The 72,089-nt window shown below is 33.0% G+C and overlaps 2 protein-coding genes and 2 pseudogenes across 2 annotated transcripts; all 4 read left to right on the plus strand.

Annotated features, from left to right (window-relative positions):
* Window positions 1-186: 186 nt before the first annotated feature.
* LOC134282942 (uncharacterized) lies at window positions 187-4,181 on the plus strand (annotated as a pseudogene).
* A 1,636-nt stretch (window positions 4,182-5,817) lies between these two features.
* On the plus strand, window positions 5,818-9,464 carry LOC134282938 (uncharacterized; annotated as a pseudogene).
* Window positions 9,465-34,820: 25,356 nt separating this feature from the next.
* LOC134282939 (basic proline-rich protein-like) lies at window positions 34,821-36,999 on the plus strand. Its single transcript, XM_062765360.1, has 2 exons — window positions 34,821-34,913; window positions 36,370-36,999. Exons 1-2 carry the CDS (start codon window positions 34,821-34,823, stop codon window positions 36,997-36,999), a joined length of 723 nt encoding a protein of 240 aa, XP_062621344.1.
* A 3,192-nt stretch (window positions 37,000-40,191) lies between these two features.
* On the plus strand, window positions 40,192-59,132 carry LOC134282941 (PR domain zinc finger protein 14-like). The gene is made up of 9 exons (XM_062765362.1): window positions 40,192-40,747; window positions 41,097-41,377; window positions 46,357-46,476; window positions 46,589-46,749; window positions 54,274-54,541; window positions 55,468-55,600; window positions 55,934-56,060; window positions 58,426-58,536; window positions 58,876-59,132. Exons 1-9 carry the CDS (start codon window positions 40,680-40,682, stop codon window positions 59,035-59,037), a joined length of 1,431 nt encoding a protein of 476 aa, XP_062621346.1. The 5' UTR covers window positions 40,192-40,679; the 3' UTR covers window positions 59,038-59,132.
* The last annotated feature ends 12,957 nt before the right edge of the window (window positions 59,133-72,089 follow it).

Genomic DNA, 72,089 nt, shown 5'->3' on the forward strand with positions numbered 1-72,089 from the left:
CTGGCTTCCGGTAATCCCAGCCTATTTAAAGAAACAGATCTCGCGAGATCTTCCTTCTTCCGTTTGGCTTTGTTGATATAGCAGACGAAATTTTTTTTATCTATTACTTATCTACTTTAATCCTTGTGGATTTTGCGTTTAACCTTAATATTTTTACTTACTTTGGTGCAGCCTTTTGATTTGGACATGGATAGTCCTGTTTGTAGTCCAGACGGGGCAGATGTGGGCCAAGATGGCAATTCTGCAAATCATGCAGATAAAAAACTCTTGTATGGCCAAGATGGCGACCCCAAAAAGTCGGGAAGTTATAGCATCCCTAAGAAAAGAATGAAAAAGGGAGCGATAGACAAAGATCGCTATGAAGACGACAGTGATCCGTCCGATCCTTATGAAGATGATAGTTCATCAGAAGAGGATGGTGAAATTGACAATTTCACTTACAAGTCGCCATTGACACAGTCGCATAGCCGTGACGAGCCACAGGCCGATTCTGGTGATGAACTAGACGCTAAGCGTTTTGATCCGCTCAGTGATGAGACGGAAAACATGCTTGATAAAAGTAAAACAAAGTATGCCAAGAAGTATTTCAAACTTCATTTATCTGAGGAAAAACATTCGCTCCCGCATTTTAGAGGATGCGCCTATACCACGCAACCAATTTTTGAATCCGCCGGATGTCGACGATTATGTAGAGGACTTAGCGGCGGATCACAAGTCTATGAAGTTCTTGAAAATGCACTATTTTTCACTGAAATTTGTACAGAAACGAGTCTCTCATTGCATGGGACTCTTATCTAGAATTTGGGACGAAATGGACAAAGCTCATGAGGACACTACGTCTAGTATGGAAATCGAGGAAGTGGTGAACTTGTTGGAAAAACTATACTCATGATTGGTCAAGTGAATGTTGCGTGTCTTTACGAACGAAGACTGAATTTCCTCGCCAAAATTCTCAAAAGTACAAAGAAAGCAAAGAGCATGTTGCGTGAAAACGAAACAAAATTTCAAGACAAGTCGGTCTTGATTGGGAACGACTTTTACACGACCCTGTACAGGAAATCGAAAGACAGAAAGCGTTCACGAGAAATGTCGAGGGACATCGTACGAAAGCCCAGAAGGCTCATTCGAGATTCGAGTTTCCAAATACGAGATTCAAATTCGAGATTCAAAATTCGAAATTCGAGATTCAAAATTCGAGTTTCGAGATTCAAGATCCAAACGAACCAATCAAAAGCGGGTTCAACATTTGATTACTTCCCTTTATTATGTTTTTACTATCAAGAAATAATTCAATATAATTATATCAAATGGGTCATTTGATTAAATTACAATGCAAGAAAAAGTGTTATAATCGCTCAACATCCCCCCCCCCCCCAAATACCCACTACACATTATAAGAGAAAGATATGCCACCCCAGTCTGTTTACGTTGTACCCCCTCTGGTATTAAATGCATTTATTTTGTTTTAACTTTAAATGTCGATTCACACTGCAGGCGCGGATCCAGAAATTTTTCAAAGGGGTGGTTGAAGTATTTTTCTAAAGCGGGGGTTGAGGGCGAGAACAGTTAAAACGTACGTTGTACACATTCATATAGTTAAATAACTCAATAGAATATCGATACAGGGTGGAGTATGGTTTTTGAAAGTGGGACGTTGATTAATCTGGGAAAAAGTACTTGTATATATTACCAGAAAGTTTTTGAAAAAGAAAGGAAAATAAATCTCCGAACCTGAAAATCCTATTTTGTAAAGGGAGGGTTTTTATTTTGCTTTTACAACCGAATTTCTTTATATAATACAACATTAGCCTTTCACCTTACATTTTCTATAGTAAAATCACAACGAAAAAATTGGAACTTTCTTATTTCTCTTTCTCTTAAAGTGCAAATCCAAAGGGGGGGGGTTGCAACCCCCGTAACCCTCCCCCGCCCCTCTGGATCCGCCACTGCACTGTCTCTAAATATACAATGTATTTCTGTCTTAGTCCATGCTATCGGACTGACTCTGCATCACGTACTAATCCCACATTTTCTCCGTAAACAGCATTCTTTCTTGTAAAGTGGGGTAATAAATAGTGTTTTTTATTTTGTTTTGTTTTGTTTTTTTTTTTTTTTTGGTTGAGCGATTATTCTGGGGGTTTTACGTACGCCAGCGATTTTTTCGTATTGTAAGGTTACACATAACAGAGAAATAAGCCCTGGGATTCAATATCAAGGGGGTGGGGTGGGTCTTGTCCACACGTACCTGTGTTTTTCTAAAAATTAAGACAAGAAACATATATTGACGCAAGCGTCAAAAATCGGCCGCAAACCAATTAATTGTTCCTTTCATGGTCCCTCTAGATCCGCCACTACATTTCTTCTCTTTGAGTTGTAGCGGGAAATTTCTTGGCACATTGTAAAACGTGCATTATCCTCGCCTGCTAGAGGCCAAATCTTGTAATATTCTGTAGCCTGTGAAGTCTTTTAATGAATTAACATTTAAACATATGTTTCAAAATGTTTATATATGTACATATGTACACGTCATTTAAAAATAAATACGAACAACAAATCCAGTTTGAATAGAGAAAGTAAAATTGTGTAATATACATAACGCAGTCTTTGCTTTAGACTACGCCCAACACATGTCCTAATTTTCTCCGCACCTCAAACATAATAGGATTTGATGAAATATTTACCTCATTCTTCGTAAGAATTTTTAATTTTATGCTTATGGTGCGTTCTTCTTTAACCTTTAGACGCTCTTTTTAATATACTACTATATTTTAATGTTAAATATTTTTTTTATTTAAATTGTTTTAACTCCACAGAAACGCACAGCAACTTCAAACTTTTATATCATAGAGCCGAGCGCCTCCTGGCCGGTAATTAGTCGAGATACAAAATTATATATACTCCTGATTTATGTAATCTATTTAATATTTAAGAATCTATGATATAAATTGATATATTTTTTGCTGATCAAAAATCCATTAATTATTTAAATTTCCTTCTAATATATATAACACTTTTTCTTGCATTGTAATTTAATCAAATGACCCATTTGATATAAATGTATTGCATTATTTCTTGATAGTAAAAACATAATAAAGGGAAGTAATTAAATGTTGAACCCGCTTTTGATTGGTTCGTTTGGATCTTGAATCTCGAAACTCGAATTTGGAATCTCGAATTTCGAATGTTGAATCTCGAATTTCGAATCTCGTATTTGGAAACTCGAATCTCGAATGAGCCTTCTGGGCTTTCGTAACATCGCCAGACCTGTCAACAAGAAACCAAGACAAAGTGTTGACCAGATCTTTCGGCAGGGACCCTCTGATGACCAGAGAAAGTCCAGAGGGTCGAGCTACTCAAGAGGCACCGGCAAAGGCGCCATTACAAAGAAACAGAGGTATGTCAAGTTTGTCAATGACGTTACATGTAAATATATCGATAGTAGTAGAACAGATGTCAAAAGTTCTAAGGGATCATCACAATCTCCACCCAGGTGTAGAAAAATTAAAATTAAGAGAGATTGTACAAAATCAAATTCCCTTGGGGGCAGACTAAAGCATTTTGTTTCAAATTGGGAAAAGATTACAAAAGACACTTCAGTCTTGACAGAGTTAGAAGGGTACAAAATGTATTTCTTAAAAACACCTAGTCATACATCTGTCCCAAAAATAAATTATTCAGAGAAAGAATTTCAAATTCTAGATGCAGAAATTCAAGAGATGTTACAAAAAAGAGCGGTGGAGATTGTAGACCCCAATAACATAGTTCAAGATCAGTTCCTAACCACTTTGTTTGTACGCCCCCAAAAAGATGGGGGGTCACGTCCCATTTTCAATCTAAAACGCTTAGAACATTTCAAAATGGAAGGTTTCCAAGTAGTGAAAAACATGATGATAAAAAATGACTTCATGTGCAAAATAGATTTGAAGGATGCATACTTTTGCATTCCAATACACCAAGCTCACAGAAAATACCTAGATTCAGTTGGGGGGACAACTCCTTCAGTACACGAGTCTTCCATTCGGATTGGCAGCCGGTCCCCGTCTGTTTACAAAAGTTATGAAACCTATCACAGCATTTTTGCGCAGAATGGGGATTCGACTGGTAATCTACCTGGACGACATTCTACTGCTGAATCAAACCAAAGAAGGGTTGATGAAGGACAGAGATCGCAGTACTGTTAAGGCTTCCCGGAGCTTAAATTGCATTTAAAACGTAACACTGCATTGCAAAGATTATTTAGAGTTTTATTTTTAAGTTATATACTTCAGTACGCCAAATTCATACAGAGAATCCTCTAGGCTATATATAAACATATCTGTTACAATGTCACATGACCTTGTTGATCACGTGACGGTCATTTCTTCATTTCTGAAATGTTTCACATAAATCGCTTTGTCGTAGGTTATTAACACAATCATTATTAACATTTTGTCACATAATATACTCGTTGCATCCTTGTTAAACCGAAATGTGCTTGGGAAAAGTTATACTATTTCTTTGGAACAATTTATTTCATATTAACTTCAACTTACCGACAAATCTGAGGGTATTTTCCGCTGAATATCGTCATCTGTTTTAAAACAAAGCCATCATACATTTTTCACAAGCAGGATTCAGTTAGAGGGGAAACTCCTCTTTCATATTTCCACAAAGGATATTAAATAAATCCTCATTAACATCCTGCGCCAGGCTCCTTTATACACATATTATGAATTCTGCCTCTGTCCACGTCGGTTGTTTTAACAAGCTGACTCTTTAGTAAGAGTAATAAAGCAAAGTTATCTAAATTATTCGGATATATTAGACTTTTGAAAGAATGATAAAAACACGTTTACTTTAAACTAGCATTCTGCAACTTAATATGCAGATTGAAATAAGGTGTAAAGTTTCTCACACTCCCCATTATTACAGCTCAAGTATGCAGTGACTTGACGTCATTTTCAATTATGACGTTATACATTTGTAGTTCAGTGAAGTGCATGCAGAAAGTACACTACAATATTCTCTGGGAAGCCTTATCGTACATGCGATTACCTTATTTGGTTATTATTAGAAATGAGTGTTTATTTACCTCAGGACAAAATTCAGAACATAAAAATGAAATGCCAAAACGCAATAGGATCCAACCACATTACAATCCAAGAATTGGCAAGTTTAGTTGGATCATTGAATGCAACAGTAGAGGCAGTAATTCCAGCCTCACTTTTGTCAGGGAATTACAAATCTACAGAACGAAATATCTTGTCAAAGAAAACAGTTACAAGAACAAAATCACACTATCTCAGGAATGTAAAAAAGAAATTTCTTGGTGGATCCAACAGTTAGAGGTTTGGAATGGGAAACAAATAATAACCAAAGAACCAGATCTTGTTATAGAGACAGATGCATCTACAATGGGATGGGTGTTCAATTGCCCATTTTCACAGGAAAAAATGGGGGGTCTATGGAGCCCGATAGAGAAAAAAACATAAATGCCTTAGAACTGAAAGCTGCATATATTGCTGTAAGATCAAGGACGAAGAACAAGGTAAATGTACACATTCATCTGAGGATGGACAATGTAACTACGGTTACTTATGTGAACAAGATGGGGGAGGGGGGGGGGGACAAAATCGCCCATTTTAACAAACATAGCAAAAGATCTATGGTAGTATTGCCTAGAAAAGAAAATAACTCTAACAGCGGAACACCTTCCTGGAGTTCTCAATCAGAAAACAGATTGCAATTGGGAAAGCAGGAATGTGTCGCCAGTGAAACAGCTGGAGACTGAACCCAAATATATTTACACAGATAAATTTACAATGGGGTTCTCCAGAAATGGATTTGTTTGCGGACAGGCTAAATCCACAGTTGGAGAAATACATGAGCTGGAAACCCGACCCATTTCCTATGGAAACAGATGCATTCCTAGCGAAATGTGGAGAGATGAAAGCTTATGCATTTCCACCATTTTGTCTGATACAGAGATTCATAGCCAAAGTCCAGAAAGAGAAGGAAGAGTTGGTCATTGTGACACCGTCATGGCAGACACAACCTTATTACCCAATGGCATTGAACATGTCCATTGTAAAACCAATTCTTCTACCACCACAGAGAGACCTTCTTCTGTCACTAGGGGGGGGGGGGGGGGGGCACACCCTCTGATAGTCAACGGGACACTGAAATTAGTGGCCTGAAAAATTTCAGGCAAAATAAAGAGGTGCAAGGTTTATCAACAAACACTTCCGAATTACTCGCAGCATCTTGGAGAAAGGGAACTCAAGCAGCTTACAACAGCTGCTGGAAACACTGGGCTAGCTGGTGTAACAGCAGACAAATTAAGCCCTTTCTCTCCTCTTTGGAACATATAGCTAATTTCTTGTCAGAATTGTTCCAAAAAGGTTATGGGTACATGTCTGTAAACAGTTATAGATCAGCAATTTCAGCTTTCCACCCAGAAATCAATGGTATTAAAGTAGGCCAAAGCAACCTCATCAAGCAGGTTATGTCGGGGGTGTTTAATTGTAGACCACCTATGCCCAGATACACTCAAACATGAGATGTTGGTATTGTATTAAAATATCTAATTTCATTAGGGCCTTGTGAAAATTTAGGCTTAAAATTGTTAACATTGAAAGTTGCCAGTCTCATGGCTTTGTCAACAGCTTTCAGTGCAGGTCATCAGAATTGTACCATTTAGATTTGAATCATATGCAAATTTACCCAAAGGAAATAGAGTTTAAGGTTGTGCAGCTGACTAAAACAAGAAGGGTAGGTCAAGAGCCTATGAAGTTGGTATTCAGTCAGTTTGAAAGTGAACTACTTGATGTCAGAAAACACATTTTGCAATATTTAGAGAGCACAGAACCTATTAGAAAAGGAGAAAGTAATTTTTTCTTAGTTTTTTGAAACCACACAAGTCTGTTAAGTCTTGCACAATTGTATGGCTCAAAATAGTGTTAGAAGATTCAGAGATTACTACAGATATTTTAAAGCTCATTCTACTAGAGGAGCTGGTACGTCTAAAGCAAACAAGTTTGGGTTATCTGTCAAACAAATCATGGAGAAAGCAAACTGGAAATCAGCAAGTTATTTCTATTCTTTCCACAATAGACCTGTCCAAAATGATTCAGGATTTCTCAGATTCTGTGTTAAGATTGAAGTAAATAATATCAAACCAAAACTAAAACATTTGGCCTTAAACATACATCATTATACCTTACTTCAGTTTAAGCGCACTTATAAAATTTTTACTTATTTTCAATCATCCAAATATGTTTTATTTCAGTAGACAAGTGATAATCAGAATTTCATATTGGTGTGTAAAATTAAAAATGGATCCGTTAAAGTATGGCCCTTCCTAAATATATTTATTCCTACCTTTTTTGCAAAACTACTTTTCTATTCATATAAAGTAGAATTTGCTCAAGAATGTCGCAAGGAAAGGACAGAAGAAACCTTTCATTGTGACCATCATTCCAACACTAAGATATCTCGACAACGTTTTCTCCATTAACAAAAATTTCATTTTCATTTCTATGTTGATTTGAAATCTTAAATAAAGACACTACTAACAGTGTCTGTCACGTTTTATTTAAATAAGGCTATTGTACCATAAAACAGATGTTCATTGTGATCTTACGACAAAATTGTATATGATTACATCAATATTTCTGGCTTTCACCTCTCCTAGTTATAAAGCAATATGCATGTACACTATAAGTGTATACTTTTCACTTGTATGTGGGTTTTATTTCTCCAGGTTGATTCGCTACGCAAGGGCATGTTTTACATATGAACAATTTTTAAATTCACTATGGCAATGTTTTAATGAATAAGTTAATAAATCCATTGTTAATTCGAAAATAGACTTACAATTTTGTACAGACCGAGACCATTACTTTTGCTCTAAATTTTCTATGGTTTTCGCCATTTCCCCGATCATGGAAAGGAGCACATGTACACGGAGATTGTACCCGTTCGACAGGGAATATTGACTTCTCAATGGTACTTAATTTCACCCATTTGATGTTTTTAGAGGCCAATGTTTTCTCTGCTACCAATGTTTATGACTTCAATTGAATTTTGAGCTTGATTTCTGTTCGTTATCCCCATATACTAATATATAAATGATGCACACCGCACCGGCTTTGAGTATTGTATTGTTTATTACAAATACAAGATATTTTATTTACCAATCAAGGGCCCCGAGGGGCATTTCAACATACATAAATGTACAATTTAAACATTCTTATTTTAACAATATTTTTTTTTAACTGTTATATAAATGACCAAGTTACATAATAATACTGTTCTCAGTGTCAATGATCATACATAATACAAGTGTCCAGAAGAATGTCAATGATCACAAACAATCAGGATTATTTGATTTTACATCAAATAGTCAGTATTGATTTTGGGACGCCCTGTATTGATTGTTTAAACTATGTATGAGTTATCTCGCAAGCTTCATACGAGTTAATTATACTCGATATCCGGTATACCCCTGCTGAAAACCCCACAAGTTTTTTATCTTAGAAGAAGAAGCATGCCGCCTGTGAAAACTAAAGACGAAAGTAACAATCGAAAGAGGCCGATGGGTTCGTCAGCTCGGGCAAAGGGGAGAAAAAATCGCCGCACCCAAAGCCCCGCTGAGGCACAGTCACAGTGCCCGGAGGAGGTGCCAGTTCCCGAAGAGTCTCAAGGCCATCTCCCTGCAGACGTAAGCATTTTGACAACCGACCCCCCGGTGAGTCATTCATTCACAGGGCAGGTTTACCAAATCAGCAAACTTGCTCAGCGGACAGTATAGCCGCTCATGTACCACATAAGCTTAAATTGAAAATATTGGAGGGGCAATTTATAGATCTTTCTCTCTTGCTAAAATCTGAAACGGAATTAGATGAATTGGATTCACAAGGGGAAGTTCATTTTAAAAATGTCCGTTTATGTGCTGTCAAGCGAAAACAGAACTCTCAGTTAAGTATCGAAAAGTGGACGTCAGATTTTATGATTTAATTGTACATGAGTATCATTTTCGAACACAGTGAGGCAAAAGCTCAAGAAATGCTTAAATATATATATGCAAGACATCCGCCTGGCAGCTAGTCGTTCGTATTTTTATTATAATCGGTATAAGTACGACGAACAATTTCGACTACGCAGAGTGTCAAACCCAACAATGTCGTGGGGGGGGGGGGATCCACAGTGAATTCTGGCTTATGTATGTCAACAATCAATCAAATCTCAATTATACACCACAGCCACAAGAATATGCTCATGCTAAAGCCATTGTAGGTCAATATTCCAAGAACACATCACAACATTTCCCCCCTAAAACAACACAGACAAGTGCCAAACATCCTTTAAGCTGTAATATATACAGCCAGGGTAAATTCTGTACTTTCTTCCCCAGATGCCGCTGCAGCCACGCTTGCAGTCAGTGCAGAGGAAATCATCCTAGAGTCAACTGCGCAAGGAAATAAACATCTATATACATTAGGGCATACTCCAATTAAATTTGACTCACTACGAAAATTTACAAGGTTATGAACATTCTCAATTTCTGCTTCAGGGTTTTAAATTTGGGTTTAGACTGCAGTACCTTGGTCCTAGGAGAACACGGTTAAGTAAAAACCTCCCACGTTTGTACAAAAATTTGCCCACAGCACACTTAAAAATCAAGAAAGGATTACAACTCAACCGAGTAGCTGGGCCTTTCCCACAACCCCCTTTTTAAACATTCAAGTGTCACCATTGGGTTTGGTCCCTAAAAAAGATGGGGACATGAGGATAATACATCACATATCATACCCTCATGAAGATTTAGTAATCTTTTTCATAGATTCCACAGAATGTTAAGTCAAATATTAGAGCATTGACGAGGCAGCAGAAATGATTGCAGAGCTAGGGAAGGGAACTTTTTTGGCAAAGTCAGACATAAAATCTGCCTTTAGACTTCTGCCTATTTCTCCAGCTGATTTTGATCTGTTGGGCTCTAAGTTAGAAGGGTTCTTTTATTTTAACAAAATGGTCCCATTTGGTTCCTCAATAAGCTGTGCGCTTTGGGAGAAATTTGCATATTTTTTTCATTGGTTAACTGAACAGCATACAGGCAATAAGTTTATCTTGGACTATTTAGATGATTTTCTTTTTTGTGGACCCAAATTTTCTTCAGTTTGCCACGATACCCTTGACAAGTTTAAGTCCCTTTGCGAAGAGTTGGGTGTTCCAATAGCCGCAGACAAAACTGTCGGACCATCTACTCAACATGTGTTTCTTGGTATCCTTTTTGACAACAACAAGTATATACTGACAAAACGTCAGAAATACTCAAGCTGTAGAAAGTCAAATAATATCATAAAATGGTATAAGATGTGGGCTATTGAGTTCAATATTCCAGTTGAATAAATTACATGTACATGAAACGAAATTGGCATATATTGAATTTAATTAGAAGAAATATAAAGCATAATAACGTTACCGTTTCTTTAATGATTTTTTATGTAGATATTAAGTATACTTCAACTATTTACGTTTTTGTATTTTTTGCTTAATGACGTTCATCATTTAATATATACATCAATCTAAATAGCTTGCTACAAGCCCAGTAGTTGCAAATTACGGCCAAAATGTATGACAGTCTCCTACTCCGGACCGTGGCTTGAGACAATGGGGTTCATCTAGCTGAGCGGCATGTCCAATAAATATTCCGTACGAATCCAAAAGAAGTTATGATATAGATTCCGTTACCAAGGCTTCAGATAATACAAGAATTCAACATTCATTTTGTTCTACTATTTTGCTGTCACTCAAAGTACACATCATTTGCAGGCCTGTGAAAAGCAATTTCAGTTGGGGGGGGGGGTACAGCCATGTATTTTCTAGCCATGAGAATTTGTTAACAATGGGGTAACCCGCGCCACCTTTCAGAGTCTGCAGTGGACTCGTCCAAGGATGCTTTGTCGGCGACTGTAAAATGTTACCTGAGATTCCTCCGCAAAGAAAAGCGCGAAATCTCTGTATAGAAACTGTTGTGACTGCAGAGCTTCACTAATTGTTCATTCGCCATAGAATAAAATCCATTATTTAACACTTAATATCTTTCATATACAGATGTTTTCAAGATAAGCTTCATTTTTGTTTCTAGAAATATTTTTATCTGCAAAATTATATTTTTTTTGTGTTTTTAAACTGAGTAAATCGATGACCTAGCATCGTTTTAGATAACTCAAGCCCCTCTAGGGCTTGAGTAAAAACTTGACTATGGCTCTGCCAGCAGAAAAGTTAGATAAGTTGAGGCATGTCATCAATTCCTTCCTCTTCTCAAAAAATGTTACTTTGCAAGAACTTCAATCGCTCATAGGTCAACTTAATTTTGCTTGTAGGGTGGTTGCCCCTGGTCCTGCCTTTTGCAGGCGCCTCATCAGAGCAACAATCGGAGTTTCAAAACCTCACAACAGAATTAGGCGTACTAACAACGTTAAGCAAGACCTCCTTATTTGGCAAGTATTTCTGCGGTCATATAACGGTGTTTCAGTGATCAAAACCCAATTTTTAGATAATCAAATCATACAACTTTTCACTGATAGTGCAGGGGGAAGCAACGGAGGATTTGGCATTTATTTTTTTTTGGGGGGGGGATGGGCATCTGGGTCCTGGCCTCAGTTTTGGGCTAATTTGGGTATCACCAGAGACATGACATTTCTTGAAATTTATTATTTCAGTTATGGTAGCTATTACACTGTGGCATGGGCTTTTACAAAACACAAAAATCCTATTCCACATTGACAACATGGCAGTAGTACATGTCCTTAACACGCTATCTTCTAAATCGGACAGAGTTATGAATATTGTCAGAAAGATTGTATTACTTTTACTGCAGTACACGAATAATATTCAGATAACAGCAAATACATACGCACAAAAGAAAATTCCATTGCTGATGCATTATCTAGCTCACAATGGGCCAGATTTCGACGACTTGCACCAGAGGCAGACCAGTGGCCCACACCGCTATCACGTCACATTTGGGACATTTAGAACAGGAAGTTTCAAGACTTTTGTATAGGTCGTTAGCACCCAATACTCACCAGGCTTATAACATTGCATTAACAAAGTAAAAAAATTTCACTGCTCACTATGGGTTGGATCAAAGCTGGCCTGTCCCAGTTCATCAGCTGTTACAATTCGTTGCATATCTTTCAATCAATAACTTCACTTACAGAACTATATGTCTATACATTAGCGCAATATCTTATTATCACAAAATCAACGGGCTTCAGGACAATACAAAAAATTTCAGTGTTACAAAATCTATCGAGGGTGTTAGGAGGTCTGGTGGTTAAGTAAAGACATGCGACTCCCCATATCATTTCAGCTGTTTGGTAAAATTATACAGACCTTAAAATCAGTATGCCGCTCACCATTCGAGACTTCACTGTTTTCCGCAGCCTACACTCTTACCTTTTTTTGTTTGCTTAGAGGTAATGAAATTCTATCTTTGTGCATTACAGACATCTCCAAAAGCAAAGCTAGTCAATTTTTCATAAAAATGAATAGATCCAAAACAGATCAAATAGGCAAAAGTTCAGTTCTGCAAATACAAAAATTACCTGACACGCAATTTTGTCCAAAAGCAACAATCGAGCCTTATTTGCAGTTAAGACCACCCAATACAGATACATTGTTTGTTCATGTAGTGGTACACCGATTACCCGTTTTCAATTTCAGGCAGTTTTAGATACGTACTTCTCATTTCTCCAAGTGCAAGGTCACTATAGGTCTTATAGTTTCCGCATTGGCATGGCCACAGAATTGGCAAAACGCGGAACTCCGGATCCTGATACGCAGATAAAGGAAATGGGTGTATGGAAATCTAACTCATTTTTGACTTACATCCGCCCGCAATAAATTGCCCAGCATATTAGTTAACTCTACATACTGCTATAAAAAAATAAATAAATAAATTACACATTCCACGCATACTCCACAAATACCTTACAAGCAACACCCGCACAAACAAAGGTGCTCTCAAGTAACTTTACCGAAGCATTTCAGATAAAACAATATGAATAGTTGGATCATCAATCCCATACTGGGCTGGACTGGCTGCAGCTAGCAGGCCTGGTGGAACCAACCTCAACTTAAAGGCTTCAATCCTGTGGAAGGGAGTAAGAGGACTTAAATGGGAAGAGTTACAAAAAACTGTAAATGAAATGTCAAAAAACCAGAGCCCACCAGACTTTCTCTTATCATACATTTAGGTTCAAATGACCTAACCACTGAATTAATCACTTCAAAAACTTTCTCAGAAAATGCACAATGTACATTATTTAGATTTAATGCATTATGGCCAAGTACCACCCTCTTTTGGTCTGCCATCCTACCAAGAAGGTATTGGCATTTTGTACCTTTGGGAATGGGAAATAAAATTAACCAAAAACATATCAGAATCAATAAATGTATGAAGAATTTCATGGCAGACCAAGTGCAGGGTTTGTACATTGGCCACGATCACAATATTAAAGCCTCAGAAATAGAGCTGTTCCGAACAGATGGTAAACACCTGTCGGCCATAGGCAACAACATATACTTAAATAGTATGCAAATATGCAAGCTGCCTTAGAACATTTTATCGGGGGGAGGGGTAGTCATTACCCACCATCCGACCTTTAATAAGGCTATTTATCAGCTCCATATTATATATATATATATATATATATATATATATATATATATATATATATATATATATTTATATATATGTCATTGTTTCCACTAAATCTAACATTGTTTCATTCTAGGAACATTTGCATATGTAAATTCATTGTGTTTGTTAGCAGAGCTCAGGCTGTTATAATTTGTTCATGATTGTTATGAAAATTTAATGTGATAATATACCTTTTGTATCATACCTTGTAGATGCCCTATGTGTAGTGCTCATTCAATGGCTTTAATTATGAAGTTGACTTAGTATGAATAGGAGTTGCTTATTTTTGATCTTATTCTATATTTGGGATCATATTTCTGTTTCTCTAACAAATGGAAAAGGTTATAAGGTAAAAGGTTTTTGTAGGGGAAATTGTTCCAATGTCTGTGGCGGGACTGGGGAGTGCGCAGTAGTAGGTGTTGACACTTCCAGCTCCAAAACCTGGGTGTCCCCCCACTTGCTCCCAAAGCAACGGGTTTAACTACAGAATTTGATTTAAAGTGTAAAAATTAAATCTAAATATACAAAGTCAGGACACATTTAACTGTTGCCAGTATTCTAACGTTTTTGGCATAGTGGGGCCCACACCGGGTGTGGCTGGGGCCACATCCACCTCAAATGAGTGAGAGAATGCTACAGGCTGGTGCATGTAACAATTAGGCTTGTGTATACCTCCATCATGCAAAAGTTACACCAGGTAGCACTGCAGGAGACAGGGTGAGAAGGGCAGGCCATGTCTGCCTCCTTAGAACGCTGGTGATCGTTCAGGCTCGGGCACTGATGTTCACGCAGGCCCCCAGTGTGTCCCTTACATGTGAAGTTAAACTGGCGCACTGGTCGGCTCCCGAGTTTCCCCACAAAAATATTAATGCGGCCAACATCCACCAATTATTATTATTAACGTAATAAAAAGTTGAAATGGTAGCTTGTTTTTTTTCAGTTATCTCTCAGGAATTAGCATGTAGAAAACAAAGATAACCAAAGTTTGGTAAAAAGCTATGTATTATGGGAATTTGATCTCTTTGGTGAACTCAATGATTAATACAAAAATGTAATGCTATACATGTATAAATTTAAATGGCTTAGCATGCATAAACATGATGACAGAATCTATGTATTTATACATTTGTTTTTTTTTACCATTTTCAGAAATAAATTTTCCAAGTAAGCATAACATTTCTTTATTTTCATTCTTCAATATCCATGTAAGTTTTACAGCAGGTGTCAAAAAAGAGAAGTTTGGGTTGATTTTTGATATTATTTCCATTAATTGAAACCTTTCATTGCTGTATTTTGGACAAATGAGCAAAAAATGTTGTTCATCTTCAACTTCCTACATATTACGTTGAGAACACTTTCTAGATTCAGGGGGAAGTCCTGCATATCTTACCCTTTCAATATTTAATTGATATGCAGAAATGCGAAGTTAAGTTATATTTTTCCTCTGATCATAGTTATTGACAATGTGGAGATAGTGTTCTCTTCCAAAATTGGTTTTGAAGATGGAATAAGTTCTTAGTTTAACATCATTTTGTTGCCTATTTTCTCTATACCATTGGTGTATAAAATATTGTCTTATGATGCATGATGACTTCTTTTTAAATGAACAAGTACTATATTTTGATAAGTCAATATTTTTGAAAGCAGTTAAATTACCCAAAATTGTCTCAATGGATGCAAACCATGATGGTTTATCTTCTAAAAAGAGGCTTTTTTAGACGGAGTATGCTTCTTTGAGTAGGACAAAAGATGGATGTAATGTTTCTAGTCGAAACCAGTAACTTAACATAGCTTTAATAACTGAATGATACAGTGGAAATCTACATTGCATTGCATGCATTGTTTCACATTTTAATTTGTTAAATATTTTGTCCATGGTAATATCTTTTGAAATTTAGAAGCAAAGGGGTTGAAAGCCCCCCCCCCCCCCCCAAAAAAAAAAAAACAATTTCACAACCATACTGAAGAAGAGAAATGGTATGAACAAATAAATGAAGGTTAATATTGACATCATGACAAAGGGACATAATCTCTCTCTGTAATTTTGAACATGCTTTCAAGGCCTTCTGATATAATTCATTTTGAGCAGAGGTAAAAGAACCTGAGTTACAAAAGTAAATACCAAGATGTTTGTATTGTTTTACACATTCAATCAACTTATTTTGAAAAGAAAACTTTTCTGATATTCTTTCCCAGCTCTGTTAAAAATCATAATTTTTGTCTTGTATAAGTTATCATTTAGACACCAATCATTACATTATTTGTCCAGTATATCAAGTTTTGATTGTAAACCATTCGAAGTGCTTCATAGCAGGATTAAATCATCAGCAAACATTAAACAGTGTATTATGTGATCATTAAGAGTAACAGAATCTAAAGAGTTATCCATGTATTTCGGCAAATCATTTATAAATATTTTAAAAAGATTTGGGCTCAAGTTATCCCCTTGCTTAACACCTTGCTGGATTGGAAAAAATTAGTAATTCGATTATGGATTTTATGCCCCCGTAAACAAAGTTTCGGGGGTATATAGTTTTTGTCGTGCCCATCCGTCTGTCTGTCTGTCTCTCTCTCTCTCTCTCTCTCTCTCTCTCTCTTTCTCTCTCTCTCTCTCTCTCTCTGGCTGTTTGTCTATTTGTCCGCAAAAACTTTAACTTTGCCTATAACTTTTGATTTAGTGGAACTATAACATTCATATTTCACACGTTTTTCCTTGTGACAAGACCTTTCTTTGGGTACCACCAAAATTGACTTTTTGACCTTGACCTTGGAGTTTGACTCAGTTTAACACAAAAACTTTGAACTTTTACTTTGGCCATATCTTTTAAACAGTTGAACCAGGGCATTTATACTTGATATGTGTCTTTTTTTAGAAAAGACCTTTCAGTGGATACCAACAACCTTGATCTTTTGACCTTGACCTTTGAGATTTCCGTACCTATGAAAAAACTTTAACCTTGGCTATAACTTCTGAATAATAACTACCTATTATTCAAAATAATTTTTAAAAAATTCCTATTACACCTGTTACAGTGATCCCTCTATAATTATTTTGATCATTCTTATCACCACCTTTATAAATTGTAGAAATGTATCTACATGACCAAGCCTTGGGATATTTTCCTACTGGACAAAACCATATTGAATAATTTAATAAGACTGGATAGTAAAACATGCTGCCCACATTTTAACATACTATTTGAAATTTTATCTAAACCAGGAGACTTGTTATTTTTAAGTTTAGCAACTGCTTGTGATATTTATGTTCCCCAAACGAAGTTGGGGAACATATTGTTTTTACTCTGTTTCTTATTATTATTTTTCTTCTTCTTCCTGGGTACTTTTTTGTCCGCGAGTGATCTTGTGAACTGTTCACCCGAAGTAGGTAAAACCTTTTTAGGGTTAGTAGACATGTTATGTAGATTTGCGGAATCAAGGTCATTTTGCGCGCACGTGCTTGCAAGAGCGCGCAAGTGCAACACGTAAAATGACCAACATAATAGATATGGCCGTAACTTTTCTATTTTTTGATTATATGCTTTGAAACTTATAATATAAATATATAATAGTATTATACACATGATTACATGATCAAAATAGCAAGATCTCACGCGCATGCACGTGCGCTTCGCTCTGATTGGCTGAAACAAAAGTCTCAATATCTTTCTTGTTTTTTGACGAAATCCTTTGAAATTTTGAATATAGCCATGCATTAGGATATCCTACAACATGGTATATAGCAATTATCATGAAAACACGTGCATGCACATGCGCTGCAATCTGATTGGCTGAAATTTTAAATAGCTATAACTCCCTAGGTTTTCAACCAAACAGGATGGGATTTGGAACATAGATATATATAATGGACTTCTACAAGAAGGTATGGTCACCATGCACATGCATACAATGCACGTGCGTGTACGTGCGCTGCAATCTGATTGGCTGAAACTTTAAATAGCTATAACTCCCTTGGTTTTCAACCAAACAGGATGGGATTTGGAACATAGATATATATATATATAATGGACTTCTACAAGAAGGTATGGTCACTATGCACATGCATACACGTGTGTGAACGTGCGCTGCAATCTGATTGGCTGAAACTTTTAACAGCTATAACTCCCTTGGTTTTCAACCAAACAGGGTGGGATTTAGAACATAGATAGATGTAATAGACTTCTACTAGTAGATATGTCACCATGCTCATGTATGCACGTGCGTGCACGTGAAATGGGTAAAATCAAAACTACACTTGAATGAGCGTTTTTTTTATACTTTTGGATTAAATACTTTAATATTTAGCATATTAAAATATATAGATTGTGTAGACAATTTGATATGGTCATTACGCACATGAATTCACATGCGCACGTGTGCAATGATAAAATTTGAATGAACATCGTACACTTCTGGGTAAACGTTGTTAAAGTCTCAAATGCTTAGAGTTTGTGTTATTTAATTACGCTTACAGGGAATATGACTATAAAAGGGAGTTGGGGAGCGTTTGGGGAACATCTGTAACGGTCCCCGTTACAATTAGCACTAGTTCTGATTGTTTTATAGGAAAATCTAATGTATTGAATATCTTTGTGGATTCCAGCTGTTCAAGACTTTTCTAGAGAATATTTACTCTTTGGAAATAAATCTCTTTAGTTTTACTTAAAATCTGAAAATGATTTAGCCAAGTATCTGAATCAATGGAATTTTCTGATCCGTCTGTCTTACACGAGTCTCCTTCTTTAAGATCATTAACGAGTTTCCAATACATTTTTTGGATTTTCTTCATGCAAGTTTTCTAACTGGTTTAATATTAACCTCTGGTACTCTTTACGTGCCCCTTTTCTACTTTTTGAATGTCTCTATATAATCTATAGTAGTGACCTTTTACGTGTGGATCTGTACGATACCTTGACAATATCTTACCATAGCTGATTAAATTCATATGTTGCCTATGTAAATTACTGTTAATCCATTTTTTAGATTTAATTTTTTTAATTTGAGAATTAAGAGTTGTTAGCTGCCTGAATTATAATATTATTAAAATAATCTTATGCCTCATCAACAGTTTCTTGTGCAATTTCAATGCTTAAATATTTCTTATGAAAGTCCGATAACTTATTTTGAATATCTTTGGATGAGAGAGCAATTAAAAAGTTATGTTCCGAGTTATCATCCCATATATAATTGGTGGATAATGGTTTTGTATTTAAAAATGTATTTTTAGTTTTTCTCAGGTAAAAATTTGAATTTAGCAGATAAGGACCATTCAAGTTTACAGTGTGTTTCAGAGAATGTTGGAATAAAGTCCGCTACTTTGAAATACAAAATGTTTTCAAAAAAGTCTTCAGATACAATGACATAATCAACAATACTTGAACCATTAGGAGTATGACGTGAACTGGCCAGACATATCTCCAAGGACTCTGCCATTCAATTTTTGAAACTGATTCCCAATACATAAATCTAATAGATCTCGGCCTCGACCATCAATCTTTTGATCTTTACTCTTCCTTGTAATATGATTTTATTAGTGCTGTAGTTACGATCTACAGGGATAAATTGATGGTCATCATTACATATGAAATCTGACTCAGTTGAAGTTCTACCATTAAAATCTTCACACAATAAGATATCTCCTTTCCCTTTGAGATTTCCAATATCTTTGTTATTGTTGTTCAGTATGTCAATTTCAAGTCCTTGGGTGTAAGTTGATCCACTGGGTGGATTGAACACAACACATATAAAAAAAATCCTGATCAAAACCAAAATAAGTTTTCTCAAGTTTTATCCATTGAAAGTCGGGGCTTGTATTTTGCAAATCTTTACGTAGGGTCGTAGATGTTGTTTAACAAGAATTCCCAATCCTCCAAAGTACCTATTAGTTGTTTTGTAATTTTTCTTTGAGTAAAATAACAGTAAAATGAGCTCAGACTGGTAATCTTGTAATTGGGATCAAGATGCGTTTCTGCTTAGAAAACAAAATCATATTTGGATATTTTCTTAATAAAGATTGGGTCATTCGTTTTGTCAGAATGCTTTGATATTACATCATTTTCTTGTATCAAAATTAAAAAAAAGTTCAAAAAACTTACAACTTTTAGAAAAATATTTAAATAAAGGGTGTTAAGAAAGTTCGTTCCACATATTTCTTTTATTTTCGAGAAGAAAAACGATAAGAAGATATTTACAATTTGTGATATTTCATGTTTGCAGAGTCCATTCTTGCTACTGATAAGGTTTTAACTGTCTTTTGTTGAATCAATAAGAGGAGGTGCAGCTATTATAATAGATGAAGTCTGTTCAGAAAAATTAGAGATGGCGCATATTTGTGACGTATATTCAGTACACATGTCAAAACATCCTTTCAAATACTATGCAAAAATTACCAGATCTGTGAAAAATTTCAAAATGACACAGCTGTTCTTTTGAAAAGTTATCTATCGTTTTTATACATTCACTCATCAGCTTGTCTGACGCAATATAAGCTATGAAGAAACAAATGTAAATTATCCTTTATTTTTACTCAAAATGACCAGCATTTCTATCATTCGGGTGCTCTAAAGATGTTACATATATTTTCATATGGAAGAAAAATTCTATAATTTCTTACAAGAAATGAATTGCTACAAATCTAAAGCACACTCTTGTGATTGTGTCAGACTTGAAAATTTATCTTTTTAGTTAACCACTACTTTGAAATTTTTGAAAATATTTCATGATGGGACGAACTTTCTTAACACCCCTTAGATCCCTTCAGCAACTTATCATTTTGGATACAATATTAAGCGAAAGGGAAATATATATATATATATATATATATATATATATATATATATATATATATATATATATATATATATATATATATATATATATATATATATATGTTTAAGGTGTTGTCACATAGCTATCATTTTTAACTCAATTGATATCTAAATCTGTACACATTTTAGGACTATTGGCAAAAGACACCAAGGGACGGTGCTTATGGAAATCAGATAACTTTTGTACCTCTTCCACCTCGTGACAAGTGCAAATAATCTAAAAATATTTACAACGATACAAGTGATATTTTTGTTTGTACCTTCAAACAGAAACTTATATAATTATTGTATTATCTAATAGATTGGAATGCATATTTCAAGGATCATTGACAAGTGACACCAAGGAACGATACTCTTGAAATGCAGATAACTTTTGTAACGTACATGTAACTGTTCCACCTTGTGTCAGATGCAAATAATCCCTAAATATAGCACAATTAAAGTATTTCTTAATATGTGTTACATGTTTGTAGTATTAGTAACAAATCCTATACTGTATAAAAAGTTCTTTACACTGTAACAACTAGTAAACATAAACAATGAACAATGAAGAGGCTTAGTCTCTGTACTGGCGGCGAAATCCCCGGAATCTGGAATGAGACCTGCTTCTGGGTCTCTGTTGGCCTTGTTGTGCAGTAATTCCCAGTACGCAGTGGATCTTCCATTTGAGATTTTTTGCCAGAAAAGATACACCCTTCGTTGATAAATGGTATTTATCCTCAGCTAATAGATCCTGAATAGGGTTTCCATTGGATGACATATTCCCATGATCAACATAATGTAAAGGATCTTTCATTTCCTCCACCCGTTGTTGTATAAGGGCATTGATTATCCTGCCGTTGGAATTGTGCTTGGTATCGTCTCCTCTCGGCGTAGTGCCACTTATAATAATTTTTGTAAGTGAGCATATGGATATGATGATATCTACAATTTCAAACAGCTTGTTAACACAAACACTAGGTGAGCTGGATTTTAAATCATTTGTCAAGGTGGGTAAAATAATGACATTTGGCGATCCCTGATATTCAATTATAAAATTTTTCGTTTCATTCAATGTTGTTTTGACAACTTTCATGGTGTGCACTGCTACTGACAATTTGTTTTCTTTGATGTTTTTGACATTTGAAGTACTAACCAAAAGCACTTCTGGCTTTTGCTGTTTTATGTTTGTGTTCTTTTCAATGTGTACTTTACTTCTCAGCTGTTGGTTTTCTTCTCCCTTTTGTTCAGTATAGCAGATAAATTTGCGACCTTTGCTGATAAGTTATCAATTTCGGTATTTTTTCATCTAATTCTCGCACCACGTGATCTGATTCAACAGCTTGTCCATGAGCTAGGTTTTGTAGTTGTAAAGGAGTAGCTGCAAGCATATTTTTCTCATGTTGAATTGCCTCTTCATATTGTGTCTTCAACAATAACTTGTTTTCTTTTTCTATCTGTAGTTGATTCTTCAGGTTTGTTATTTCTTCTTTCAATTTTTGTATTGTCTCTGTTGTATCATTAGTTGTTGGCGTTGATGCTTTGCTCTTACCTGGGTAATAAGGACTTCAAGTATCTTATTAGTGTTTGATTGGTAACCAAGGTCAATCTTTTGGAAACCTTTTGCTATGGCCTTCTCCAATCTCTCATTTGAAATGAGTAGAAGCTTAACCTCTTCCGAAGCTATATTAATGTCATTGTGGTCTTTTGAGTCTACTTGTTTTAGAGCGGTTTCTTCTTCTTCTTCAGGACCGTTCACGGTAGCTCAGTCGGTAGAGCGCTCGCTCCGTGATCGGGAGGTCGTGAGTTCGTATCTCGGCCGCGACTGACCCAGTCGTTAAAATGGGTAGCAACTGTTCCTTCGCCATGAAGGCACTTTGAAGTGAAAGTTGCTTGTCCTTCGGATGAGACCTTAAAAACCGAGGCCCCGTGTCAGTGGCAGGCGTTGGCAAGATCCCTCACTGCTCAATGGCCCTGAGTGCTGAGTAAAGGTCAAAATTTGAAGCCCTTCACCGGCATACGGTGACGTCTCCATATGAGTGAAAAAATCTCGAGAGGGACGTTAAACAATACACAATCAATCAATCAATCTTCTTCAGGAATACTTTGTTCTGATTTGTGTGTTAATAGCAAGTTCAAAATTTCCATGAGAATTTTGAAGTGATGTTTAATGAAGAGCTGGAATTGGTTTTCTTGTATTCTGATAGTCCCTGTTGAAACAAATACTGTGACATTGTAAATTAAAGCTCCCTCTGTTGTTTTTAATTCAATTTTTATTCAAGTTTTCAGGATTGACTGGTTCTGCCTAATTTCTGGGTGAGTCGACCCAGTTGACACTTATGTCGTTTAATTTCCCTAGGTTTTCATAATACAAAACATGCAGCGCTTTGATCCATAGGCCCAATCTCTCTTCAGACGTATGAAAAGTTACAATCTGTGCAGATTCTTCGTAGATGCTTGTGTCCATGTTTTGAAACAAAGTGTTCTTTGCTTTGCCTGTACGGCTATGAAACTTCTTTGGCAAACATGAATTTGGATACACTTCGAGAAGATAATTCTTTGGATTAAAATCCAATTTTTCAAGACACACACTTTTCAGTGTTAACGCCATGCTTTTTTGTCGATGGCGGGAAAGAGAGGAAATTCGAACGGTGTTGTTATCTTTATTCCAATTACTAAGTAATGAGGAAGACTCTTGAGCCAATTCTAGTTAATTTGAAGCTATTAGAGACTTATCAACTTCCAACACTATACCTGGTTTGCGACATCGACTTAAATTATCACATAATCATATATTTTCTTCCTTGCAGAAAATTTTCTACTTGCTTCAGGATCCCGATTACAAAAAACCATTATAATACAGTTAAATGAGTTCACAGGTTTAACGTATATACATAAGTCAGATTGTACAATATATGTATACATGTAACAGTGTACATGAAGTAAAGCAGGATCATAGAAAAAATCTTTCAAACTATTCATTCTAAAAACATAAAGTAAAGCAGACAAAGCACAATAATATAAATTTGGTATTAGTAGCAGTGAGGATAAATTCGTTATATCAATGTCAATTAACTTCTGCTATCAATTTTGTTCATTTATATAAATATTTTCCCAGTTTACACAGCTCTGTTACATTTTTTGTCGACAAATGAACAAGTTTAAAAGTACAAGGGTCGTTCGTTCGTTGGTAACGTAATTTACTGTTTATCATAATGAATAGATCGTTGTTTCCCTTTGGGCAAGTGTACATGGTGACAATCACGACATTAAATGAGAAGGTGGATTGTGATTTAAAGAAAGAATAAGAATGTATAATGAAATATATGGAGATAAGAACAGTATTCGAGCTCAAATGTTAATGCAAGCAATACAAATCAGGGGCCCGTTTTACAAAAGAACTTACGACTAAGACCAAAAACTTCAGATTGTTGAAAAATTTTGCAAAATTAATAATTCACTTTGAAATTGGTTGTGTAAATATTTCTTACCACTTTCTTTTTAAAATGTTCAAAATAATTTTTGATATAATGTTAATTAAAAAGTTATATGAAGAATTAAATTTGGTCTTAAGTCGTAAGACCTTTTGTTAAACGGGCCCCAGGAGCAGAGCAATCATATAGACCTTTAAGACATCAGAGGTTGGATCACGTGCCACGGAAGAGTGATCATCCCCTGTCGATCGGTCGCACCTGCCATACACTCCATGTCATGATGGGAGAAAACAAAAAAAATTCGTAGACAGTTCAATGTGTAAATAATGACTTTACAATTTGGTTGAAAAATATCAATCATGCAGCATTGAAAATATTGATGGGGTATATTTGTTGACAAAATATTAGTATCGACCATAAATTTTGTGAAAACGAATTCAAACGAGATTGCCGATGGGGTATCATTATTTCATCAGTGTCAATAGCTTGCTCTGTTTTAGAAACTGTTTTTTTTCGTAGAGCATGCTCTTGTATATCGAATCAACTGCATGACGGAAATAAACCTCATACAGGCCATATGCTTGTGAGATAATAAGGTATATTCCTGTATACAGTGTGTACAATAAGTGATGGAAGTTGAAAATTGAACAATTTGATCAAAGACATTCAATCCCCAATTTCAGTAAGTAACTAAAGTCATTTACCTGTAACGATACCCTTTTAAACTTTATCAATTCATCAAGTCTAAATGCTGTCTGCATAAAATATAAATGGAAAACAGGCACATGCATCACCTTTATTTCAAAATGCATTTTATTTTAAGAATTCAAAATACGAACTGTGTAGAGTACGTTTTTTCTGCGATAAGTAAAATTCGATGTTCTAAAAAAAGGGACCTGTTTTTTTTTTTAAACGTAAATGATAAGCAACTTTATATATATATATATTACATATCAAAAACATATCTATTTTTACAAATTCTCTTTATAGAAATAAATATATCGTGTATCTCGTAATTTTAAAGGGAAAGAACATGCGAATTGACAATCTTTTTAATGTAAAGAAAACCTTTAATTCTGAATAACTTCTCCCACCTCAATCCCCATATACCAACACTTAAAGTTATACGTATAGAGCAGCTCGGTCATCCCGGCTGCAATAAACACGGAGACACTAGCAACAACTTACATTAAAGCAATACGCAGTACAGTTAAGGTGCGCAATGGAAATATCGACTAAATTTTGTATTTAAAAATGTATTTGTAATCGAGATGGCGATAATTTTTAGTACATTTTTTATATCGGATAATTGTAATTATGATTAATAACTACATATCGAGGACGATTATATTTTATATTTAGACTAGTCACGTGACGCAGAAGTCACGCGATTTTAGCACATTGACTTGGAAGTATTGATGTTACATATAAAAGTCACTAGTGCAAGGGCATAACCAAGTTAAATTTCCAAGTTTAGTATATAAATATTTTCAACACGCATTGTAGTTTCTAAAAAGTGCTGCGATCCTGTCTAAATTCTGCAATTTAATTGTTAAAATTATACTTGTATGACCGAATGCTATATTTTTTGCTGGTCAGCGGCATGAAATATTGATATAATTCAATTGTTTTTAAGATTTCATCAGGATCGCAGCACTTTTCAGATACCTTGAAAGTTCTATAGTTGAAATGTAAATACTTTGATCCTTAGAGTGTATGCCCTTGCACTAGATCGATTTATTAAGACCCCCCACATTACCCTCATACAAATATACGGCAGTGTAAACTAAATACGTAATGTACAGAAAATATATTAATAAAATAGTGAAGAAGACATTCAATTCAAGTTATTGGCCCATAGAATATCTGTAAATAATATTTTATTTAAGTAGAGAATACATATTTTGTTGAGAAAATATTACTTGATCTGTCTCTCGCTGCATACAAACTACGTCACGTTGTAAGAAATGACGTCATATTGACAAGTGTATTGCGATCAGTGACTTGTTTATAACTTGTTATGTGGGATTTAACTAACGACAAAACAACACACTGTAGTAAGTTTTTATGTAGTTTGATGATTTCTTACTGGTTAAATTAGCAGATAAACTCTTTTTGTGGTATTTTAAAGAAAGTTGTATGACGTATATTGTGTATAATGTCATAGTCAAGTTTTCCCGTACAAATTAGGCACCGCCTCCTTTTTGTAACCTTAACTGTGCTGCGTATGAGCTGCATCTTTGAATATTTTATTTTGCTGTTAAAATGTGTCAAAATGATAAATATGTATGTAACCTTTCTGACTAAATAGACTTAAATAAAGCAGAAGAAAGATTCTACATACAATCCAATATGAAGTTTTAAAGAAATCATTATTGTACAGGACGACCATAATGTAATTTGAATTCAATTAAAGATTATTAATAGTTCTTCCATCGCAAGTATGAACAACAGAGGTATTGTAACGTTATTTTTTCCTGTCATTGAAAAAAGTTATTTACAATTTAAATTTTATTTACAACAAAAAATTCCGACATTAAAGTTACTCTAATATTGCTTTAAAATACGACAACGCCAAGGTGTCTGTAATATATACACTTGTTGTGTTATAACTTTGTATATATATTTTATCGACTTATCAACATATAAAGAGTTATACCTCCTTATTTATGCCCATATTTTGAATTGTATTGAGGTGTATTTACATAATAGAAGACAACTTCTTTTGTTCAATAGATCTTAATGCTTTAACTTTTATCGACTGATATATTATACTAATTTTCAAATGTCGATCTAAACAAAATATTTATTCATGTCAATATAGTATTGTCGATATGAAGAAATAAATATGAAGTTATACCGACATAGATATATGAATATTTTCAAGAGAAGTCAGAAAAAGGTGTTTTTGAATTAACTTGGCGGGAGCGGGAATTCTAATTAATCTTCACTTCACTTGGGAAGCATATGTACCATGTATTTGCTATCGTGTACGATTATAGGCTGAAACAGAATTAAAGATATTTGAAAAGTGGAGATGAATAGACATCAAAAGTTAATTTATATGCATTGTCATAGGAAATTATTATACCCATCATTTTGAATAGGGAATCTGATATATTCTATCATGGTTCACTGCTTATATCTCTTGAGTTCAATGGGGATTGTAAATTCCTTATGAAGCGAAAATAGAAAGTACCTAACACTATTATAAAAGTAACACTGTTTATATATGTACTTTGTAAATATTTGATGTTGTTCCAATCTGTGGTATACATAGGATCTGACTCATGAATGCGAACCTCCACAGTCTTGAAACCTCCCACCCACCCCCACTCCCTGCATAAAAATATAATAACACCAGATCTAACTTCTTATTGCTTTAAATAATATAAAATAATTTGTGCTTTCAGCCACTCTGTATAAGCTTAGTCACAAAGTTTAAAGGAGGAAAGTGTAGTGTCAGCCAAAATAAATTGATAACAAGAAAAACACCCCAGGGATTTAATAATCAAACTGCGAGAATTTTCTCAAATTTGAGGACATATCAGTGGATCTCTGCTGTACTCAGTTTTTGAGTTGTTTTTTTTTATAGCTGGATGAGGGGCACAAAGATACTCTTGTCTCCCCCTCTTCAAAAGTGGTGATCGGCGCAATAGCCCACTATAGATTATAACTTTCAATTTGTCTCCATCTCCCTTTTTTTAATATACTTTTTAATTTGATTCAGCCTTTAATCGTACATGCTCACATGATACATACATGTAAGCTTTCACTGAATCCCGAGTGAAGTGAAGGTTCATTGGAATTCCCGCCCCCACCAAAATAATTCAAAAACACTTTATTCTGCCTTCTTTATCGCAAATATTCATAAATTAAAAGTGATATAACTATATCTTCATTTTTTTCATGTCAACAATATTATTTCGATATGATTAAATATCGTGTTTTAATCAATATCAGAAAATCAATATATTATTTCAGTCGATAATCTTAAAGCAATAAAATCTGTTGAACAAAAGAAGTTGCCTTCTATTATGTTAAGAAATCTTTAAAAAATTTAAAATATGTACATAAATTAGGAGGTATAACACTTTATATATTGATAAGTCGATAAAATATAAAACAATATACAAAGTGATAACAAAACAAGTGTAGAGCCATTTACGCTTCCGTAGTAACCTGTTTGTGGCGTGATTGCAATGCTTTGATACATATCTAAACATTTATCGTTAGTAGAATTTGATGAAAAAATGTTTATCATCAAGATTTATCTAAGGGCTACTTAAAAATAAGGATAAACGTTAGAGACAAAAGTGATATTAAACAAAGGCTTGTCTCTATTGGTATATTCTCTATGCACAAAGATTAAATCACTCGCCAAAAACTGCATTAAATACTTGTTTACATTGTGAATTAAACGATTATTTTTTTTACTTCCTAATTTTTTTTTTTAAATTTTTAAACATAAAAAGCAAGCAGAGCAAATCATTTTAGATTTATATAATATTACCGGTAAATATTATTGCGCCGTGTGATTAGGTCACGTATTGACATATGATCTGTGAATTACTTCATTCAGATATTAAGATATTAATTGTTCTCTGCATGTTTATATAATAGAGACATACCACAAATGTATATATTGAACGGTTAAATAGCAATTTTTTCGCAGATTGGGGAATCAAAATCCGGTTTAGATGTGATTATTTTTAATTTTTTTTTTGGATATTCGGGACATAGATAAAAAAATAAAGGTGATGAATCATTTTTTGAACACAAACTTGGTGGAATCCTGCATGATCTTTGTAATTTATTTTTTGGTATAAAGTTTTCAAAACAAGCAGAATATTTTCCTAAGGGTGTTAATATGATTGTTGATCTTACTCAAAAATAAATTTATGAAGGCGATATAAGTATGAAAAATGTGTGATTCAATTTTAAACAGGCACAAAAAAGAATGATCTTACCAAATTTTACTAAATGTCCGAGAAGTAGTACCAAAATGAACAACATAGCTGTTTTTCCCGCTTTAGTCTCACTGCATGTTTGTATTATTTTTTTTAACTGTGCATTTCATACCCATTACTTAAGTGCATGCGTCAACCTGATGCAATAGGATTCATTAAAGTGTAGGAATTTATTTGATGTATATGGAATTAACCACGACATCGATCTAATAAAAATATCAACAAGAAAAATACATTTTTTTTCCCGTTAGAAACAATTCAATCAGTGACTTTCTGCAAAAAAAATTGCGCAACTCATGTATGCCTAAATTCAATGCAACCAAGTTGATCAAAATTTTTTTTTTACATTTACATGCGTGATTGTAACACAAAATTCAAAACATATACTAGGAAACAACTTTTAACGCAGAATTCTTAAAAACGCTGATATTTTTCTATGAAAGAGAGAGAGAGAGAGAGAAAGAGAGAGTTATCACTCCTTTCCTGGTTAGTTGAGCTAAGTTCTAAATAGTTCATTAGAAAATATTTCGCAGATTAATGTAGAATTAGTTATAAGTTGTTAATCATATTTTTCACATCGTAAAACTATACATTTCGGAGATAACTAAAATGTTTTACATTTATTTATTGATTGAAACAATGAAAAAATCCACTTAGACGTAAACTTTTGATAACAACCGCAAATTGTATTAATACATGTACATCACATATATGTATAGTTTATTGATCGACGTCTGAAAAGTTATAATTTGTGCAGATTCTTCGTAGATGCTTGTGTCCAGTTTTTCAAACAAATTTTTCTTTGCTTTGCCTGCACGGCTATGGAACTTCTTTGGCAAACATGAATTTGGATACACTTCGAGAAGATAATTCTTTGAATTAAAATCCAATTTTTCAAGACACACGGCTTTTCAGTGTAAACGCCATGCTTTTTTGTCGATGGCGGGACAGAGAGGAAATTCGAACGATGTTATCTTTATTCTGATTAATGAGGAAGACTCTTGAGCCAATTCTAGTTAATTTGAAGCTATTATAGACTTATCAACTTCCAACACTATACCTGGTTTGCGATATTGACTGAAATTATTACATAATCATATATATTTTCTTCCTTGCAGAAAATTTTCTACTTGCTTCAGGATGCCGATTACAAAAAACCATTATAATACAGTTAAATGAGTTCATAGGTTTAACGTATATACATAAATCAGATTGTACAATATGTGTATAACAGTTTCAATATCATTTGTACATGAAGTAAAGCAGGATCATAGAAAAAATCTTACAAATGATTCATTCTAAGTTCATAAAGCAGACAAAGCACAATAATATAAATTTAGTATTAGTAGTAGTGAGGATAAATTCGTTAATTATATCAATGTCAATTAACTTCTGCTATCAATCTTGTACATTTATGAAAACATTTTCCAAGTTTAGACAGCTCTGTTACATTTTTGTCGACAATTGAACATGTTTAAAGGTACAAGGGTCGTTCATTCGTTGGTAACGTAATTTACTGTTTATCATAATGAATAGATCGTTGTTTCCCTTTTGGCAAGTGTACATGGTGACAAACACGACATTAAATGAGAAGGTGGATTGTGATTTAAAGGAAGAATAAGAATGTATAATGAAATATATGGAGATAAGAACAGTATACGAGCTCAAATGTTAATGCAAGCAATACAAATCAGGAGCAGAGCAATCATATAGACCTTTAAGACATCAGAGGTTGGATCAAGTGCCACGGAAGAGTGATCATTCCCTGCCGATCGGTCGCATCGCCATACACTCCATGTCGTGATTGGGGAAAACGAAAAAAAAATTCGTAGACAGTTCAATGTGTAAATAATGACGTTATAATTTGTTTGAAAAATATCAACCTTGCAGCATTGAAATTAATGATAGGGTATATTTAATGACAAAATATTAGTATCGACCATCAATTTTGCGAAAACGAATTCAAACGAGAATGCCCGATGGGGTATCATTATTTCATCAGTTTGTTAAAGTGTCAATAGCTTGCTCTGTTTGTTTTTGGTAGAGCACGCTCTTGTATATCGAATCAACTGCATGAGGGAAATAAACCTCATACATGTCATGCTTGTGAGGTAATAAGGTATATTCCGGTATACAGTGTGTACAATAAGTGATGGAAGTTGAAAATTGAACAATTTGATCAAAGACATTCAATCTTTGATTTCAGTAAGTAACTAAAGCCATACACCCGTATCTATTATCAACAAGAAAACATTGATGTAACCATCAATTGTCGCCCGGGAAATAAATAAAGTAAACAATGGAAATGAGTTTTGATCATCAAACCGCTTCGATATATGTGAAAAAGGCATGCGTCTAAATGATGGAGACGATAGTAGAGACTATTTTGAATACTTAAAGTTAAAGTCGGATAAAATCGAACAAAAACGATACCTTTTTAAACTTTATCAATTCCTCAAGTATAAATGCTGTCTGCATAAAATATATTGAATGGACACCAGGCACATGCATCACCTTTATTTCAAAATGCATTTCACTTTAAGAATTTAAAATACGAACTTTGTAAAGTACGTTTTTTCTGCGAAAAGTAAAATTCGATGTTCTAAAAAAGGGACCTGTCTTTTTTTTTTTTTAAACGTAAATGATAAGCAACTTTATATATATATTACATTTCAAAAACATATCTATTTTTACAAATTCACTTTATAGAAATAAATATTTCATGTATCTCGTAATTTATAAAGGGAAAGAACATGCTATTTGACAATCTTTTTAATGCTTAGAAAACCTTTAATTCTTAATAACTTCTCCCACCTCAATCCCCATATACCAACACTCAAAGTGAACTTATATGTATAGAGCAGTCCGGTCATCCCGGCTGCAATAAACACGGAGACACTAGCAAAAGCTTACATTAAAGCAATATGAGCTGCATCTTTGAATATTTTATTTTGCTGTTAAAATGTGTCAAAATGATAAAGTATGTTACTGAAACCTTTCTGATCAATAAGACTTAAATAAAGCAGAAGAAAGATTTTTCTACAATCCATGAATATGAAGTTTTAATTCAAAATCATTATTGTATAGGACGACAATAATGTAATTTGAATTAAAACTTATTAATAGCGATTTTTTCGCAGATTGGGGTATCAAAATTCGGTTTAGATGTGATTTTTTTTTTATTTTGATTGGATATTCGGGACATAAATAAAAAATGTAGGCGATGAATCATTTTTTGAATACAAACTTGGTGGAATCCTGCATGATCTTTGTAATTTATTTTTCGGAATAAGGTTTTTGAAACAAGCAGAATATTTTCCTAAGGTTGTTAATATAATTGGTAATCTTACTCAAAATGAAGTTATGAAGGCGATATAGGTATGAAAAATGTGTGATTCAATTTAAACAGGCACAAAAAGAATGATCTTACCAAATTTTATAAAATATCCAAGAAGTAGTACCAAAATGAACAACATTGCTGTTTTTCCGCCTTAGCTTCACTGCATGTTTGTATTATTTGTTTTTCAAACTGTGCATTTTATACCCATTACTTAAATACATGCGTCAACCTGATGCAATAGGATGCATAAAAGTGAAGGAATTTATTTGATGTTTATGGAATTAACCACGATATCGATCTAATAAAAATATCAACAAGAAAAATACATTTTTTCCCCGTTGGAAACAATTCAATCAATGACTTTCCGAATAAAAAAAAAGCAACTCATGTAGGCCTGTATTCAATGTAACCAAGTTGATCATAATTTTTTTTTATATATACATGTGTAATTGTAGCACTCAATGCAAAACATATACTATTAAACAACTTTTAACGCGAATTCTTAAAAACGCTGATATTTTTCTATGAAAGAGAGAGAGAGAGAAAGAGAGAGTTATCTCTCCTTTACCGTTTAGTTGAGCTAAGTTCTAAATAGTTCATTAGAAAATATTTCGCAGATTAATGTAGAATTATATTTAATTAACATAATTTTATTGACAATAGTTATAAGTAGTTAATTATCATATTTTTACAAATCGTAAAACTATACATTTCTTAGATAAACTAAAATGTTTTGATGAAATCCAATTAGACGTAAGCTTTTGATAACAACCGCAAATTGTATATATACATGTACATCACATATATGTATAGTTTAAGGATCGAAAGTTCTGTTAATTTTGAATTCAAAATTTCACAGAACCAACCGCTATAGGGGTAAACAAAGTTTGTTGATGTGAACTAATCTTTTACATGTAAACATAATTAATTTAATATTAATATTGATGTATTAGGTAAGGGGTTATTATCAAAGAAATGTATAATTATGTAAAGCCAAGTTCCCGACTTGATCTTATCTATGATGCTTTGGAGGCTTCAATGGATTCATAAAAAAAGAGAAAAAAAAAGAGGTTAATATCTTAAAAAGATATGAGATGCGTTTTGGAGAAATTAATTTTGCAAATTAAAATATGCTATTATGATAAATCTGTATGTAATTTAAACCGTTATGTTTAATAACATTGATATAAAGAATTATTTTTGTTTTCAGAAGAAAGATTTCTACAAAGGAATGTCTAGTTTTATTTTAAATGAATAAATCAATATTGTACAGGATGACAATAATTTAATTTTGCTTCAACCAAAGCATATAGATAGATCATCTGTCTGAAATATAAAGAATATAGACGTTTATATTTTTTTCTTTCATTTAAATAGTTAATTAGATGCACGATATTGCAAGAAAAATTTCCGATTTCAAACTTGCAGCTCATATTGCTTTAAATATGATCAGCTCTTCAAGACAAGAATGCCCTGAATTATTTCAAATTTATGTGTTTGTGAAACACTGATGCCCCCGTATGGCAGCTTATGGCGATTGTTGAAATTTCTCAAATGCAAGTTAAATTAAATGGCCAAGGTCAAATGATCAAAATTGTTGGTATCCAATGGAAGTTCTTCTCACAAGGAATAAACCTGTGAAATATTAAAGTCCTAGTACTAACCAATAAAAAAAAATAAAATATTGTGTTTATTTCAGCTTTATATACACAAATATCTGCATGCATTTGAAATCTGCTAGTGAATATTGATGAATTGATTAAGTTATAATACTGTTTGGAATATTTGTCACTTTAGCAGTTGTTTAAGAACTTAATAAACCCTTAAAAGATGTACATTATTAAATAAACGTACATGTATTAGAATTCCCTTGAATGTTCCTTCAGATATCATGTACATGTATATAAAAGAAACTGTTTTAACATCACTTTGGAATACCGGTATTTATACCAGGTTAATCTTTTCTCACACATCCTGTCCTACAGTAATGAAAACCTCATTTAACATTTAGTATATAGTCATTTTATAGAGATGTTATTGACATGTTCCGTAGGTACATATATAGATTTAATCCATCAAGTTTGTAAATAGAATTAGAACCTGGCTTTTATAAAATTATAGTTGATCTCATTTGTTCCACATCTATTTACCTGCAACTCTTTTAAATCCCCCTGAGCATGATGCTATACACCCTATAACCTCTCATGGTGTTTCGACGCCACTGGCATTGACCACGTTTCTATTTATTCAACCCCTCTTTTTATATCTTTTATACTTAACTTCTGGACTGAATGTTGCATCGAAATAACGACGAATATCTGAAAAGCCAAACTTTTCAATTTCATTTTAATCACAGTTTTTTTTTTTTAAATACCAAACTTCTCCATAAAGATACGTATTTAAAAATTAACTTTCGCCTCACAATTTGAATTCAAATTTTTCTTAATAGGCTTATGAAGTAATTTTAAAATCAGTGGGTGATTTTATTTCTAGCACTCGGCGAACTCATCATAATCAAAATTCAACAGTATAAAAGCAGCAAAGATCGGCAGATCGATGTAGTTAGACATTAGAAAAAGCAAGATGAAGGGATGGGTGTATATTCTGTTGCTGGGTGTTTCTGTGGTTTCGGCGAGATCCTTTCACTTCAAACTTAGATCTGAGAAGAAATCACAGGTATGTAAACTAAACTCAAAATAAAAAAAGATTCTGTACTGAAACTTGAGACGTTACGAACTCTTTCAAAAGTAGGATTTTCTCAACAAACGAGGTGACAATTAAAAGTACCGGTATATTGATTCTGAACGGTATTTTTTCTCGATTTCTTCCCGGAAATTGGGTCTGTTGCAACCACTATTGAAATAACGACCACTATTGTAATAATTATATCAATAGTGGTTGAGAGTGCATTTCAATGGCAAACATAGTTAGTAACCACTATTGAAATACGACCACTATTGAAATAATTATATCAATAGTGGTTGAGAGTGCATTCCAATAATAAACATAGATAATAACCACTATTGAAATACGACCACTATTGAAATAATTATTTCAATAATTGGTGTGAGTGCATTTCAATAGCAAACATAGATAGTAACCACTATTGAAATACGACTTCTATTGAAATAATTATTTCAATAGTGGGTGTGAGTGCATTTCAATAACAAACATAGATAGTAACCACAATTGAAATACTTCTTTTGAAATAATTATTTCAATAGTGCGTGAGATTCATTTCAATAACAAACATAGGTTGCAACCACTATTGAAATAATGTTCACTTTTGAAATAACGATTTCAATACGGATTAAGTTATTGATTTCAATAGTGCATTGAACAATGAATCCAATATAATTATATTGAAATAATTATTTCAAAAGTTGCGGACGCAGTGAAACTTTTCTTTCAATACTGGTAGTATTTCAATAGTGGTTGAAACCTATGGTTACCATAATGAAATGCACTCTCACCCACTATTAAATAATTATTTCAGTGGTGCTCGTATTTCAATAGTGGTTGAAACTTATGGTTATTATATTGAAATGCACTCTCATCCACTATTGAATAATTATTTCAATAGTGGTCGTATTTCAATAGTGGTTACTAACTATGTTTACATTGAAACCAACCACTATTGATATAATTGTTTCAATAGTGGTCGTATTTCAATAGTGGTTATTAACTATGTTTGTTATTGAAATGCACTCTCATTTACTATTGATATAATTATAATGGTGGTCGTATTTCAATAGTGGTTACTAAGTATGTTTTCTATTGAAATGCACTCTCAACCACTATTGATATAATTATTTCAATAGTGGTCGTTATTTCAATAGTGGTTGCAACATGGGTCTGTGTGCCTGGATGGTGCAGGGGTTGTTTTAAGGAAGTTGGATTTAATTTGCAAGGCATCTCTAAAACTAAAAGATTTTCATCTCTAAAACTGAAAGATTTTCAGATTCTTCATATGCATTATTTGAAGATGAATTGAAAATACTATATGTCATTCTATTATATCATTAATACAATATCCACCTACAAGTTAAATAAATCTGATTTATTGTTCGAATTGCATTGTGTAGATTTAAAATTAATGCAATTTGAATTTGAAATCAATGATATTCTTCAGGAACCAATACAAGAGACACAAGATAGTGTAAAATGTCCCTCAGGAGACAAACCTCCACCAAGACAACAACAACGCCAAAACCAAGAAAAGCCATCACCACCGCCAACAAACTGTCCGCCCCCAGAAAAGTTGAATCCAAGCAAGCCACCACCCCCAGGAAGTCCACCTCCACCAAAGGAAGAACGACAAGATCCTCCACCTCCTAAATGTCCGCCCCCAGAAAAGTTGAATCCAAGCAAGCCACCACCCCAAGGAAGTCCACCTCCACCAAAGGAAGAACGACAAGATCAGCCACCTCCTAAATGTCCGCCCCCAGAAGAGTTGGATCCTAGCAAGCCACCGCCCCCAGGATGTCCACCTCCACCAAAGGAAGAACGACAAGATCAGCCACCTCCTAAATGTCCGCCCCCAGAAGAGTTGGGTCCTGCCAACCCACTGCCACCAGGATGTCCACCTCCACCAAAGGAACAACGACAAGATCAACCACCTCCTAAATGTCCGCCCCCAGAAGAGTTGGGTCGTGGCAACCCACTGCCCCCAGGATGTCCACCTCCACCAAAAAAGGAAGATCGTCAACAAGAAATTAGAGGTTTTTTAAATGCTCTTGAAGATGTTCTTTTGAAAGATTAATTTTTACTGAAATGCCTTATTTATCAATTTTGTAATTATGTTGATCACTTATAATTGTAAGATGTAGATTACATTTAAATAGTTACATGTATATTTTTTTCGATGCTAATAGCTATTTATCACTTTGTCTACAGTAACTATTTTTAGTTCTAGGCCTATATTTTTAATAAAAACTTGCAGACAGTTTGAGTTTCATTTATGTTATATCTGGTGTTCAAGCGATAAAAACAGATCTAGAAAACTGTTTTGTGGATGGAAAACTCCCAAGTTGTTTTTCGCATTGATGTTTTGACAATTCTTCTTTTTAAAGAAAAAAAAATTGGGATATTGAGACGAATATGATAAACCTTCATAAAACCTTTTCCCCAAAAGGTAGCAAAATATGTACACATAAAGTCAAAGTCCAAAAAATATACACATGAAGTCAAAGTCCCCGGAGTATTGAAGTGTACACGGGAAAAAGGTTTTTTGTATGTCAATGTACGATACTAGTATTTCGAAAAAGGACATAATTACGTCTTAATTCAGATTAATACAATTCAGATAAGACATTAATTTTTTAAAAGCTACACAAGGAAAAGTCAACAATTTTTGACTCTTTTAGTGGACTTTCAAATTCATTTGTTACAAGTTATAATGAAAGATGACAGAAGATGGCATATACCAGACTATTTGAAAGTTAAGTTAAATAATGAGTGTCACCATTACTTTTGAGGATGAGGGCTATTCTAAAATATCAAGGGAAAAGGGGTAAAAATAAGACCTGAAGTATATGTGTTGGGAAAAAAGTATAACATCAGTCTATGAAATTCAATGTACAAAAGGAAAATTGGGGTAAGATCACCCTTGAGGTCTAAAAGAAAAATTGAGTGTACAACGGCCAGTACACAAACCTCTGGCAGTTTTACAGAGAGGCTTACTTTTTCAGGCGGCAAACATGTGCAGGAAACGATTTAGAAAAATTAACCATTTGTACGTGCTAAAGGACACAATGGGTTGTTATTCGTGACACAACGGTATATTAAAAGGGGAGGTTTGCTGATGACGCAACTCTGCATATTTATGAAAATAATATAGAGAGCACAAGGGAAAATGGGAAGAATGATGGGTACTAAACAAAGGAAATCGAAATTAAATAACCAAATCTCAGTTTACATGTCTCTGGCAAACACCTCAATAATTTCAGAAAAAACTTGGGGGAAAAGTCTGCAAATCTTTAACATACAAATTATTCGGAAAATCAAGAAATTTCTTCCTTTGAAAACAGGTTGTACATGTAGAATAGGCACCACAAAAGAGAGGAGGATATGTCTTTTTATGCTCCTTCTAAGGCATTATTTGAAAAATTAGAGTGTAACTTTGCATAAATGTATCTTGTTGGGAAGAATTTAGGAAAACGGATATAGCAGCAAAAGAAAGAAAACTTGTTTACCTTTAAATATATGACCTACATGAAAAATATCTTCATCAACAGAACTTGTATCTGATTTATATCTTTTTCAAATGTATATAATTTATGAAGATATTACATTTTTACATTCTTTGACTGCTATTTAACTGCGATTTTTTCGTCATACTGAGGAAGAATAGTGTGAATTGGTATTATACATGTATGTATTTCCTGCATGTGTTCTTGAAAGTGTGTTTAAATCCTAAATCATTAATTATAGGATATGAAAAATGTGAGGTATCAACAGAAGCGTACATTCTTCGATTTACTAAGATTTTTTTCGTCATACGAATTGGTATTATATGTATTTCCTGCATGTTTTCTTGAAAGTGTGTTTAAATCCTAAATCTATAATTCGTTCAATATCCCCTTCCCTTTAAGATACGTGACTTGTTTTATTGTCATTCGAGACAAATAAGATCCTCAAAGAAAATTATATAAATTTTTGGATCTCATTCGAATAAGTTAGGAAAACGAAAGGGGTATAATACTTCAGATCTGTAAAGTGTTTGTTGACAAAGAATTACATAAGCTACATTAAAACTAAAAGCAAACTGGTATCCTAAAGAAAAACATTTTCCCATGTGGTCTAACCATGTATTTTAGGGGCAACATGGTAATAGTTAGAACCGGGGTCCGTAAATCTCCGGAACGCGGCGAGCGATGGATCCCGTTTGAAGTATTTATTTAGAGTTTTTAAAGGATACAAACAATCTGTAAAGGTATGCTAAATAGGCAAATATTAGGATACTTAGTCGACAGATTGCTTGGATTGTTGATCAGCGATTTAAGGTGACTCATGTTGTTCAGATCCGTTGCAGATGGTTTGTACTACATGTATTTAAATGTTTCAAAAAAATTAAAATTTAATGTTCAGTCTATCTCTTACAATATACAGGAAAGGCTTCTAATTGATAACCAATGTCCTGCATTGTGCAAAGGTAAATGCTGATTCTTTGTCCCTTTTTCATCTAAAAGCATAGGAAATTTGAAAATCGAATTTTGAAACATTGTGATATCGATAAAATTCATGAGGTCTATTTAGTATACATTTACAAAATCATAAAAATATTTTTTTTTTTAATCTTATTCTGGTCGAATAAGAAAAATGAAAATAGGAAATATTCGCAATATTTTTTTTAATAATATAAAATACCGTTTTCCTACTAAATCGAAATATATATTCTAATAAGCAGAGATATGTATTTCTACAAAGTTTATCAATTCAATAAATGGTAGAAAAGGGGAAAAGAATTGTTTACTCTTTAGACTATCAATTTCCGGCCATGCCAAACTTCAAAAATCAATTTTTAAAAATAAGACAGATTGCCCAGTTCTTCCTTAGTGTCAGCAGTCCTAAAATCTAGGCTACCTGTGAATAGCAGCGTGCAATTAGATTGATTTCTTCTTTTTATAAAGATGATAAATCTTACCTTTATCAAAGAACGCGGAATTTTTTTTCATCATTAAATTTCCCGCTAATTCTTTTGAAGAATGTCCATGTTAAATTTGTTATTTTAAAAATTGTTTAATAAAATTTAATCAATGCAAAAAAAGTTATTTAAAGTGACAGTTTGAAAACTACAGTTTAAAGGCAAGGGGGAGGGGGTAAATTGTCAAAAGAAATATACAGTTTTTATTTATTAGAAGCTGATATTTGAATTTGAAGATTTTTTTCTTCTTTTTTACCAAAAAACATACGTTTATGCAGGCGATAAAGGAGAATAGAGACATCCCGGTTCAGACTTGAATAGAAAATGATCCGTCAAAATGAAGAGCGTAATATTTGTTTTCGATTCTTTTAAAAAGGTTTCGAGACACTGATATTTAATTATAAGGGGCATTATTCCTTCTATTTTAATCTAAATACCATGACAGAAACCTTCCGCTGGGGAGTTAGGGTGCTTTTGTGAGGTCGTACAATCGGACCACTGGGGCGTGTTGACTCTGACACGCTCGCGTTACAATCTGCACCACTGAACAAAGGCGCGTCAGTATTAAGTCCGCCCCTCTATTTGTTTTTAATATGTTCATGAGCTCTTAATTTGATCTAACTACCACTTAATCCGAACCCGAAGCAAGATTATGTGTGTAAACATCTTCGATTTCGGAATGTCTTTCTGGTATTTGCGCAGGCTCATAGACCGCTTTATTTCAAGAAAAATTACGAATCCGAGACCTTGGTAGTATATGTACAGTCGAGGGTACTAACGGCAAGATACTGTAAGGAATGGATCAGATAAGACATAATATATTTCCATTTTTTACACAAAGATTTGCAAACGCACACTTTCATGGGTAAGTCTAGAAAAAATCTAATCATTTTACAAAATTCATAAATTTGAATCTGAGTATATTCATACTTTATTACTGTTTGCCGTTTTAATTTTTAAAAATCTGAAAATTAAAATCAAAAAGAATTTCTTTGCTTAAAAAATTTTTAAAGCATATAAAATTTATAAGAAGAAATTCTTTTTGATTATATTTTTCAGATTTTTAAATATTAAAACGGCAAACAGTATTTTATTTTATGTTCATATTTAGTGAAAAACGTTTGCATTATTTTGTTTAATATGGAGATATAATTATTTTTTTAAATAAATAATATAATTTTTTTTAAAAATTAAGAAAATATGTCTTTTTTCAGAATTCCTGTGGAGCGTTTTACAGTTGGAGGACATGGATTCCCCTTCTCCACCCCAATGTTTCTTGCCCCTCAGCACCACCCTACGGTGCCAGCATCTACCGCTCCATCCCCCCTGCTGCCCCCTACCTACCCTGTTCGACTAGCGCCCCCTATTGGGGTACCCACCTACAACTTTTCGCAGGCGGAAGTTGACAGCGTCCTCTATGGCTACACTCAGACACGGGATGATAAATCTAATGGACACGCCCTGTCGGGGTTAAGGCTCGGAGACCTATCGCATGGTGAGTTCAATTTTATAAGCATTGTCTCTTTCGTAGTGAATATTCAATTTTAAAACATATTTGCTTAGGAAAGTAAATAAGATAAATATCGTAATCTTGTTAACTTTTTTGTTAATTTGAAATAAGTTAGATTCTATTACATCAATCATTGTCAATTTGTCAGTGTAACTTTGGAATGCTTAACGCATGAGTATATTAAATGTTATTTATATTACAAAACATGTAAAGAATGTGTCGTAAGAATTTGATTAATTGAACAATTTAAGTTAGTTTTCATACAATGAAAAAATAAGTTTCTTCTATAAATATAATCTTTTTTTTTTGAGAGAGAAAGAAAAACTTCTCGTAATCTTATTTTCCAGTCATATTTGTATTTTTCATTATGCATTTTTAAGGGATACATTGAAATATGGGCATGTGTAATTTTTATAAATATTTGGTTCATCTATTTGGTATTGCAATAAATGCCCATTTTCGATTATTCGTTATATTCTATATTTTGAATTAAAATTAAAAAACAAGAGTGAATTCATTGATACAGTTGATAAATTATCATGAGAAAAGTGGAACGATGGTATAAGAATAGATAAATACATGCACATGTAAATAAAAAGTTTAACATTGTTTAATGTACAAAAAATGTAAATATTGATAAATAAATTACACATAAAATAAATAATTTTTAAGCATAAAATAAATGATCCAAACTGACGATCGTGTAATGATATTGAACATATATCACTGCATAATTCAAAAGGAATAGAATATACAAAACGTTTGTTATAAATGAACATACATAACTTCTTGCAATCTACTTCTTATTTAAAAATCTAATTGTTTTATTGTTTTTAATCAAGGATTTTTAATAATTTATATATATGTGTTGTACTGTGTACGGATGCGCAAAAATATTAATAAATATTAATCATACTATTTCATATTGCTATCAGAAAGGGTAAGGTTTAGAATATATACAATACATAAAAGTTAAGAAAAATTAGAAAAAAAAAATATTAAGTATCATATCAGTAATAACATTACATAATACGAGATCATTGACCGCAGTCTTAAAAATCTGTGCATCAAATGTCTTAAAAAACTTAAACCCCCCTGGTGCGTTCAGAGATATTAAAGCGCGTTCAATCTTAAAAGGTAAATACTATTAATACTGGTATTTACCCCTAACATCACAGTTGACAGAATACTAATAGAAAAACGACGATTCGTGAGAAAGAAACTAGAGTCTATATCTCAAAAGATGCTGAAAAGAACAATGGGAAAAGTGATCTCCCCTGCGGCAGACATGAGTACTTATAAATATACTTAGACAGCTGTTCTATTTTGATAGTGTATCAGAAATGTTTAGTAAGAAAACACACACATCTTTATGTCCTAATTTTACTTAATATCTTTTTATTAGTTTCCGTGGGAATTTTCCCCATTTCTCACAGAAAATATTTTATTTATAATTCAAATTAATACTTAAAAAGGAATACAAGGAATTCTTTTTTTCCAAATCTTTTAGATTAAAGTTGAACTATTGAAAATATAGAATGTGTTTTTAAAATTTGATGAGATACATCTCTCTGTCTCTTATAGGTGACAACGAACGTTAAAATATATTTTTAAAAAACTGTTTTGAATAGACTTCCTTTCATAACAGCAGAAGTAGTGAATAAATCTATTTATTCCCTCAGATTAAATTTTAAAAAATCCTTTTTTTTGGCTAAAATAAATTAGGGCATCAATTTATAACAAATTTTCCAAAAATAATTACATACTTGTATTGGAAAATTTAATTTAATTATAATTTCAAATGTGTTAGTAAACTATCGTATCTTCAATGCAAGTGAAAATAAAAAAAAATGCTAGAATTATTTTCTTTCTTATCGCTTTTGACTGATGCCACTATGAAAAGAAATCTGTTATTATATGCCTTCAGAGAATAATAATTTCTGTTGTCCATTAATTTATTGAGGAACCATGTGGATATTAAATTGCTTTGCTTTCCTACAAAATTTAACTTGCATTTCTTGTAAAAATTAGTTTATTTAGTCAATTCGCATGACATTAATTTAAATATTTAACGAGCGAAACGAGTAAGTTTTGAGATTTTTTTCAAATCCTTTTGATTTATTCGATGATATGATCAAAATATTAAAAGTATGATTCCTTTGTCAATAAATATATCAAAAAAAAATAAGAATCACAAATTGTATAATAATACTCTTTGATATCAGTTGCATTCCTTTAACCGTTAAAATAGAAGATAATATTTCAAAATTGATACGACAAAACTTCTGCCACGTCATTTTTGCGATTAGAACTTTTCTGAATTCAAGCTGTCTCAGAATTTAAACTCATAAATTAAATTCCAAACTAATAATCACAAAATAATTGAAAGCAGAGAAAACCGAAAGAAAACAACATTTTGAATACCAGGGGTTCTGATATTTTAAAAAGAACACACGAGAATAAAAACTAATTCCAAGCTCAATATTCATTAAGTGGTATAGTATAAGCAGACAATAGGGCCCTGGAACAAAACTGTTAATCCTTACAATGACAAAATGTTTGTCATAGGCGGTATTCATCGCTCCCTCGTCAACTCGGTTATACGATTAACTTGTAATTTAACTAAGCCGGATTATTAAAGATTTCTGCTCAAAAGAAGTAATACATTACTTCGTGGATTATCTTCGTTAAGTTTATTACCTTTCACTAACCTCTAAGAGTGTTATTCGTTTTGTTATTTCAACAGGTTAATTCTGTAAAATAACATTACCGGTGGTTAAATTATGATTGGATTATGACAGCCGTTACAAAAAGCCGTGATTGGATAAAATAGTGATCTATGATGTGTTGACCACAAGTATCAAAAGATTAGACCCTTAACTAAATTTTAACACATTCCAATTAAAATAGTCAGTGTTTTTACATATGGGGAGATTAACGGACAACACAAGCATTGCTTTACTTATTCTCGATGCAATCTTAAAAATGTTTTGCCAAAGGACGCGTGTCTTTCAATAGCGTGTTTTGATTTCATTTTCAGTATAGCAATATTTTGTTTGGGTATTTATTTTCTTCAATTTAGACTTCTTTTAGCCGTGTCTCTCCATTGTTCGTTGTAATATTTGACATGTTATTCTTATTAAAGTTCGACCCCCTGATAGACTGATTATTGACAAAAGTATTTTAAGTTCTGTAGATTACATGCATTATTCGTGTTATTAATTAAAAACTGCAAACAAGAAACATGTAAAATCTTTTAATTCTTTCAATATGGTATGCCCCAAGAAATCTTACGAGTGCGTTCATGTATATTTTATTGTTCATATTCGGTTTCTATTTTCATTCAATTAATTTAAATTTCTACAAATTAAAAAATACTACAAAAAAGTTATACATCCATTTCTAGATTATTGCATTTTATTGCATTATCATCTTTAACGTTCTAGAGAAAGGAAGCTTTAGGGTTGTGTAACGGAATTCCAGACTTCGTTACTGTATCGGATTAAATCAAACGAGTTTGCTAATCAGACAACAATCGCACGACAAACTCTCCAGAGATTTCATTAGGAATCAATTTTTTTCCCTCATGGCCCTAACTCGGATCTTCAATGGAGAGCGTGTTTACACTTGTCCAAATAAAGATGTAAAAGTGGACACTTGAGAGGGTGCAAACGGCGAAATTTAGCACATGCGCGTCTTGTCCGAATTTGATCATTTTCTATCCACTCTGTGGAGAACCACGAGATTTAATTTACGATATCCTATTAATATGTAAGATCACTTCATATCTTTCCAGTAGTTCAAACATGCCGACAATCACAAGCACATCAGCCTCCCTAAAGATCAGCTGTAATAATTATTTGAACAAAAATTGGATTTCATGGAAATGACATTCACCCCTAGAAAACCCCGCAACTTTTATGGTAACTTAATCAAATGGGTCTTACAAATATGGAGAGGAAAGTGTTTATAATAAACAAGCACCAAGAAAAACTGATGAATCAAAGAAAGAAAGTTTATAAGGCATCTCTTGATTGAAAGCATATAGAAAAGGGAGTTTACAATCAAAATGCGTCTTTATTTTATAACTGATTTTCGGTTGTTTTTAATAATCTGTGGTTAACACATTAACCGACATGTAACAGAGACAAATAAATAAATTAGTCGGTACGTCGTGGCTGTCTCGTGCCTTTCCTCTTCTCGATACATCTGTTGGGGACATCTGTCCGACTGTAAAATTAAAACAGAACTCGTCAACCATATCAAAGGACTAAACATGAATATTACATGCAGAAACAGCTTAATGTATATATTTTTAGTAAAAAAGAAGAATTAATGATAACCATGGATTACTCATTTATCGTTCAGAAAAACATTTTAAGGTACATTGAAACAAAAAGATAGTAAAACGAAAAGATCAAAATATGTATTATTATTTACTGGAATCTTTTCAGATATGCTTTGTTTGCACAATAATTATTAAAAATATAAATTCACACGTGTCCACATGCCATTAGATTTCTGATCTACCTGTTTATGAGTAATTAAAAAATAACTGAGATTTTCAAATTAACACAGTTCATTAACTTTTTTATTCCCAAAAGCTACCTGAGCTAGAAAATAAAAATACGAGATTAAGTGTAGATTTACCTGATATTTGTTATTTACGTTCAAATTCAATTTTTCACTGATTTTGAACTTATTAAATATCCCCTCGTTTCTATGGTTAAATTGACTTTAAACTATGTCTGTTATTTAATTCCGAGTCGGAAATCCGAGTTTGAATCTGTGATGTCTGTGAAAGGCGATTGATTAAAATTGTGTAATTTATAGGAAAGTCCTATCTTTAAATAAAGCAACAAAAGAAATAGAAAGATCGTTTTAATTTTAGTTAGTCTGAACTTATCGAAAATACGCCATATACGACTTAAAGAAATCTACGGCATTTTTTTTTTTATTTTTAGGCATTGATAAGATTTTGTCCCGGGAAGGTATTTCGCCTGATAAGAAATCTATGAACGACAAAGGAAAATTTCAGGTTTCCAGAAATCTAGTTGAAGCCAGTGGTATAGGAATTCCGGAAGGTAAGTATTTGATAAAAATCCTATAATTTGAAAATTTTACTAAAGTCTTAACATAGAAAGATGACTTAAACTAAATTAAATATTTTAGAAGTAATTTTTTTTTCAAATACAGGCCTGGCGCTGTTTCACACGACGCACGCAGGCGTACATCATTATGGAGTTTTCTGCACGAAAACTGTGCTTTGCAGAGGTACCCGGTTTGGTCCATTTAAAGGAAAAATTGTAAATACCAGCGAGATTAAAACAAATGACGACAATTCTCTTATGTGGGAGGTAGGAATGCTATTAAATCTCTACATTTTTATTAATTAAAATCGACAGACATGTTCATTTTACAGATTGCAATACGATATGAAATTTTCGGAAAATTATTAAATTTCTTACAAAAATTACAATCATTTACTTAATTTAAACACACAAAAAATTAAACACAAAAAATTCCGCTCTGGCTAATTTTTAACGTGGATAAAAATATATTTATCACTCTAACTATGTATATTTTGTCTCCTGTGCCCTTTCCCCGGAAATAAATTCAAGTTTAAGCAACAGTTGTAGAATTTTGTATTTTTTCTATACTTTTCTGCGTCTCTGTATACGTGACCAAATAAGATTTACAGCCTGTTTGTTAGGACATCGGTTTCACCGTTTGAATACAAGAAAAACGATACCTCTCTTGGTACAGTCTTTTTCGATTTGAAATACAAAAGACCAAGATTAAACGAATATTACTTACAACACCTGCAGTGTTGACATAATATCTGTCTATTTAACACAAGTACTTGATGGAAAGCAGCTGTTTGCTTACACTTCATTACTATTTGTAGTACAGAATGGATGTCTGAAGTAAGCTCTACCATAGTCTGTATAAACCAGGACACACGCGGCTCTAAATCTCACATTTGTAAGCACGCCTCAAGAGCTCGAATTAAGTGTAACCAAGTAAAGAATCGTCAAAATAAATATTTAATTCGATACTGCACACACCATTTATTCGCGAATTGTTCATATGACAACTCTGTATTTGGATTGGGGTCGGGATGTTTGCCTACATTGTATGACTTCAAGTTATCGCGAGCCCGATTACCAAATTTCAAGTGGTTAAAGAGACATTTATAGACATTCGTGCAATTGACGGTAAAAGAACGTGTTGACAATTCAGGATGTTAATAATCTTTTGACAAACAGTGTTCCTTAAATTGTCTACTTCTTTTTGCAGTTGATCACACCATGTGGGACAATCTTGCTTAATCCTGCAATATATATCTTTTAGTAGACTATCAATAATGCGATATAAGTGGCAGAAAAACTATAGCATCACCTCTAAATACAGACTGCAAAATTGTCATAATAATTTTTCGAAATTCTTACAAAAAATAATTATAAATATTAAAAAAAAATCCAAACAAAACACTGAAGCGATACTACATAATTTACACTCAATTTGAAAAAAGGTTAAGCATCCGTTCTTTTTACAGCAAAGTAAAATTAAAGTTTACATTCCCTTTCCTGGTCCGCGATCCCGTGCGTTGGGTGTTTTGCTGAAGGGACTCCGCAACATGTTGTAGTATCTTACCCATGACGTTTTGCCCCGGCCATGCCTTGGGTTTGGTGTGCAACGTTTGCGTAGAGTTGAGACCGGTTCCCCAGTACTGGTCGTACACGGAATGCGCAAAGATCTTTTCGTTAGTATATACCTGTATAATTTTCTTTTTCATCTCAGATACTTGTTTCACTTTTTCAAGCACAATTTCCTCCATGACCTTAGGCGCGTCCTGTTGCCAGGATCCGGATGCTTGGACGGATTTACCGATCTGTTTGCATTCCAGTGCAGATTTTGCTGCTCGGATCTTCTCCGCTGCCATAAGATCGCCTGCTCGCACTGCCTTAGTGACCTGGAATGCTTGCTCGGCGGAATTAAAAGTTTCCCCGAACACTTTGAGATCACACGCAAAGAAATTTGATATTACATTTTCCTGACCATCGAACGCCTCAACTTCCTTAGAATTGTCTTCGATGTATTGCGGACAGAGATCGGATCCGGGTTTATGGCCTGCGTCCTTGCAAGCAGAACACCGCGGATTGTTTTGGCACAATTTGAAAGAATGACCAGTTTCCCAGCAATTTGTGCAGGTTATTGGAGGTTTTTCGAAATTTTGCCCTCGATGGAAGATCTTACATCGAAGGCCTGCGCAGTAGCTGAAACGAGGCAGGGCCTTGTTTTGCTCAAGGGGTTCTATATAAAGGAATCTGTTGCCATTTAGAACGTTGGTCATTTTATTTGTTGTAGGATTTCTAATCTTTTCGAATTTAATTTCGCTTTTTGGATGCACTCCTAGCTTATTGAGCATGTCATGTATAGCGGAATCGTCCACAGAAAGTGGAATGCCGCATATCGTAACTTTCAGGACTGGGTCTTCTGGATCAGTAAGACCAGCTGAGTAGGGATTCGATTCGTACACTCTCACATGTTGGTTGTTGAGATCAAATCCGTCAATGATAAGTTTATCTCGACTTTGTTTATCATTTAAGTAGATTCGCCAAAGGTCACGGTCCAATTGGACGCATTTAACCGTGTCCCCGATTGTTACGCTTACTGCATCTAATAAACCAAAGTTTGTAATTCTTTCATTGTTTGATTTTGGCAGTTCACTGTCTTTTAGAAAAACTGGTTTCATTAATTTGTCCATGTTGTATACGGACGAAGTTCAATGAATGCCACAAGTTTTGAAATACTTGGATAATAGTAGTGAGTAGATACTCACCGGTGTGTCGTATAAACACGTTGAGAAATCCTCACAAAAGTCACAAAAGTTTCAACTTGAAATGCAAATAAATAGGTAAATATCACAAACATTCACACTATATACACTTTTCGCGCAGAAATCTGCACTCCAGAAGCGTTTAAACTTCCAAAATTGTCAAAAAGACGGGAGCTAGAAGAAAAGCGTCCTTCCACCTACTCGTCACGTGACATCATGCGTAAAGAAGGTTCGTAAAGAAGTCTGGTAAATCAAATAAATAAAATTTAATTATTAACCCAAAACACGACCAAGACTATGGCTTGTGTTAAGTTTTTATCTCTGAACTGTAGAGGGTTAAATAGTAATGATAAAAGAGTAATTTTGTATGAATGGTTTAACTGTCAAAAATGTGATATTATTTTATTACAGGAAACACACTTTGTTGATAAAAAGCAGAGTATCTATGATTCGAGGTGGCATGGTTCTGCTTTTCATAATTTTTCTGAATCTTCGCATAGTAAAGGTGTGTCAATATTTTTTCATAAAAATTTTACATTCAAAACCCTAAATTTACACAAGTCTGCTGATAGTCGAATCTTATTAATGAATATTGAACATGACAACAATATTATTACTTTGGTCAATGTCTATGCCCCAAATTTAGAAACCCAACGAATTAGCTTCTTTAAAAAAGTTACTAAGTGGATATCACAATATGCTATGAATGAAGAAAATCTGATATTTGCTGGAGATTTCAATTGTAATGTAAAGAATGAAAAAGATAAAAGTGGAAAAATAGTAAGGGAGATAATGCAAAGATTTGACTTATTTGATATGTGGTCGGAACTAAAACCTGATAAAAATTGTTTAACGTGGTGTGATGGAAATGGGTCACCCAAAAGTCAAATTGATTATGTCATAGCAAGCAAACATTTTTGTTACGCTCCAGAAAACATTTATTTACGCAAAGCCCCAAATGTTAATACTTGTAGAATGAGTGATCATATGTCAATAGTTTTTAAATTTAAAATATCATGTAACACTAGAGGAAAAGGCTTTTGGAAATTAAATGTATCTATTTTGCATGATACAAATTACGTTAAAACAATAAATGACTTTTTAAATAACCTTCCAGATGAAATAGAAAATGAGGAAAATCCGCATATTCAATGGGAATTAATAAAAATACATATAAGAAATTTAAGCATTAATTTTTGTAAACAAAAAGGTAAAACGATAAGAAATAAAATCCAACTAATTGAAAGAGAAATTGAGGAGATTGAAAATAGGAATTACGCACATATTGACGTTAAAAAAAAGAGAGAACTAGAAAACGAGTTAGACGAATTATATAAATACAAAGCTAAAGGCGCACAAATCAGATCTAGAGCAAAATGGATTGACGAAGGGGAAAAAAATACGTCATATTTTCTTAGACTGGAAAATAAACACCAATCTCACAATGTAATCAACAACGTTAACAACAATGGACAAATATACACTAAAACAGATGAAATTTTGAAACAACTTAGCTCATTTTATGACGATCTCTACTCGAGTAAACATGTTTCGGATGAATGCGTTGATAACTATTTAAGGGAAATAAATCTTGAAAGTAAAATAACAGATGAAAAAAGAGAAACAATTGAAAAATTTCCTTCTTTAAAAGAATGTGCTGAGGCAATTTACCATATGAAACAAAATAAATCCCCGGGCAATGATGGTACACCAGTAGAATTTTACAAAATGTTTTGGAAGCACTTAAAAACATATTTTTACAATGCCCTTATTTATTCTTTTGAACTAGGTGAACTTTCAAATACACAAAAATGTTCTATATTATCCCTTATTCATAAAAAAGGGTCTCTAGACAAATTAGAGAATTACAGACCTATCAGTCTAACTAATATAGATTACAAAATCATAGCTTTTGTTTTCGTTAGAAGGCTACAAAATGTCATAGATACCGCTATAAATGAAAACCAGACAGGATATATTAAAGGTAGATTTATTGGTAATAATGCTAGACTTATCGTAGATATTCTAGAATACTGCGAAAATAATAACAAGGAGGGCATTTTACTCTTTGCTGATTTTCATAAAGCCTTCGATTCGGTTGAATGGAATTTCCTATTTAAAACTCTAGAGAAATTCAATTTTGGACCTAATTTCATAAAATGGATTCAAATATTTTATAAAAACCCCGTCTTCTATGTAAAGAACAATGGATGGTTGTCAAGAAAATGTCAAATGAAACGTGGAATTAGACAGGGATGTCCAGTATCTGCGTTACTTTTTTTATTCGTAATGGAAATACTAAATTTGAAAATAAACAATTGTAAAGATATAAAAGGTTTCAAAATTAATTCATTGGAAAAAGAAATTAAATGTGTACAACACGCCGATGATACTACGCTTCCACTTGAAGATGAATTATCATTGGAAAATGCGTTAAACATTATTTACGATTTTGGCAAGGTGTCGGGCACAAAATTAAATATAACTAAAACAGAATGTATCATTTTAGGATCTCTTAAGGAAAGATTAGCTCACAAAACACATATATGTCAGACGAAAATAAATAAAGATACTTTAAAATGTTTAGGAATATATCTTGGAACTAACAAAGAAATTTGTAATGAAAAAAATTGGATATGTAAACTAAAGGAGTTTGAAAAAATATTGGATTCATGGAGATGCCGAAAACTTACTATTTTCGGTAAATGTCAAATTGTGAACTCGCTTATTTTATCAAAAATTGTTTTCCCTGCAACGGTTTTAGAAAATCCAGGCAATGATTACATCAAAAGTCTGAATAAGCTCATTTTTTCATTCCTATGGGGCAATCGAGAACGCATTAAGCGACTTACATTAATTCGAGAAATTAAAGAGGGGGGTGTAGGAGTTATTGATCCGGACACCAAAATTAAAGCTATTAAAGCAGCTTGGGTATCTAAACTTTTACAAAATAAGAGCAATCTAAGTAAGCTTTTAAATGCAGTTTTAGCAACTCATAAAATGAATATCCAATATATTGCAGAGTCAAATGTAACAAAATTTTCTGACTTCAATAGTCTGAAAGGGCTTTCACGATTCTACAAAGAGGTTTTTACTGCCTTTAATGAATGCAAGACTTTAAATAACAATGAAACAATAGACAAAATTTTACGACAAAATATTTGGTTTAATACAAACTTCAGATACAAAGGGAAAATCTTGTATTTTCAGAACTGGTACGAAAGCGGCTTTCATTATGTGAAAGATCTTGTTAATGATACTGGTTTTAAATCGCTTAATGAAATAGCTGAAATACTAAAGTCAAAACGAAACTATCTTTGTGAATATTTAATATTAAAAAACGTTTTTTATTCTAAAATATATGGCGATACAAGTATGGGAAAATATATTAATATCAACAAAGAGTTTCACTTTAAATTACAAGGAAAAATAGAAGATATAAGTAAAACAAAATCTAGCTTCTTTTACAAAATCTTAATATATAACAAGTCCGAAAAGCCTATCATGGAAAGTTTTTGGGAAAAGGAATTTAGCGATATAAACCCACTGTGTTGGCGAAAAATATATGAAGAAAAAATTGTAAAAATTAATGACAAAAATATTGCCGAATTCAATTTTAAACTACTGCACAATATGTTACCAAATAACTTGTATCTTAGTAAATGGAATAAAAATATTGAAAAATATTGTTCTCATTGTCAAGAAATAGAAAATACAAAACATATGCTTTTTGACTGTATACTTATAGAAAATATTTGGAAACGAGTGTCTGTTGTACTTAAAGTTAATATTGTTTGGAAACATCTTGTATTGGGTTTTAGTTACTATGGAAACCAAACAAGCACAGTTTTGAATAATGTTGTTTCTTTCATAGCATTTAAAATTTTTAAATATAAGATGAAATGTAAAATATTAGAAGAAGATATAACAAGTGATGGGCTTAATTTATTTTTGAAGTCATCGCTTGCTAACTTTTACTTTGTTAATCGGCAAGCACAAACTATCAAATTTGATTATTGTATGCTAAAAACTCTGTCTGAAAATTTGTAAATTATTATTTTTTATTATTACTAATAATTTTTTTTTTATTCATCACTCACTACAGGATTAGCCAGTAATCTTGTATTTCGGAGGTAAATTTCTGATATGGACTCTGTGGTGTGTAAGGATTGTACCTCCGAATTCGTGAGTGGTCCATCGTCTTATTATATGACATATAAGAAAAAAAATTCATATATATTATAGTAAGAATGTATGAAGTAACAATGAGTATTAATATTTTTTTAAAGACACAATCCATATATATAACTATATGAATACCTTTAAAAATATTTTTTAATCTATATAATTATATTCTTTGTATATTAATATACATATATGTTTTAAATTTCCAATCCAGGGGGCCCCTGGCACCCCAGGTGAGGAATACACGGAGGACCTCTTAGGAGGTATTGCCTCAAAACTTGACTTGTATTTTTGTTGAATAAAAACTCTGAAAAAAAAAAAAAAAAATTAAAGTTTAATGAGATAAGAAAACGCGATTTAAACTGTTATGAATAGGAACAACGACGATAGCATTATATCACTGCTTACTCCAGAACAACTTTCATTTTTTTTCTTTTTTTTTGGCAATTATGTATATATTTATATACATGTAAGCCAATTATCGGCCCGCTGTCTAATTTTTTCAATTTCCATTTTAATGATATGTTACTAGCCTTTAGACCAGCGTATGGCTGAAAAATTGTATTGCAATAAATCGTTGAAGGTTTTGGGTTTGCTCTTGTTGAAAAAAATACACTGCAGCAATTATGATGGATTTTTCTAAACTCTTTGCATGTATCCCACATGATATAACTAAAGATGTTTGACTAGTACCACGGTGTCCCAAAAGGTTCAATACTTAATAGCTTGGTCCTGTTTTATACATGTATTTATGTACAAATACATACTATCCTTTATATATATTTAGAATGATCGATTGCTGCTATTATAGTAGTATATACAATGTACATAATGATAATATTATATTTCAAAGATATTCCAAGAGGGCAAACTCAGTCACTTTATTGATGGTCGAGGAAATGCGGGCGGATGGATGTCCTTCGTAAATTGTGCTCGATATGCCCAGGAACAAAATATGACGGCAATCCAGATCGAAGGTGATATTTACTACGAAGCCTGCAAAGACATTCCGAATGGCACAGAACTCCTTGTGTGGTACGGAGACTGTTACCTCCAGTTTATGGGTGTACCTGTTTCCTTAAAAGAAATGGCGGACGGCGGGGCACAAGAAGAATCGGAGAGTAAGTATGACGCCTCAATCATCATTTCAGATTTTATTCAGATGACATGAAGATGATATTACGATAAAGGCTACAAATGAAAAGAACAAAACGAACTGAAAACACATCACTGACATTGACACTGAAGTTTACTAGTTTAAAATTAAATTTACACAAAGAAATATTTCGTAACTGAATTCATATATATAAGATGTACATTAAATTGATTTAGCATTATTAACTTACTCTATTGTGGCTCTAAAGTCTTAAAACATGATGAAAAAACGGTGGTGCGGCAGAGGCGCCAGTTGAGATCTTGAATGCAGGAGAAACACTGAATAGTAACACTGAATAGTAACACAAGTAGTATTCGGACTGAAACATTTCACTCGGACAAAAACGGAAAACACTAGGAAACAAAAAAACAGTCTACGAACATATATACATATAAGCCGTGTAACGGCACAGGAAGACTATTCAATTATCACAAATTTCTATGTTCTTAAAGCGTCAATTATTGTTGAACTACTAGACTAGTATGTCTCCAAACATTAATAAATCATCAAAATGAGAACAAGCTTTCACGACTAATGCCATTAACTGTTAAGGCCAAAAAGTTGGGGCTATGTGTAGTGAAAATTAAATTCATTTTCAAAATCATTATTTTATCTACCTGTTTTTACTTCAAAATAATATAAGATTGTTCTACAACCTATAATACAATTATAAAATTATCAATAATGATGCAAAATTATCAGCAAGGACTATTTGTAGTCACAATTAAACTCGATTTATGATCGTGAATAACGAATATTAAAAGATTATCAAATTTTAAAATTAATATTTTAAAATATTAGAATTTTAATTATACGTCAAGAAAACATATAAAATTGTCTCAGAAACAAGAAATATAAAATTTTATACTTTTTATTTTTATTTTCTCCCAGCAACCGGAGAGGGTTACCAGTGTGAAAGATGCGGCAAAGTTTTTGCTTATAAATATTACCGTGACAAACATCTGAAATATACACGGTGTGTAGATCAAGGAGACCGCAAATTCCCCTGTCACCTATGTAGCAGGTAAGTTGAGTCAATGTCTTTTGCATATATATGTTATTTCTGATATCTCATGTCAATTTTAATATTTGTTCATTTTTCAAGATATTTCTCATCCTTGTAATGTCAAGGTTTTCTGATTGCTGAACTCCCCAAAACCTTGACATTAAGAGAGTGGATATTTCCAAACTATCCAACTCACTGAAGTAAAAACCTTTTCAAAAATATATTATGATTCTTTTATAATTTATTTTTTCTGAAGGTAAAAATATCAAATTATTCATTAAAAACATTTTTCAAATGTAAGATGGCTTACATATCTTGGGATAATCATCACTGTAATGTTTTATTTTCCAGATCATTTGAAAAGAAAGATCGACTTCGAATCCATATCCTACATGTTCACGAAAAACACAGACCTCACAAATGTATAGTGTGTGGCAAAAGTTTTAGTCAATCCTCAAGTCTCAACAAACATATGAGAGTACGTATTAGCAAATTACATTTATTTACATGTATTCATTATAAATGTAACTAAATTAACAAAGCAAACTGAAAACAACACTTAAAAACAAACAAAACAACACAAATTAAAACTAGAGGTACTGTGAGCAATAAGCTCACTAAATGATACACCCCGCCCCCATTTTGGTTATAAAGGCAAAGTCCATGTTTTGCACTGGGAGACCCAAAATAAGTTTCAGATCAAAGTAAAATAGGAGTTGTACAATGGCAGTATGTAATAAGGACTCTTTGAAAATATCATTTAATTTTATTCAGTGGTGTAGGAGGAGTTGCAGATAAGAGATTCGTACCCTTTAATATCGTAGAAAAAAATGGCCGATCTCATGTTTTGCCAAGGGAAATTAAAAATATGTCTGATCAAAAAGCATAATTAAGATTGGAGGTGCATAATGGCACTATATAACAAAGTTTCTACGAAAGTCTCATTAAATTTTATTCAGTGGTAAAAGGGGTATCGCGGATAAGAGATGTGTACCCCAAAACGTAACAGACAGACAGACGGACGCACGGGCGGACGGACATCCCGATCATATGGCGTCCGGATAGGGCCATTTGCTAAAGCTCAGCGCGTTCAGAAAAAAACGCTGTCGCGGTAACACACTACACGCTAACACGAGTTCGCATAACACGCTGACGCGCTTAAACACAACATGCTGTAACGCTAAGACAAATTCGCACAACACGCTGACGCGCTAACACGCAACACGCTGTCACGCTAACACGAAATCGCATAACAAGCTGACGCGCTAACACACAACACGCTGTCACGCTAATACGAGTTCGCACAATACGGGTTTGCGTTAACACTCTTTCAAGCGACACGCCATCGCGCTAACACACAACACCAATCGCGAACTGTTGTTAGCGTGACAGCGTGTTGTGTGTTAGCGCGTTAGCATGTTGTGCGAATTCATGTTAGCGTGACAGCGTGTTGTGTGTTAGTGTGTTGTTCGAACTCGTGTTTGTGTGACAGCGTGTTGTGTGTAATCGCGTCAGCGTCTTGTGCGAACTCGTGTTTGTGTGACAGCGTGTTGTGTTTCAGCGCTAAAGCGTGTTTTTCTGAACGCGCTATTGAGCTTTAGCAAAAGGCTCTATCTGGACACCATACAAGTACAATCACTATGTATACCCTCCTGCTTTTTTAAGGGGGGGGTATACAAAAGATAATGAAGTATATTCCATGTTAAAAAAATTAAGGTTTCGCTAACATACATTATATTATTAATAAATATTTGATAATAATATGCAGGAAAAAAAATGATTGAGAAAAATTAGGTAAAATATGAGTAGAAATTAGATATTCTGGAAGGGAAGTACACTCGCAAAGGTTTACTTTTACCATAATTACAAACGAAGGATAATTTTAGAAATATTTTCTCTTTAAAAAATATATTCATTAATTAACAAAAAGAATTTTCACGGAAGATTAATATTTTTTGGCGAAATTAAAAATTCTTTTTGTCACGCTCTTGACTTAGTTCACCTCAGGTGTAACTTGGCATAGCGTGAGTCAATTTTAGTAAAACTTTTCTATTTTTTAAAAAGGCTCTCTTTTAGAATAGTATACATTTAAATCACAGTATGCATTCTAATTAATGGCTAAGGAAAGAATTAACTGTATTACAATCTCTTCCCGTTTACGACAAACCGAGTTTCCTCGAGTACTAAGCGTAACATAACTTCTTTGTTATGAATTGGTCTATCCCGTTTTATGAAAACTTCCTTAATAAATCTTTTTCTCCTTCCTGTTGTGTTATTTTAGGGTAGTTTCCTGTAATCCATGACTTACATGTATTTTGTTATCTTTATTTATATGTAAATTTCATATTAAAGTGAAAATGAACCGAATGACTTTCCTATTAAATCAGTTTTTTATTTGAATTTAAAAAAATCCAAATACATTTGTATAGGACCCTGTGCAGGAAATGGAACAAACGTTTAACTTATTCAATATTCCTATGCTTTTATTCTCATATCTTGGTCCTTATATTTCCTTTATTTTCAACTACACAGACAAGAAAAAAAGTATTAAAAATTCTTTTGTAGGAATTATTCACTTAATAATAATAATAATTTTTCACATCTAACGATAAACTTTCAAAATCAGGGTTAAGCCTTAAAATTTCAAAGAATAGTCACAATATAATTCATGCCTAAACATTGATATTCAATAAAGATTACTAAAATTATGAATTATTTCTAAATGTGATCCACATCATTCAGTACTGTAAAATACTGATGCAAGATTGACAATGGTCGAATTTCTTTTTAGATATTCTACTTATCGTCTTTACCGTAACATGCTGTATGGTGTCTACTATTAGGTTCACAGTGGCGAGAGACCTTATAAATGTGTCTACTGCAATAAAGCTTTCACTGCATCCAGCATTCTTCGAACACACATCAGGCAACATTCTGGAGAAAAACCTTTTAAGGTAATACAATCATGTGAAAAGAGGAAAATGGACGAGTTAATTTTTATAAGCAAAGAAATATCATATCATATAGTTATTTTAGTATAAAAGATTTTTTAAATAAAGAATTAATATAAACGTTTAATATCAATTCAAAATGATGGAAATGTTTTTAAAAAATATTTTCCTGAGAAACTACAGTCATACACTATGTAATTCTTTAAGGTATTACCCAATTAAAATTAGGGGAAAAAAATGAAAGTTCAAAAAAAAAAGACTAGAAGGATTTAAAATTCATAATTCACGAAATCGTAATGAATTCGAGGAAAACTTTATTGTTACTGTTTCCTTTGTTTTCAGTGTAGGCATTGTGGGAAGGCCTTTGCTTCACATGCAGCACATGACAGTCACGTGAGAAGAACACATTCTAAAGACAAGGTGTATGCATGCTCAGTCTGCGGAAAATGTGTTGCTAATGCGTACGAACTGAAATTACATATGAATATCCACTCAATGTCTTAAAAATAACCTTTTAAAGTGCTTTATAACCAAAGTCTGTGATCATAGGATGATGCAGGAAATGTGTTTGTTATACCATTGTTATGAATAATTTTCCAATCTTGTTGAAAACTGGAATATATGTGTTGTTGCCAATATACCATTGAAGTTTTTAAAAAGAAAAATATTGACAAAATATTTTAGAAGTTTTAATGTGACTTTTGAAGTACGGTAATAAAAGAAATATATGTGTTTAATGTCTTCAATTAGGGTCATGCTAAACTGGAAATATTGAGCAATATATTAAAGGTGAAAATAAGGTAATCGATCTCAAAAATTCTATAAACAGTACAAATATATGAAGACAGCATCAAATACGGAACAGACACACCACACAGAGAGAGAGAGAGAGAGAGAGAGAGGTTTATGTCCTCTTGAAAATCATTTTAAAAAGAGAATAAAAAGAAACTTTGTATAATTGGATAAATGTTAAGTGCTCGCTGTGTGCAAAATATGATCGAAAAACCACATTAACTTTCTATATAGTAACTTCTTTTATACAAACTTGTGGCTGACGTGACAAATTGTATGATACTATAGACCTCGCAAAGTTTAGAATCTTTAGATGGCCGTCATTAAAACATGCCAATTCAAGTCTACATCTTTAAGAAAAACCTAGAAAATAATAGTGAAGAAATCGGAAATGAATGATCATTACTATACATTAGGGAAAGAGAAAGAAATGAAAATAACATACATTGTAACACTCAATTTGAAATATGACGGTTATGAATAATTGTAATTGTTTGATTTATTCAGAATTATGTTTAATGAATTACGCAATATAAAGACATTATGGCGTCCGAAGATGGAATTAAAAAAGATATTCCTTGAGCAAAACCCTGGCTTTTTGAACTACTAAATTATTATTCACCAATTAATATAGAGATATACTGCAGTGAAAATGTTTTTTGCAGTTGATTTGCAGAGACCACACGACGTAATGAATGCATGCACTTCAAATGTAATTCTTTTGACGTAAAATCTGAAAATGATTAATTTTTTTTTATTGTTTCAAGGTTATCTAATTAAGTACCTCATTTAAGGAATGAGTTAATTCTGGAGAAACTTTTGAAAAAGATAGTACGTGTATTTATCCAACAATTTCTCAGAGTAAACATTTTCTTCACATATCTTGACCTAACTCTATTCTGAAAACTATATTTTAGATACATGATTAATATATTGTACATGAAATTAAAAAAAACACCAAAACATTTTCCTGAAAGGGATTCGACACCCTCTTAAAGCAAAACATTGATGTAAGTGTGTAACATGATGCAGTGGAGGAGAAACGTCAATAGTTCTGTGCAACAATATATTCAAGAAGTGGTGTAAATCAGATGTGGATATTTAAAAACTCCAAGGAACTTTTGCGCAATTTGAAATCACAAGATTTTTCCAGAATTAACAGCTTAAAACTTACTACTTTATACACAACTATTCCCCACGATAAATTAAAGTCCAGGCTTTTCGATATCATTGACAGCTGCTTTTCCAATAAAAATGGAACTCGTAAATTTACTTACCTTGTCATTGGTCATTTGGAAAATTATTTAAAAAACATTCTGATTGTACACACAAGTACTCTAAAGTCGACATTAAAAAAATGCTCGAGTTTTTGATTGACAAAATGCATGTTGTTTTTGGAGACCAGGTCTTCCAACAATCTATCGGAATTCCCATGGGTAACAATTGCGCTCCGTTATTAGCAGACCTATTTCTGTATTCACATGAAGCAGAATTTGAACAAAATCTGACGTGTGTAAAGAAGAAAACACTTGCTGTGGCCTTCAACTCGACATTTAGATATATCGACGACGTATTGTCAATTAACTTCAATTGGTAATTTCCATTCTTATGTTGATACGATAATATGAGCTTGAGCTAAAAGATACCACAGACTCTGACACATCTGTTTCATATTTTAATATTTTACTTGAAAAAGACATTAATGGTAATCTAAAAACCAAGATCTATGATAAACGTGATGACTAACTTGACTATCGCCGACCTCTCTTACTTCTGCAGCAATATGCCTCCATCATCTGCATACGGAGTTTATCAGTTTATATATCTCACTGATTCGATACGCAAGAGAATGCTCTACGTATGAAGACATTTTTAAAACGAAGTAAATTATTGACAAACAAGTTGATGAAACAAGAATATCAGTAGTATCATTTAGTAAGTTCTAAGGTCGATACAATGACCTTGTCAGCAAATACAATTTATCAATTTGAGTCAAATGCTGACTGACGTTTTTCATATTAATTGTTAGTCCATTATTTATACAGTGAATTTCCGTTATTTTCCGTTCACGACAAGGAGCACACAGCGGGGGTGAGCGGTCGGCAGGGGATGCTCACTCCTCCATGGCACCTGATCCCAATCTAATCTTTTGGAGGTCCATGTTTGCCCGCTCCTATTTTGTATTGTTAAATGGACTTTTGATCTTGAATACTATTCGTTATCTCCATATGTGTCATTCAGAAATAGAAAGACAAACTTTTACAGGTAAATACGATAACCTGGAAAAATTCACATGAATTATCGTCATGCCAATTGAGATAAATAAAAATAATCTTTTAAAGTTTGCACAGAATCACAAATGCTCTACTTGCTGATACAGTTACATGCAATTTGATTATTTTTTTTCCAAGAGTGGAGAAAAACAAAGACTTATAAAGTCTTAATTATAATGCTGGGGTAACATTTAATATACATGTGTAAGTAAACTATTACCATAATGAAGTAGTTAAGCTCAAAATTCAATTGAGAGAATACTTGTGAAATTGGGAACTAAGCAAAATGGATTTCTAAAAACAACAATGTTCGCATCTGACTTGAACTTTTCAATCGTCAACCTTCCTTTACTTATGTAGCAATATACCTTCATCATCTGCATGCGGGTTTTATATCTTTAAATAAATTTGATACGCAAAAGCATGGCCTTATGGACAATTTTAAAACGAGGTTAGTGATATACAAAGTAATGGAACAAGAATATCAGCTGTCTCGTTTTAAGTCATCATTTCTTAAGTTGTAGAAACGATACAACCTTGTCAGCCAATACAATATAATTATCATTAAGTAAAATGCTGATTGACGTTTTTTTTAATAAGAATTGTTAATCCAATATTTAGACGCTGATGTCGACGGATTTTTCCGCTATTTTCCGATCATGTTGAGAAGCATACAACGGATGTGACCAGACGGCAGGAGATTACTCACTCCTTTATGGCACCCACAGTCTGATCCCACTATTGATGATTAAGAGGTCTACAATGTTTTCTTTGCTATAAATTTCGTATTGTTAAATGGACTTTTGAATTTAAATATTGTTCGTTTTCACTAAATATTTCATTGCCTCGTTTTCAATTTTTTTGGGTACGTATATCTCGCTCTATTGTCTTGAAAATACGAATATAAATTATTGGCTATAAGATCTAAATGTTTTAAAAGAGGATTTTCTTCAATTTTTTTTTCATAAAAAATACATACTTTAAATCGGCATTGCAGGAGCATATAATTGACGTCTGTGTCGCCAGATTTGATTTTGTAGGCCCACTGCATATGTAGGTAACAAACAGTAATCCAGTGCAAAAGTCCTTTGGTCAATTCCAATTGGAAGTAGAGCAAAACGGACCTCTTGAAACTTTTTTAGGATCAGATCCTTTGAGAAATAAACATCCCTTGTTGACCAGCCCCACTCGCCTTATACGTGTAATCGTGTATGTCATCTTCGGTAAGCCGGGAAAAAATATTTAGACAATTTAGTATGTAATTAATGTTGGAAAATTAGAATGAAAAGCATAAGTCAGCTTTCGACAAAATGACAGATTTTTTATTTGTCAAAGTTGGTGTATTGGCCTTAGAACTTGCCTAATGATTACGTAATGAGTCTGTTTACCTTCTTGTTTCATCTACTTGATTGTTAATACACGTAGCTTATCCCCTTTTCACAAACTGTTCGTATTCAGAGCATGTTCTTACAAATCGATTTACCTTTAAGACATAATTCCTTTAAACACTCGAAAAAGGGTATATTGGTTAAAAAGGAAAGGGAAGTTGATCATAGAAAAGTCATCACTTTTATCATAGTTTTGTTGTGTTGTTAGGTTACCACCTCTTTTTTTTAAAGTAAAATATCAAAAATATGAAACACATAAGTCAAACTCTGTGGCCTTTTTTGTTTCACATTCAGTGGGATATATCCAGTCGATATATTCGTGGAAGTATATTGTAACTATTATTACAAGATAATAATGTATATTGTCATTAAATTAAATATTAAGTTTTCGATTTGAAGACCACGACAAGTGTTCACTTTTCTCAAATAATTTTATGAATAAAACCTGCTTCATATGAATGCAAAACGGGTCTTCTTATAATTTCATAACCCTAAATTTTAATATCCTTTTGATACATTAAACCAATAATAAACTTTTTCAAGCCTAAAAAACTATTAAAAACTATTTAATCTCATCTTAGAGCTTTTATATATAGGAAAACTAAGGCTTGAATTCTATTAAATATAATTTATCGATTTTAGGATATAAGTTCAATTATCGAATTAAGAATGTACTTGCACAAAATAATTTCATTCATGACCATTTTTACAATTATTTGTTAATGCATTTCGAACCTTGTCTAATTTTTATTTCAAACGACCAATAGAGAATAATCTTCAAATTATACCAGAATCAAAAGATATAGAAATGACAAATCAATGAAAAAAGGCAATATTTTATACATTATTACACGTTAAAAAGCAAAGTTTGACAAAAATAACAAATAATAGAACTCTTTTGTGCTTTATTTAAAAGAGAAAAAGCTTGAAGACTAAAGAAAAATTATAAAGTAGTCTGAATTTCCTCGGTTAATTTCTAACTTTCATCATTTTTTAATGTACAAGTGCTACCAGAACAAAAAGTTATAGGGACTCCAAGTTTACTTATATTGCATTTATGTTAACGTTTATAAAAACTAAAGACTGTTTATAAATGTGATAGAGCATGATAGACTGGGAGAAATTAAAGTAATCCTGTGAATAGCAGTTTACATAAATAATACATTTAATTTCCGTTCAGGTATTTTGATAAAAGAAAAAAAAAAGAAATAGAATACGAGCATTTTATTCCTGTTTTGACAGGAGAGAAAGAGTTTGGAGACAACGAAGAAAAAAGGTTTTTGAAGTTGGTCATCCTCACTGTTTTTGCTTGTCAAAAATATTTTAGCAAAGAAGAAAAAAGTCCTTTTTCATCCTAGATCATTTTTTCCATGTGTGTACTTATGGACAGAATAATCTGAATTGACAACATCACGATGTAATCAAATGATTTCCCCTGTAGTATTATATTTTCCAAATTTTTTACTTAAAAAAATGTATGTGAAATGCTTATATTCATTAACTCCAAAATACATATACATTGTACATGTATTGAAAATTGATATAAATTGGGTTAATAGATCTAAAACTTTGGGTTTGAAAAAAAGTTCAGGTAAATTGAAAAGGAATCATAAATTATTATTTTCATTCATCTATCTTAAATGACAACATTGCATCTTATCTTTGCATTTCATTCAGATAACTGTTTGTTAAATAAGCACATTTTGTAAGCTTGAATCGTTTATAGAAAATGTAGAATAACCTTGACACTCATGGTGTGTGGTTAACAGTGATTTTCAGACAAATATAACCTTCAACGCTTTGAAATGATATTGTAATGATATTCTTCATTGTTTTCACACATATTTGAACTGTATATATTGTACATGTATCATGCAATAAAATGAAAACAGCAAAATCACGTGGTTAGTTGTATAATTTCCACACACGACAGACCTTGATGTGATACATGACCAATTAAATCTAAACTTGAAAGCAAATCAATTTAAATATTGTAACGTTTTATACCTACCGGTACCTTCTGACGGATATAGCAGATCATAGCACAACATTTTTATCCATCAGGTGACAGTAACATGATTCTAATGTCCTCATAATTTTAAATTTCAATCGGATCTGCGTTTAGATTATTTGAAAGATTTGCATAAACGTCAATTCTCTTTTGACAAAAGTATTCAGTGTCCAGATTAACGGAACCCACTATTTACATCAGAGACACTTTAAATGTAGTAAGGATTGATTTACGAACAATTAATATAATAGCATACTCAGTAAATCAGCGCTAAATAAGTAAAACTTTATGTTATAATTATATGTTAAGAGAGACCTTATAGGAAACTTAAGGGAAAGTCAAGGGGAAATGCATGTTTTAAAAATTATTATGTTTTAAAAAGAAAATTACCCACTAAACTGAAATGTCACAGAAAAGTATTAAGAGCAGAAAATATCTTATAATAGCTAATAGTAAAGTGAAAATTGAACACTTTGCTTTTTAAACACTTCCTGGAGAGTTTTTACGCCATCACTTGTCGATGAAGGGCTGAAATATAGATCTTGACTTGGCACTAAGATCCATTAGCAGTGAAACAATTTTTTAGAGCCAGCATGAACTGTGATCTCATTGTTCAGCGATTATTCACACACTGAATTGCCGACATAAAAATTTACCGATCGTGACAAGGAGCACATGGCGGGTCTGACCGCACAGCAGGGAAGCTCACTCCTTAATGGTATCTGATCCCACCTCTGATGTTTAAATGATCCGTATTTGGTTTGCTACTGATTTGTTTTGTTTGAATGGACTTTTGATCTTGAATAATGAGATGATGAGATTTTCCTATGTAAAACTTTGATCGACTACTGTGGCCCCGCCCTACCCCCGGGGGTCATGATTTGAACGAACTTGAATCTACACAACCCCTGTGGATGCTTCCATATAAATATGGCCAATCATGGCTTTGCTGTTCTCAAGAATTAAGAAGATTTTTAAAGATTTTTCCTATATATTCCTATACAGGGGCGTAGCAACAGGGGGGCCAGGGGGGGGGGTTGCCCTCCCATCTTTTTTACCAACCTTACTTATACTATAGGAAATGTTAAGAAACCCGGGTTGCCCCCCCCCCCCCCCACACTTTTAGTGATGTACCGAAAATGTAGTATTAGAATTGGTACTGAAAGTAGTTGACACTACTGGCTGGCCCCCCACTTTCAAAAACGATGCTATGCGCCTGCTATGTAAAACTTTGATCGGCCATTGTGGCCCCGCCCTACCCCCGGGGGTCATGATTTGAACAAATTGGAATTTACACTACCGGAGGATGTTTCCACATAAGTTTTATCTTTCCTGTCCTAGTGATTCTTGAGAAGAAGATTTTTTGAAAATTGCCATTAATTTTTCAGTAATTATTAATTACATTGTATCTCCCCTTGGAATGGGGCGTGGCCTTTCATTTGAACAAACTTGAAACCCCCTTACCCAAGGATACTTTGTGGCAAGTTTGGTTGAAATTGGTCTGCTGGTTCTTGAGAAGAAGTCGAAAATGTGAAAAGTTTACAGACGGACAGCTAGACAGACAGACGGACGCCGGACAAAATGTGATCAGAAAAGCCCACTTGAGCCTTCGGCTCAGATGAGCTAAAAAACAAAACAACCGATGTTTCAAAGGTCCTTTATTTGTCCAGCTCTCAATTTTAAACATCAATTTTAAGGAAAAGGATAAATAACACAACCTTTTTTTCCCAAATCAGCAATATTTCTCAAACAGATTTATATTTAGATTTGTAAACTGAATAATGTTTACAAGGTATAGTGGGAGAAATGAAACATATGGAGAAAATGAACAGTATTCAAGACCAAAACTCTGTAAAACAATACAAAATAGGAGCAGAGCAAACACGGACCCCGAAAACATCATAGGTGGGATCAGGTGCCATGGAGGAGTGAGCATCTCTTGTCGACCGCTCACACGCCGTGTGCTGCTTGTCATGATGGGAAAACAACATAAAAATTCAGTCATCCATCAGTGTAAAAAATAATTGAAAAACAATCGGTATGAAAAACGTCAGTCAGCATTTGACTCATTACAAAATTGTATTTGCTGACAATGTCATTGTATCGACCATAGAACTTACGGAATGACGATTTTATACAAGACAGTTGATATTCTGGTTTCGTTAACTTGTTTGTCAATTATTCAATTCTTTTTATAAAGTTAAAACATTTTGTCATGTTAAAAAGTTATGCAAAATTTCGTATGAAATTTTATATTTTATAGAAAGCGACACAGATTGTCCTAGCTTAGAAAAAAAAATCAATCCATTATCAATCCATGCATCAAATACTTATTTGTGTATGTACTCTTAAAACTCAATTTTAAGCTTATGAATTAAGGGTTAAAGTAATACAAAAAAACAAAACAAAAAAAACTCAAGATGTACTTAACAATAATACCTTCAGTTGAATGTTCGAGTTATTTTGGTGTATTCAAAAGCACCTGCGCTTGCATATGTTTTGTTTCAGTGATATTATTTATAGTCATAATTTTATGACTCATACCATTTTGGTCAATCTAAATATCTTAGTATAACTAATACAGAGATATAAATGATAGATCGTAAAAGTATCTGATTTCACAGTTTTTCAAAAATTGCAAGAAATTATTATCATTTAAATGCAAAAAAAAAAAAAAAAAAAGATTTCAAAAATAGCATTTTTTTGGAAAGAGACATTTGATAGCTGTTCTAGAGCAGATTTTGAATGGAGATATTAATATTTTCCAGCTAATTATTATTTCTTCAACTGAGGTGTGAAAGCCAGATTTACATTTTAAAATAACAGAAAATAACGAATGTAAGAAAAAAGTTCTGATGAAGTTTAATCAAGTACTGCTTAACTGATAAATGAATGCGTATTTTTCTCTCTTTTTCAGATGATACAAACATGAAATGAATGACTGGATTGGTATAGATTTTTTTACCCAATTGAAATAAAAAAAAAATAAATAAAAAAAATTCTAGAATGTAAAGAAATTGTCAACTTTCCGTGACGTTCAAAATTCCGCCACTCTGAAACAATCCTTATTGTTATATACAAATATTTTTCACTTCAAATTCCATATTTGTGCAACTTTGAATAAAAAAATAAAAACTACGCAGGAAATTATTTCAGTTTATTAATCAAAACATGACCCAAGTTGTTATTTTCAAAGTTTGTTTTTATCATCTGTCCTTAAGAATGAAAATTATTGCATGACACCAAAGTTACAAAGTATTTTTTTTTCTGTCATTGGTCATCACTCTAAGGATATCTATTTATAGGGTTATTTTATGCAGTTGGAGTGACCTGTCCTTAGAAGTAAGACTTATCAAAGTTCAAATTTTGTGAAAGATTATATTTTTAGCATTAAATAAGACCAAGAATAAGTAATTGATTTCATTATTTTTATTAATTTTCCAAATATATTAAGTAAACAGCAGTGATTTCTGCTCACAAATAGTGCAATGTCTTTGAACATTTTTTCAGAAAAAAAGTAGCTACCCTATGTTAAGTACTAATGAAAAAGTCTCAATATTCACACTTTCATATGATATATTTTTCTCCAGGTCCAAAAAGCAGTTTCTGTTAGTGATTGGAGCTTCCTTAATAATTGGACTTTTGCGAGAAGCAAAGACTTCTACAGTTGACGGTTTACTTAGACATTTAAACTTGTGTCTACGGAGGTACATAATTGAAATTAGATAAGTAAACCTTTCTATTGATCATAGGTATGGTGTTTGGGGCATAGCATATGAAGGATGGAATTTAAGTGTAGGATGGGTGCCGGATTCTTCATGGGCAACTTATATGTGCTTTATGTCGGCCCGTTATTTTTGTTTAATTCATATCAATGTTGAACTAAATATTTTTATTGCAAAAGAGCCTCTGTGTACATGTATTGTCCAAGCGTTAATGTAAGCCGTCGACTTTAAAAGTCAGCGCTCCTCGCTAAAGTCTATTTTCAATACTAGTATCCTAGCCCCAAATACTCATCTACAGTTAACTGTATTATGTTAAAATAGTTAAATCTCTATCATTCAACCGATTCTGAAAGGCGCTAAATCTTTATAAAAAGACAATTTAACCAAGAGAAATAATAGGAGTTCAAATGGAAAAAGGTTATAGTTGCAGAAATCACAAAGCAAACTTGATCTTTGGAATCATGAAAGAATAAAAACATTTTTGTATGAGTCAGGTAGATGTTGTATTTTTACAATTACGTTACTGTCTTGTTTATTTTAATGTGTTTATACCTACGATTCAATAACATTTCAATTTTTTTCACTTGTTTTTTTCATTTAACTAAAGGCTCATCAGTAGCTTAGGTTTTTGATGTATACACAGAATAACAGGTAAAGGCTTCATATAATAAATCTGAAAATAGGACTTAAGTAATTTTCTTTTCTGATTTAGATAAATGTCAGCGTATTTGATCTGGTATAACTAGTCGGTTTCATTCCACTATTCATATTCTAGTATAAGATATAAAAAAGTTTTTTTGTATTTAATTACACCTGCATGAAACCGAAACGTTTTACTTTGGATCAATTGTCACAATTTATTAATAAGGACTGTTACATAAGGGGGCAAATGCAAGTTACAAAAATAAAGATGACCGTTTTATCTTATTGGATGAAAAGTTTCATGACAAAGAAGGACTTGAAGTAATTACAGTGCATATCCATTCCTTTATGTCATACATTTCGTTAAAAACTCTTAGATGAGAAATTAAATAGACTTGCAGTTTTGTCAATTGTAAGTGCAGTAGTGTTAAAGACTTTTATCCCTCATGTTCTGTGTGCAAAATTCTGTACAAAATCTGCATTTGTAATTTTTTTCTTTTAACTCATTCATTTTTTTTATAATGATGCAAACAATCTCAGTAAAGTCAGCATTTTGTCAATTTTATATTATCGTAAAAACTTTGTACAAATTTTCAAATATGTCCTATTTCCACTATGGAAGAGTTTAAGTTCTTAGTGCGCTCTTTTGTGAAAAAAAGTCGCCAAATGTACAAATCTCGCGGGATTTTGAGGACAAACGTAACATAAACATGTAAACAATATGTTGGATGTCGGTGAAGAAATCCTAACAAAAATCAAATGAATCATTTTATTGTTGTGGACTTTATGTGCATTGAGAGTAGAAACGACAATGATATCAATTTTTATCTATTGTTTATCGTATGTATCCGTTTTCAACTAAATACAATGCACGTGCCTCGAAAATGTCGTAGTTTTATTAACGGATGATAAATTTAGGGTTCTCGCTCTCTTACTTGGCCAAAATGTCTGTCGTGTTGTTTTCATGAAGATTGTTCGGTAGTATGTGTTACTATTGAATTCTAAGTTTATCTGGTCAAAAAATCTCTATTAGCGGATCTATTGGGGATTATAACCTCCTTATACCTGATTTCACCTAGAGCCTACGTTTATCGAATCAAAAATCAAAACGAAATCATTTAATGATTCGGAAAAATGAAGGAGGGGTGGGAGAGGGGGTCAAGCCTAGTTTTCTTTTGCTTTGTCAAATCCAAGGTGCTATTACCCCCTCCCCCATCATGATTACTAGTGTGTGTATTTATCCAAATATATAAAGATGAAAATGTAACTTTTTTTGGGAAAAGGTGTATCAATGAAATAATAAAAAAAATTAAATACTTTAGTTACCAAATAATCGAGGATTTAACAAGAACAATTTCATGGTAATAATAATGACATTAAAATATCAACCTTTGAGTACTTTAGTCTCTCGATTTTTCTTATCAATTCTTCAAAGGGCAAGATAGGGTAAAAACCTTATTTGGCACCCGATTTTGGGTGTCTTTCAGAATGATGAAACAGTTTATCAATTAAAACATGTTGTCACCCCTGCGGCAAAATGAGTATTGGTTCTAAGTTTTGAATAAGCAGATGTCACAGAGAGGGAATTTCGACTTTTTTTATTTTTATGGAAATTTTCATAAATTTTAGAGCACACTTTGTTTTGGAAAACATAGAGCACAAGCTTGCCTATCTACCAAATTGATATTTTATACACTATTATCAAATGCAGTTTATGTGTAAAAATCTCGGATAAGTAAGCCTGTGCTCTATGTTTTCCGAAAAGAAAAGTATGTCAAATATGATGAAATTCCACCAGAATTGAGGAAATTCGGAAAATACTTTTTGCAGGTGTCATAACAGTATTACACTTTGGTTCACGTCAAATCATGGCTGACGAAAAATAATCCCGGAATCTTCCCTTCCGATTCGGACATTTTGATACGAGACTGGAGCTGAATTTTTTTATGAGATGAAAAACAACATGTAAACTTCCTGTATTGACCAGATTTATTAAAATTTAGGGCGTGCTGATTTTTCTATATTCTGTCAAGAGTGGGGAGTGATTAGGCCCTGGACTAGATTTTCAAGCACCTGCTCGACTTCGACCGAAATAAACTTGCGTGCCTTGCTGGATGGCTATGTATTTTTTGGTACTAAAATCTTTATAAAGAATGGTTTTACAAGATCTGAAAAGGAAACTTCTCAGAAGTTTGTTTTGAATTAGTTACATCTACTCAAACTTGCGCATTTTTGGTAAGAATATATAGCTGAAATTAATACTGTTGTGACACCTGCAGTAAAACCGAATTTTGTACTTAGAAATATTGTAGTCTAAGAATTAGGGTTTTATTTTGTGAGTTTAGACGGAAAATGAGAAATAATGGCATTTTTCGGCCGTCATTGCTGTTCGTTCATGTTTAATGGAGCATAGAAAATTAGTCCAGATTTCCTCTAAAATAAATTATGTTGGACACACCACCGCCTGATTTGGATGTATCGGGTTGAGAGAAATGCATGAAATTTAGAGGACAGCTTAAAAAATACTTTGCCATCACACTCGTTAACATTATTTACACATAGTTAATTTTAAAATCTATAAATTTAAAAAAATTTAGACCACACTCGGAGCAAAATAAAAATTTTGAATATGTGTAAATATCGGTTTATTTGGAACACATTGGTAACAGATAAAGAAATCCGGTCGGAAAAAATAATTATTGAGGCAAATCAATCGTAATTAAGC

Source organism: Saccostrea cucullata, unplaced genomic scaffold, assembly GCF_032062105.1.
Source record: "Saccostrea cucullata isolate Sc308-1 unplaced genomic scaffold, CSIRO_AGI_Scuc_v1 ctg1123, whole genome shotgun sequence".
Lineage (NCBI taxonomy): Eukaryota > Metazoa > Mollusca > Bivalvia > Ostreida > Ostreidae > Saccostrea > Saccostrea cuccullata.

Coding starts and splice junctions, on each gene's coding strand:
- LOC134282939 (XM_062765360.1), top strand. CDS start 34,821: ATGAAGGGATGGGTGTATATTCTGTTGCTGGGTGTTTCTGTGGTTTCG. Junction 34,914..36,369: donor GATCTGAGAAGAAATCACAG/GTATGTAAACTA, acceptor GATATTCTTCAG/GAACCAATACAAGAGACACA.
- LOC134282941 (XM_062765362.1), top strand. CDS start 40,680: ATGGATCAGATAAGACATAATATATTTCCATTTTTTACACAAAGATTT. Junction 46,477..46,588: donor TGGTATAGGAATTCCGGAAG/GTAAGTATTTGA, acceptor TTTCAAATACAG/GCCTGGCGCTGTTTCACACG. Junction 58,537..58,875: donor CTGGAGAAAAACCTTTTAAG/GTAATACAATCA, acceptor CTTTGTTTTCAG/TGTAGGCATTGTGGGAAGGC.